At 53.9% G+C, this 57979-nt stretch overlaps 1 protein-coding gene across 2 annotated transcripts; it reads right to left on the reverse strand.

Moving 5' to 3' along the window:
* Nucleotides 1-8627: 8627 nt before the first annotated feature.
* LOC114053886 (apolipoprotein B-100-like) lies at nt 8628-50119 on the reverse strand. 2 transcript variants are annotated; one of them, XM_027877005.1, is made up of 29 exons: nt 49957-50119; nt 49301-49336; nt 48288-48403; nt 46162-46307; nt 45768-45921; nt 44883-45038; nt 43116-43240; nt 42514-42599; nt 41656-41881; nt 39708-39935; nt 39350-39467; nt 39110-39256; nt 37932-38143; nt 36212-36449; nt 35659-35835; nt 34731-34922; nt 33013-33180; nt 32327-32538; nt 31847-32032; nt 31176-31297; nt 30131-30341; nt 29514-29689; nt 29247-29434; nt 28225-28355; nt 27528-27910; nt 14286-21767; nt 13189-13303; nt 12690-12873; nt 8628-10654 (listed from the first exon to the last, which is right to left on the reverse strand). In XM_027877005.1, the coding sequence occupies exons 1-29, from the start codon at nt 50012-50014 to the stop codon at nt 9074-9076; spliced, it is 13554 nt and encodes a 4517-aa protein (XP_027732806.1). In that variant the 5' UTR covers nt 50015-50119; the 3' UTR covers nt 8628-9073. The 2 variants fall into 2 exon arrangements, with proteins under 2 accessions (XP_027732806.1, XP_027732798.1); XM_027876997.1 differs by having other exon boundaries at nt 49301-49339.
* Between the last annotated feature and the right edge of the window lie 7860 nt (nt 50120-57979).

Below are 57979 nucleotides of genomic sequence, written 5' to 3' on the forward strand. Positions count from 1 at the left end.
TGGTGGTGGAGAAATAGTGTGTATGAATGTGTGGGTGTGGTGTGTGTATGTACATGCATGGATTTATATGGAGTACAGATGTGTGTGAATACATGTATGCATTTTGAATGTGTATTTTCCCCCAAATACTGGAATATGTCTCTCATATTATCCTGGTGGAAAATATGGAGAGAGATGGAGTAGATGATAATAACAGTGGGTTCAGAACTGGCTGAGTATTCATTTGCTCAGCAATTATTAAGCACTTACTGTATGCCAGGCACTGTTTCAGGTACTGTACATACAAAGACAAAAAAAAAAACTAACCCATTACGGGTCCCTGCCTTCAGGGAACTTACATTCCATTTTTGAGAAACAGTGTGTGGGCAGGAAAGTATAGTCATTACACATTTAATGTCCCTTGCAGGGAGGGCTGCAAGTCACAATGAACCTGTACAGAACTGAAGTGGAGGACCCTCCAAAGGGCACATCATGGTGGGAATGATTATCGGTAACGCATGTCAAATAAGGAGGGATATGGGAGAAGTGACATAAAGGATGTCCCCAGAAAAATGTACAAGCAGAACAAAAAGATGTCCTAGTGGTAGGAAGGGAGAGGATGGAAGGCCCATGTTCCACTGGTATCTTCTCAATGTTTGAAGATCATAAGGGGAACCCCAGCACCCTGAAAGGGCCCTTGGTAGGACATGGAGGAGGGACTCAAGGGGCAGACCAGCTTGTTTGTTCTGGGCCTGGCATCGGGGGGGTGGAGGGGGCATAGAACGAAGGAGCCTTGAACATCAGCTTTTGCAGGGTGCTGTGCTGACTGTTAGGGAAATGAGACTCCTTTTTATGAAGGCTGGGACTCCTCAGGACTCCTCTGGGCCTGCCAGAGGCACAGGTAGGAGAAAGACACCCAGCTGCATTCCTGCCGCATCTGCTCCCCTCTCTCCTGAGAGGGAAGACTTGTTTTTCTCCAGGCTGAGTTCACCATTCCAAGCATTCCTGGGGCTGAGGAGAGGAGAGAGGGTGGCCAGCCCCAGGGGGTGGCCTGGTGGGCGGTTGTGTAGGAGTGACTGCTCCCCTCTCGCACTGGGGTTTGGGCTCCAGGAAGCCTCTGCTCTCCTCCCAGTGTGGATGGGCCGGTGATCTCATTTGTCACAAAAGCGTTCCCTGGTCAGAACACATACTTCCTGTCAGTTTTTATGTCAAAGATGGCTTGCTTGTGAGCAGGGCATTCTGTTCTCTAAATCCCTTGTTAAAATATTTCATCTAATTAAGTTTTTACAACCAGATCTGCTTCATGTCAGATACACAGGGTTTGTGTAGCCCACTCTTGCTGGCTTTGTGAGAGGCCTCCAGCACAGAGACTCAGAGATGGAGGGGACCTCCTAGCACCCATCCCCAATGAGGTTTCCCTCTACAGTGGATCTGCCAAGTGGTCAGTCAGCTCCCTTTGCACACCTTCAGTGATGAGCAGCTCACTCCCTCTCCAGGCAACATATTCCACTTTGGTACAACCCTCACACCTAGCTTGAATCCTTCTCTTTGTCAGTGTCCCCCATTGGTCCAAATTCGTCAGAACAAGTCTGATGCCTCTTCCAGGGGACAGCCCTCAAATACTTACATCAGATCTCATGTCCCCGAGGCATCTCTAGATAAGACACTCCCTCTAACTGATCCTCCTCTGGGCCCTTGCCATTATGGCTGCCTTGATCTGGACATACATCATTTCACTTTCTTCATGCACCCTTCCTGCTCCCAGGCATCAGAGGAGGCAAACCTTCCAGGTCTAGAGTGCCAGCAGGGTCACTGGCATGGTGCTGTGCTAATAACTTCGGCTATCCAGGAAAATGGCGCCTCTCCAGAGGGCAGGACCAGGAGGGCAGGGCAGGGCAGCCCCTGGTGGAGGGAAGAGCACAGCAGCCCCATCTGAGGCCAAGACCTGACTCATTGCCTCTGTAAGTGACTCTAAGATTTTAAAAACGCCTTCCTCATAACTGACTGAGGAGGGAGGAAAGGAAAGAGGGAGGAAGGAAACAATCATTTATTAAGTGCCTACTAGGTGCCAAACATTGTGCCAAGTGTTTTACCAATATGATCTCATTTGATCCTCCCAACAACCCTGGGAGGCAGCTGCTATTATTATCCTCATTTTAAAGTGGGGGAAACTGGGGCAGACTGAGATTAAGTGAGTTGTCCAGGGTCATACAAGCTAGTAAGTGTTTAAGCCCGGATTTGAACTCAGGTCCTCTGGACTCCAGGCTCAGAACTCTATCCATTGTGTCACCTAGCTGCCTCTAGGCACAAAATTGCTATTCTCCTCACTTTACAAGTCAGGAAATTGAGGACAGGGTGGTATAAACTAGCTTGCCCAGGGCTAGACAGTAAGTGGAAAGGGATGCATATGGGTTCTTTCTCCCAAACCCTCCCTTCTTCCCTTTTCCTGTAGAGGGCAGCAGCATCCTCCCAAGTCCCCCAAGCTCCCAACCTAGGAGTCATCCTGGCCTTCTCATGCCACTCCCTGCCCCCATCCAATATAGCGCCAAGGCATGTACATTCCACCCTGCCAACAATCCCTTCCCACTTCTGTTGTCACCACCCTGTGATGCAGGTCCTTATCGCCTCACATTTGGACTATTGCAACAGACAGAAAGGTAGCTCAATGGCTAGAGGGCTGGACCGGGGGTCAGGAAGACCCAAGTTCAAATCTGGCCTCAAACACTTACATGTGAGCTGGGCCAAGTCACTCAACCTCTGCATGCCTCAGTTTCCTCTTCCATAAAATCCCAGGGTGGTTGTGAGGAACAACTGAGATCCTATTTGTAAAGCTCTTCGCAAACTTTAAGGTATCCTATAAATGTGGTATTCTCTTTGGGCTTCAAGTTTTTTCCCTTCCTATTGCTATTTTTTCCACTTTTTTTTTTTAAATTTCTATTACTAGTCTATTATCCCTTTACCATAGGATCAAATACAAACTTCTCTATTCAGAATTTCCCTCCCCAACTTCAATCTAATCTCACCTTTCCAGGCTGGTAGCAGCTGCCTCTCTTTACACACTCAACTTTTCAGGCAAATTTGCCCAACAATTTCAATTCCTTGCACAGAACATCCCATCTCCCATCTCCATGCCAGAATGTACACCCTCCTCTACTCTGCCTCTTAAATCACTCCCTTCCTTCAACTCAAGGGCTACCTCTGACATGAAACCTTCCTGGTCATCCCCACTAGTAAGATCTCTCCTCTCTCCTCACTCTCTCTCTCTCTCTCTCTCTCTCTCTCTCTCTCTCTCTCTCTCTTTCTCTCTCTCTCTCTCCCCCTTCCTCCTCTCTCCCCCCTCTCTTTTCAAACTACTTTCTAGTCACTCACCTGCCAATGTCTCATGTCTCCCCAAAGCATGTGCATTCCTTGCAGATAGAGACTGTTTCCTTTTTTATCCTTTTATCCCCAACACCTAGCCCAGTCTCTAGTACACATGAGGAAGGAAGGAGGGAACCAGGCATTTACATATCACCTCCCTACCTTCCAGGCACTATGCTAGGCATTTCACAATTATTATCTCATTCGATCCTCAAAACAACCCTGGCTGGTAGGTATTATTATTAACCCCCATTTTACAGATCAGCAAACTGAGGCAGACAGAGGTTAAGTGACATGCCCAGGGTCACAAGTCAGTAAATATCTGAGGCGGGATTTGAACTCGGGTCTTTCTGATTCCAGGTCCAGTGCTCTGAGCACTGTGGTGCCCCCTAGAAGCTTTCTGGGGTAGCTGCTTTAGGCTTGCTGTCCTCCAGCTCTGGGGGCTGCTCCCAAGGCACTCCCTCCACTTCCGTCCTGTTCCTCCCATGTGCTTCAAGGACCAACAAGGATGGATCTGCCTAAGCACCGCTACTCTCCTCTCCATGGGGGCCCCAGGTGCTGGGTGAAATGGCAGCGCTGAGGGAGGTCTCTGGGGCTCAGCTCCAGCCGTGCGCTCTGAGGCTTATGGACCCTTGGGACCGCTAAGCTCCGGCTGGAGGGACCTGGGCATCACCAAGGCCAATGTCCTCGCGAGGAGGAGAAGGGACATGTGCAAGGACACACAGGTGATGTGGGTCTGAGGCAGAATTGGAACCCAGTTCTTTCCCTCTCCAAGTCCAGCACTGGGAATGGTAGCTCGGGTCTGTTAAACCCAACAGACACAATATGCACTTGTTCAGACACTCGTGTGCAGGGATTCTGGGTGTGCTCTGTGGGAGGGGCATACGGGCAGAGAAGACGTCGCTCTGCCCCCCAGCTCACCAGCCAGTAGGAGATCAGCCACGGCCACAGAGCACTGATAAAGGCAGAGTCAACCCGAGCCAGGGCACTGGGAGGCTAAGGCTACTTGGAGGAGGGGCTTCTGGAGGCGCTCTAGGAAGTATGGGCAGCATTCCACCAGGGGAAAGGTAAGGTTGGGGGATGGCAGTCTAGGAGAGAGAGAATCTGAGGGACAAAGGCCCGGAGGCAGGAACGGCCACGTGTGGGGAGGATGGAGGCCTTGGAGCGCTCATCAGGAGAGACCAAGAAAAAGAGGGCGCCGATGGAAGTTTGTCTTCGTCACCCAGCAGTTAGCCTAGCTAAGCACCTACTGTGTGCAGGGCCTCTTGTGTGCCTTGCCCTCAAGGCACTTACTATCTAAGGAGGAAACACCCCTGAGGCCCAGGAGAGTGAGGAGAGGCCAGGAGCCGAGGGTCTGGGCACCTGGAGCGACCTGGAGAGGCTTCTCCAGGCAGGCGGTGCCTCAGACTCAAGAAGATGGATATGGGGTAGAGATGGGCATGGGGAGGGGGAAGCAAAGAAAGGAGCAGGCTTAATAAGAGACCAAAAGGGCTGGAGCAGTCTGCTCTCCACATGCGTGTGGACCACATGTGTCCGGAGAAGCCATCTCACCTGGACCCCTGGGGACGAGCAGGAGGATGAGACCACTGTGGCTCCTCAGACAGTCTGGGGTCTGATGTGCAGGGCCTTGAAGGACAGGGTCAGGAGCCAGCCGAGGTTTGGGAGTGGAGGAAGGCCCTGGTCATATAAAGAGGATTCCTCTGGCAACTGACTGGAGGATTTATCTGAGAGATGGGAAAGTTGGGGAGCCGTTGCAATCATCTAGGTGAGAGGGGAGGGGGCCTCCAGGCCCTTGGGTCATGAGCACCGTCACTGCTTGTGAGAAAGGTCTGGCAAATGAATGGGGTTGGTTGGGTGGGGAAGGAAGAGACCAAGAGGTCCTTGCCTGAAGCTTACCCCCATCTACCTGGAATGGCAGAGTACCTTCAAGTAGGGAAGGGAAGGGAAGGGGTGGGCCTCTGCCATTGGATCTGGCCTCCACTGGGCTGCAGAGGATGTGACTGACCCCTCAGGCCTTGCCTGAGTATTCTCACTGGATTGTCCCCATGAAGGGCAGGACACCTGAGCATCCTCTCCCCTTCTGTTGGATTTAGTGAATGTTTCCAGCCATTTCTGGACCTCTCCCCATTGCTTGTCTCTCGCCAGTATGCGCCTCAACACTGAGGAGAGTTCTCCATCCTGGCAGCGTGCACCCATGACTTCTCACGCCCCATTAGCCAGGGCAGCCCAGTGCCCCAGTAGACATTCTCAGCCACCTTTGGCAAGAGTCCATCCAGATTCCCTAGTGTCCCTTCTCTGGCCTTTGATACAGCCTCATTTGAGAGATGGGGCAGATAACAAAGCAGCAGCCAGGAGAGCAGTACTACTGCTCTGTCCCTAAGCGGCCATGTTCACTATCCCTGGGGGAGCCTCAGTTTCCTCATCTGTCAAATCACAAGATTCACCCCAGCAGGTTGGGGTGGGGCATCTCTCCCAGTGCTTGAACTTTCTGTTCTAAGGCTTAGGTTTTGTTCTACTTCTTAGGATTTGTGACCACCCAAGCTGTGCTTTTATTGACAGCTTCTTAGGCAAGGTGGGAGAGTATTGAGTTTTAGGGAGAAAGTCCTTTTTTTTTTTTTTTTGGCAGAAGAGGCCTTGCCGAGGACCCAGGCTGAAATGAGAATCAATTCCATGGCCTTGCTTCCCCAGAGTGTTCATGGGGGCTTAGGAGCAATCAGTCAGTCAATAAGCATTTATTAAGTGCCTTCTATGTGCCAGTTACTGCACTAAGCACCAGGGATATGAAGAGAGACAAAAGACAGTCCCTGCCTTCAAGGAACTCACAATCTAATGGGGGAGAGAAATACACACATGTATATGTGTATATATATATATATATACATATATATGCAAATAAATATGTATAAATAAGTGATATATAGGATAAACTGGAAAATAAAGAACAGAGGTAAAGCACCAGAAGTAAGAAGGATTTTGACCAGGAAATCTGACCAGAGAAGCTGCAAGAGGTGAAATCCATAAAAGATTCTGCAGAGGTGAAATCAACCAGAGATGCTGCAGAGGTGAAATCAACCAGAGTTGCTGCAGAGGTGAAATCGACAAGAGATGTTGCAGAGGTGAAACTGACAAGAGATGTTGACATGGACTGGAGATGGTTCAATCAATAGACCCTGACACTATATTGGATGGGTGTGTGTGCATGGGTGTGTGTGTGTGTGAGTGTGTGTGTGTGTGTGTGTGTGTGTGTGCGCAAAATATGAGGAGTCCAGGATGACCCCTAGGTTGGGAGCCTATGGGACAGGGAAGATGGTGGTACTCTTGATGATAATAGGGAGGTTTGGTGGGAAATGATTTTGGGAAAAAGATAATGAGTTCAGAGCAGCTTCCTGTTCTGTCCAAACTCCTAGTGGCCCAAACAGCCCCAGTTCCTTGGTTCCGGATGAGTGAGTAGTGACTTTCTGGGTGCCCTTGACTCCAAGGTTTTATCCAGAATGGGCATCAATGGCCAGAGTGCTGGCTGCTTGACAGGAGGGGTCTCATCCTAGAGGACCCCTCCCCAGCACTCTCAACTACTTAGTTGCCATCATTGTCTGCCCGAGGGTTTGGCTCCCTGCTTATGACATACAGAAATTAGTGACCACCTTGGTAATTGGCCCATTGCCCAGCTAGGCCTGCCACCTCATCCATCGGCTGAAGCTCCCTCTCCCGCATGCAGGCTTCAGCAGGGCCCATGCCTGTGGCCTTTTGGATGTCTCATGAAGGGCTGCTCATGAGTGTGTGAGGATTCTCCTGAGTTCCTAGGGTCTGTGCCAGAGACAGATTGGTGTTTGGAGTGGGCTGAGCTGGGCTCTGCCCGAACAGTGACCCTCTAGGTGAAGGAGAAGTCCTGCGGAATCTCTGCCAGTGCACCTATTCTCCTTGCTTTTATGAGCTGGGCAATTTTATTTGTTTGTGAGTGTTTGAGTGGCCCTCCCACCAGGGACTCCAGTGTGCCGAGGGGAGTGCTGACCCTTTAATGGGAAACAGCAGGGAAGGAGATGAGCTAAGAGGCAGGCTCCGGCTCTGCCCATTCGTCTTTGGTTATTGGACACTTTTAGAGGGAACATCTGTCTGTCCGCTCACTCCCCTCAGTGCAGGCACCGTTGGAGGGCTGGCTCAGCCTGCTCCCCGACAGAACCATCAATCAGAGATTGCGGAATGAACCAAGGACAGATGTCAGTGTGGCTACAGGGGCGTCAATGACAGCCGGCTGCCCTGTAATTAATGGGGCTCAACCTGCCCCAAGGGATGCCAGTGGCTCTTTCAGGTTAATAGCCCCCCAAAGCAGAAAGGGGCTTAGAAATCGAGAAGCCCCATCCCTTGAAATACTGCAAGATTATCCCTGAGTGTTGATGCCTTGACTGTTGGTCTTTGATTGCTGAGCAGATCTCCAGCCTTGCCCAGGCCATGGGAGGTGAGAATTGAGAGCTAGACCCCCCATGACAGGTCATTGAAAACCAGGGATCACAGCCCAGAGAAGGTCCCAAAGGGGCCAATGCCTAGGTGAGAAGGTCCCAAAGGGGCCAATGCCTAGGTTTCCTCCCTCATCCACTCTTCCTTTCTCTTTGGTTTTAAACTCTAGCCTCTCATAGAGGGAACAATCGTGTTTGAAGGAGGGCACGCCTGTCCCTGAACTCAGAAGGTCCTTGGGGAGGGATGTGTAGACAGATATCGGCTTACTTTGGGAACTCATGGATAAGGACCATACAGGGGAAATGTTGGGTTAAGGTCTGGGTTGGAACAGAATGGTTGAAGGCCCTTTGGCCTCAGTGGAGATAACAATAAGGCCTAAGGGTGAAGGATGCTTTACAAAATGCTTTATCTTGGGGGGGGGGTGAGACACTATACTGACATTATTAAGTTGGGCACCCTGGGTTCTAGTCTGGGCTCTGGCTCTGGGCAAGGGTCTTCCTCTTACCTAGGGGCTTCAATTTTTTTTTATCTGGGAAAAGGAAGGTCTCTCTGGTCATCTCCAGTTCTGACTTAGAAGTTGGCACCAAGCTCCCATGAAGAGAGCGGCTTCTGGAGTTGGGAGGCTGACATGGGAGAAGGGGGTTTAGAGGGATACCCTCTAGCATTGCTGCTGACCTTGACACCATGGGGAGCCACGCCTGGCGGGGGCCACAGGCAGCAATCTTTCTAAAGCCAAGGTCAGAGCCAGTTACTCTCTTGCTCAAAATGTGCTGGTGCTCCCTAACGCCTCTCCTGGAGAGAGCTCTCGGTAGTTTATGAGAGACTGGTCACTCAGCTTAGGAAGATATAATAAATGATTTATTTATTTGTGTTTTCCAAGTCCAGCAAAATAACTCAGATTATAATTTTCATTCTCTCTTCCCCTCTTACAAAGCCATAGTTCCACAAAGTTCAGACACCCTGATTATCAGCACCTGTAACCATTCCAATCCCATATCCTTTAATTTTATGCCCTTGGATGAAGAGAGTTCTTTGTAAGGGGAAGGCTCACAGAATCCAAGCTCTCCCAGGGTGAGTGGCGCCATCTTTGAATGCACAACGAGAACACGATTTGCTTCTTCATCTGCTCAGCAATCAGCTGCCCAGTGAACTGGCCATTGGCAAGGGGCTGATCAGTAACTCTCTCCAGGTCTTCCTTGTTTTTGGAGCCCTCTCATGTACATCCTTGAAGATTTTCCCCAAGGACATCACCCTTTAGTTTGGGCTCTTTGGTGAAATAGTGCTAGTGAAAACGGTAGGGCACATTGATCATCAGCTGCCCTGGGTGGACTTGAACATAGGTGTTCAGCCTGCTGGCCGTCGCCCCCCGAAGGTTGTGCAGAAGCTCTGCCACGTACTTGAGGAGGGCGTGGCAGCCTTGGACAGAAAGGCTGATGAGCCTCACAGCCTTGTCAGTGGCCCACTGGAAAGCCTGAGAGAGCCCGTCAGAGGTACTTTGCAGCTGGACCAGGAACTGCTCGCGATGCTTGGCCGCCTTCCTCTTGGCTGCTGAGGCCCACTGGCTAATGCTTTCCTGGGCCACCATGGAGGCCTCATGGAGCCTTTCTTTTCCTTTTCTGTCAGCATCACGGAGGAGGTCGAGGTACTTCTGGACATCTGTGTTGGCAAGCCTTTCCACTTCATCTGTCAGTTTGGCAGCCCAGGTGAGAAAGCTCTCAAAGGTGTTAGAATGGAAATCCTTCAGGGCATCAATGATTTTCCTGGCCAAATTGATTAACTTGTCTTCAATTTCATAGTATTTCACTGTCCATCCAATGATGTTTGGATCAAAATATTCTTCCCGAAGAGTTTTGATACAGTTATGGAACTGGCTGAGTTTTCTAGAAATTTCCTGAAACTGGGTCAGAACAAATGAATTCAGATCCCTGAGATTTTCTCTCAGGTACCTAAGTACCCGTAGGATGAGATCAGAAAGGAGGCCAGCCCCGTCCAGGAATTCATTTTTGAGAGAGGCGAATGTCTTCTCCTTTAAAACTGTAATACTTTCTTCTATCTGTTGGAAAACGCGGTCAGCGAATGACTGCAGAGAAATCAGAATGTCTGAAAATTTGGCCGCCTGAAGCCCATTGAGTCCGTGTTGGACATTGTCGGAAAAACCCTCCAGACGCTCTCCAAGCTCCACAAGCCCCTTTTGGAGGTCCAGGAAGGCTGCCTTCTCATCCAGGTCCTTGACGTAGGAAATCAGCGCCTCTACAGCTTGATGGACTGTGGAGTAAGCCCGGGACAAGGCCTTCCCGGCCTCGCGCAGGACTGCGGAGCAGAGCTCGTCTCCCGAGTACCCACCGGCCTGCCCCGGCAGCTGGAATCGGTTGGCCTGCAGCAGCTCAATGCCAGAGTCCATCAGCAGCAGCGTTTTCTTGTGATATTCTTGCGTGAGTCCCAGGGCCCCGTCGAAGGCCTTGTTCTTGAGATCCCAGAAGTCGGCCTGTTCTGCCTGGTAGAGCCGCTGGGTGCCATCCTCCCACTGCTGGAACGTGCTGGCGGCCTTGCCGGCGGCCTGGCGCAGCCCCGACTCCGCCTCGTCTATCTGGTTCAGGGCTCCGTGATAAGCTTCGTCAGCTGTCTTCTGGAGGAGTTTCCGCAGCTTGCTGGAGGCGCTGCCGATGTCCAGGCCGGTCTGCTCCCGATGACACTTGTCCACGTAGAGGTAGAGGGTTTCTCCTGCCCGGTGCAAGGCGGCTCTCAGGGTCTGCACCAGCTCAGAGGCTGTCTCCTCGTTCCAGCTCATACTGAGCTGAAGAGCCTCAGGGCTCTGCTGTGACAGCACCATCTCCACTAGGGCCAGCTTCCTTTCAGGAGAGACCTGAGCAAAGCAAACAGGGCAAGAGGAGGGGCTCCTATTAACCAGACTGCCAATCACATTTCTGGCATTTCATTGTGGCTTCTGTTGGCATTTGCATGAGTCTCGATTTCTTTTTCAAACAGTTCTGTCTACCTCATTCCTCTTCATTATGGCCACCATTTATACACTTCATCTAGAAATCACAAGTTGCTGGTGCAGAGGGACCCTCATCACCTCCTTCCTGGCCCTCTCCTCTTCTCTGACTCTACCACCCCCTGGTGCAGACCCTCCTCTTCTCCTGCCTGGCCCCTCCTCAACTCTGACTCCACCCCCACCCTGGTGCAGACTCTCATTGCCTCACACCTGGACCATGGCAGTAGCTGCTGGTGGGTCTGCCTGCCTTGGGCAGACCTCTCCCCCTCCAGTCTATCCTTCATTCAGCCACCAAAGGGAATTTCCTAAGGTACAGGCCTGACCATGTCACCCCTACTCTTCACTGAGTCCCAGTGGCTCCTTCTGGCCTCCCGGAACAGACAAAAGTCTCTTCTTGGCTTTGAACCCCCTTCACCACCTACCCCTTCCCCTCTTTCCCGGCTTCTTCCCTTTGGCTTCCCAATATCTCTACAATTCTGGGCTGCCTCCCATGTGAGGGCCCACCTCTCTTCCCTGGCCCTCTCCTTCCTCTCCTCCACTTCCCAGAATTCCCGACTCCTTCTGGAGTCAGCACAAACAGCCCTGTGGCCAGCAGCCCTTCCTGGCCTCCACAGTCGCCAGTGTCCTCCCTCTCAAAACGATTTTTTATTTATACTGTGTGTACTTATCTAGGGACCTAAGTAGAAAATAAGCCCTGTTTCCTTTTCTGTCTTTCTATCTCTGGCACCTGCCCAAGGCCTGGAACATAACAGGTACATAATGAATGCATGCTGATGGATTGTGGGATGGATTCGAAGCCTGGACTACTCTGAGAACTTGGCTGTTAATTTCCTCCCCAAACTCTGCTCTGCAAAGAAGAAGGACATAGATGTAGTTGAGGCGGCAGATGCTTGAGTTCACTCATCTGGCCCAGCACGTCTTGGGATGAATGAGATAGCATGCCTCTGCCAGGACCCCACGGTAAGTCAGTCACCAACGTGGGATGGAAGCTCAGGCCCCTGACTCTCCATCCCGCCTCATTCCCCATAACAGGCCTGGCATACCTTTCATCTGCTGGGAGAGATGGCATCGGGGACCAGCTGAAGGCACCGGAGGAGGATATGACAGAGAGGAGAGACAAGCACACCTGCCCTGGGTCACTGGAGCTGAGACCCAGCCCAGGGAGGGGCCCTTCCCCCCCTCTTCCATTTAGGGCTTTTCTAAATAGAGGGAGGGACAAAGGACAGCTGGAAAAGGAGGGGGAAGGGAGGGCAGGAGGGAGTGGACAGAGTGGGGAAAGGGGAGCGACTCAGGAAGGAGAAGGGCCCTGTCCTGCCAAGGTTCTGATAAGCTTCAGAAAGCAACTGGTGATCAAGGGTCCAAGGACCTCTTTTCAGCCAATTCTTCCTGGCCCTATTTGGCAAGGGTGAGGGTGTCATGGCAAGAGTCAGGGGCGAGACTTAGAGGCCCTGGGTTCCAATGCTGAAGTGTTCCTTTACTAGCTATGAAACCTTAGCTCCCTTCCTGGCAGGCCTCGGTTTTCTCTTAAGTAAAACTGGGAAGGAAGGAGCTGGACTGATGACCTCTGGCACCACCTCCTCCTTTCCAGTCAGGTCAGAAATTGTCAATTCCCTGTTTGCCTCTGTTAGGAATGGGGCTTTGGAGACTGGAGCCCTCTGGGGAGGTCCTGCCCGTAACAGGCCTAGCTGGGGTAGCTTTCCAAGGAGGCATAAAGCCAAGCCGTCCTTGGCTTCTTCAGTAAAATAATGACTCCTGATGACAAAACAAATAAACCCGCCTCAGTTTCCAGAAAGCAGTGCTTTTGGGCTCCCAGACCCAAAAGCTCCTGGCCCTGTGGAACATTCCAGGGGCACACCGCCCACTCCTCGGCTCACTCTGCCTCTGCTATGCCAAGGGCCCTCACCGTGGGATGGTGGTATATCTTTCCTTGAAGAACCTGGGGGCTTCCCTGGAAATCCAGGCCCAGGGTGCCGATGGGTGGAGAGGAGATGGTCAGGGAGAAGTTGTTTCCATCTTGCTGGTAGTTCATGAGGACATTGGTGAATGTGGGGCTGGTGACTTTGAAGGTCTTGGTTTCCTCCAAGATTCTGAAAAGTAATGGCCTGTCCTCAGCCATTTAGGGTGTTGAGAGCCGACCCACTCCCCTCTGTTCTGCCAGGGCTCAGCTCAGCAGCTCCCCCGCCCCAGGACATAGACGCAGCTGAGGCGGCAGACGCTCGAGTTCATCTGGCCCAGCACCTCCTGGGATAAATGAGGAGACATGACTCTGCAGGACCCCAGTGTATGGGGGCCATGCCCCGAGCCCCAACCCGGAAGTGCCTGGTACCTCCTTTGGATTGACGTGCTCTGCGTTTACTGAACCGAATCCCGGCTCCCTCTTCTCCACAAGAGGCCATACTTACTTGAGACCTTGAACCTTAAGTAGGTCTTCATATTCCGCGCGCAGTTCCCTGTGGGAGAACCTGCCCGACATCTTCCCCACCAAGACGTTGTCTTCAAAGGCGTATGTGGCCCCATCTGTGGGAGAGAGATTGTGTGGGTTGCCAAGTTAGCAAGGGAGACTCCTGAATGTGCGCAGACCCAACAGGTGTAAGAATTCAGCCGGGGGCACCCCATGGCGCAGACTGCTGGGCCGGGAGTCACAAAGACCTGTGTTCAAACCCAGCCTCACATACTTGCTGGCTCTGACCCCCTTCACTTTTGTCTGCCAGCTTCCTCAGCTGTAAAATAAGAATCATTACCTCCTTCCCAAAGTGCTTGTGAGGTCCAAATGAGAAAAGATACGTAAAGTGCTTTGCAGATTTTAAAGCACTATGTACATGGTAGCTATTGATATCATTATTATTATCATTCTTCTGAATTTCCAACTTTTGACTTCACCACAATTTGGGAAAAATAAAAGATTGTTTATTTAAAAAAAAAAAAAGCTGCCACTTGAATATTTCTAGGCCTGGCCTGGGAAATGGTTTGTATGGATTCAATTCTTTCTGGGGAAAACCCTTGTAGGGCTGCCCACTGCCACACACACTCTGCCTCTGAAGAGGCACCACACCCCCTGAATGAGAGCTGTGTCTGAAGTGTCTGCACACGAGGAGAAGGCAGCCTCTCTTCACCAGTTCCTGCCATCGGGGGCGCATGAACAGCTGCTCTTTGTTTAATAAGCCAAGTGGTCCTTATCAAGGTCAATAAACCTAGGATCGTGTATGTGTATATATATATCTACATATACATATAATCATTCCATTGCAATTAGGCATGGGTGGAGGGTATGGGACAGACACTGTGCAAATCTCCATTGCACATAAACATCTAAGAGACGTTTATTATTACAAAAACCAACCTGTCCCAAAGGTTTCTTTTGCCTATGTGGTTTCTCAACAGGTTTGTGTCACGGACTTTCTTTAATTCTGAGGTGCTGCCACCTGTGTGCACACTCCCTTCCTGGCTTACCCTGTGGGGACCCCTAGCCCAGAGGAGAGAGAGTAAACCTTGTCCTTACAGTCGAGATCATACTGTAGCAGCTGCATCGTGCTGCTGCACGTGGCCTCGAGCGTCGTCTCCAAACGGTCTTCTTTCCTCTTCAGGTTGGCGCTCCAGGAGGTGTTGTACACTGGTGACGCTGCTTGGAAGTTTCCAGTCAGTGCTCCGAAGGAAGGCAGGAAGATTCCGGTGGGCAGCCAGAAGGTCAGAGTCGGGACACTGATGCTCTGCTCAGACATGGTGATGCTGGGCAAGTCAAAGTCTGCAATTTTGTTAGCTAACTCATTTAGATCCAGGATGGCCCCAGCAAGGGGAAGCTTTTTGGGAAGAGTGAATGAAGACAGTGTTACCTGGAACTCAGGCACAGTCACCCCAAAGAAGGGAAGTGTAGACCCTTCTGATGTAGAGTACTCTGTGGACACTTCCACTCTGGGGAATTTTACTTGGGGCAGTGATGGTAAACTGAGGGCAAATGGTGCCATGATGGTCTTCTTGGCTAATCTTATATAGCTGCTCTCAGGGCTGGATGCTGGTGTGACCAAAGACTTCAGTTCTGGTCCAGGGATGATGAATTCATCGGCCGTTTCTTTCACAGGGATAGAGAACTGGTAGCCAGTGGGGTTTTTGGTATAAAAAAGGGCACTGGAAATGTGGAGGTACTGTTTCCTGTCAGCACTGGTGGTCACATCCAGCTTCAAGATATCCCACAGGCTAGTGTCATAAACTGGCAGGAGAGCGTCTTTCAGGAAGGACATGTAGCCTTCTAAGGAGCTGGCCACGTCCAGACGGATTTCGGATGGGTCATTAGACAGCTGGATGTTGTGACTGAAGGATGCTGTCTGAATGTGGCCCTCGCCTTTCCAGCCGGCCCGCTGGTCCTTGAGGCTGGCAGTCAGGGTCACCACCTGGCCAAGGGAGGCCTTCTTGAAGAGATTACTAGGCTGGCTGACTTGCACCTGAATCACACTGGATGCTGTCCACGGGGCCAGCTCTAATGTCACTTTGCTGTTTTGCTCCCCACTTGTTGAAAACCCTCTCCTCAGCTGTAAATGGTTTTTCCCATTGTGTTCCCAGACAGTGTAGATGTGCCCAACAGAAGCTTCCCCGGCAAAGTTTTCCTTTGCCTCCACGTTCCAGATGCCATCTACTTTGGAGGTCCCTTCGAGCTTCATTGAAGAACGCATGCTCTTGGTGTCCAAGTAGGAGTTGGCCTCACTGGAGATGGCCCCAGAATACTTTTGGGAAAGGACTGAGCCACTCATGCTGCCTTTGGTGGCTGTCTCAATGGACAAATAAGGGATGAAGCTTTCCACAGTGAGCTGGTGGTCTATAGCCCCTTTGGCGCTGCTGTGCAACTGGGCAGAGGTAAAGTTGTACTTGAGCTTGATGATGGAAGAAATGATGGGCTTGGACTTCATGTTCCCGGAGAGCTCCTGCTGGAAATTTGCTCTCAGGACTGGGCACTGGACTTTGGCCGTGGTGGTCACAGAGGCTTCCATGTTCTTCTTGGTCAGGCTGATGGTACTGTCATGATTCCCCTCCACAAATTTGTTATTCAGGGAGAGAGCCGTGGCTAGCTTCAGGCCCCTTTTCCTGGTCAAACTAGTTGTCCCATCTAACTTATACTGTAAAGCGTCAATGACGGAGAAGGAAGATGACCTGAAATGAGCCACGATATCTGACTTATTGTACAGGCCCATATTTGTGCTCAGTGTGATAGCGCTTGACTTGAACGAAAAATCATAGGTGAGGTTGCCCATGGCTGGTATCAGGATGTGGTCGGACGGCCGAGGAATCTTGAAGTCTGGGAGGCTGAGCTTTTGGAGGCTCGCAGGCACATGGAGAACTGGGAACTCGAGGGATGGCAGGACAAGGGTGTAAGATGGCAAGGAGAAGCCAATGCCAGGGATGGTGAAAGCAGGGGTGCTTGTCTCCTTGGGCACCATGTAGCCAAATGCTGGCAACTCTGCCGTGAACGGACAGACCTCGATGTTGAGCACAGGGATGTAGTAGCCTGGAATCCTCAAAGTTCTAGGGAGCTTGTCGAGGGAGGCTTCCACTTTGTGCTTTTCAAACTTGACCTTCGTTTCATTGTATGACTTTGTTAGGAAATCCAGAGTCTTGTCTCTGCCTTTCTCAAAGTGCTGATGGAGAACGTTGATGTTTGGGCTGAGGGCATCATAGACCGCTCCGAGGGGGAACAGGATGGAATGGCTGTCTCTGTTCTTTTTGTACTGAGCGTTGACACTCAAGTCAAAGGACTGCTTGGTGGTCTTTAGGAAATCCTTCAAGCCTGTCCTTTCCCACAAGGAAAAGTCTCTCAACGGGGGAGTCGTGACCTTGGTGTAAGGCAGATTCATTTCAGGAATTGTGAGAGGAACATTTAAGAAATCCAGGTTGGCTTCCCCATTAATGCTCACGTGAGCTTCCAGGCTGTTCACATCGTTCCCTGCAGAGAAATTCTGGCTGTATCTGTACTGATTGAACCTGGCACCTGATTGCCAGCTGACTTGTTGCATGTCGCAGCTCAGGACCAGGGCATAGTTGTTGAGGAAATCAATCTTTCCAGTCAGCTTCAGGGGAAAGCTCACCTTCACGTTTCCTTCATTGTTCACTTCTGCACCAACCTCAAATGGCTGCACCACAAGGGACAGGGAATTTCTCAAGGTTCCAGTAACTCTCCCGTTTAAGTTAGCGTCGTGGGTCCCCATGAGCTCTGCCTTCATCTCTCCCAGCATCGCTGAGCCTCGAACCTTCAACACACTCTGGCCCACGTGCTGGGACTGAACTTCAGACTGGATTTCAAATTTGGCAAAATTGAGGAAGCCAGATTCAGAGGCCAGTTTTTGGTTCACTTTTACGTGTTTGCTGTTGATGGTATTGGATATGTCCAGTGAAGCTACTGGTCCTTCCACAGTGAATCTGAGTAGGGACTCATGTGTCCCCTCATCTGAGAAGTGGGGGAAGGCCCATTTCCATGACCCTGTCCCAGTGGAAGTAACTGCCACATGCTCCAGTACCAGCAGCATTCTCAGCTCATGGCGAAGGTCCATCTGGCTTGAAAAGTCTGCTTGAGGAAGGTTCAGTTTGTGAGAGTATTTTGTGTTGCTGTCCAAGGTCACCTGCTTCTCTAGCTTGAGAGACAGGCTGTTGCCCAACTCCATTGTATTCTTGTCCGTGTGGATGTTGGCCAGAGTGTTCACTTTGCCAAGGATGGAGGTTCCCAAAAACACCATCTCGCTGTCATGCTCTGCCTTTAGGTACTTGCTGGATAACTCTAGAGATTCCTTCAAAACCAACCTTTCCATTTCAGGGGCTGAGAAGTGTGCATCAGCTTGAAAAGTGAAATCCAGGAGGTCCACTGGGGATTGTCCTTGAGCAGCCACAGAAGCCAAAATCTCTGGGCTCCTTTCTGAGGTAGTTGTGTTTTCAATGAACCCACTGGCATCCAGGGTGAAAAGGGAAGATGTGATTTTTAAAGCAGCGGATACTTTGCCAAAGGTTGGGATGACAACTGTGTGGGGGATGCGGGGAAGCTGAAATTCTGGGATCTGAATATCAGGAACCTGAAATTCATTTAGGCTGAGCTTTGGAATGACAATTTCTGGGATGGTCACCTCTGGGAGATGGAAGTCTGGTAGGGTGAGTGCGGCGAGAAGTGTGTCTTTCACCTTCAAATCCTGCAAAGAGATTTCTGGCAGGGGCCACCGGAATTCACTCGACATGATCTGGTCAATGGTCCTAATGATCTTGAGTTTGATTTCTATGAGGTCAATTGTAAAGGATGGAACCACGAAGGTGTTGAGGATGGAAAATTCTGGGGTGGTAAACTGGGATGCAACCCTTATTTCTTTCAATTTCTTTATGTTGATCTGAGTAGAAGGAATCCTTAAGTCTGTCAAGGGAACCATGAAATCAGGAGTCCGGAAGGTGGCTTCTTGTAGAGCTCGGAGACTGACCTCAAAGGCAGGCAGGGTGCCAAGGGCTGTTTTGATCTCAGGGACAGTAAAGCCATGCTCTACGAGCCTTTTCACGCTCTCGGCCCAGTCTTTGACATGGTACTGCTCAGCAAAGTCAGTTAGCTCTTTGGCGATCAACATCCACCAGTCCCAGATGTAGGTGACGAGGGTGTTGTAAACCTGGCTGATGGTTTGTAGACCATGTTGGATTTCCCTCTGAATGTCCAGTTTGTATAATCGGTCTCGCGTGTCTTCAAGGATTTCTTGAAATCTCCCTTTAACGTCAATTACAGAAGCAGAGCTCATGACATCCCAGAACCAGTCGGCGATCACAGTAAGCTGGGTGTCTTTGATCTTGTCCAGGTAGTCGGCGAGCATGGCTCTGACCTCTGCGGCATACAATTTGGCGGCCTTGATTTTCTGTGGAAGCTCCAGAGCCTGGATTTCTTCGTTGATATTCTGGATCAGCTCACGGATTGTCTTGTTGGCTTCATCCACAAACTGGTTGTAATCAAAAGACCGCAGCGTCTTTACCAAGAGATCAAGGAATTTGTTCACTTCATCAATAAGTTGCTCAAATTTAGCTGTCTGGGCTTTCTTGACGGCCTTATCAACAAGAGTACGCAGTTTCTCAAAGTAGGCTTTGATTTCCATTTTTTTCAAGGAGTTGGTCAGTTTCTGAGTGGTTTCTTTCAGTTTGTATTGGTTGGCCAGTTGGACTAATTTGTCCAGTAGGGCCTGGACCCGTTTGTGTACTTCATACTTATGAGTGAGCTCATGGATTTTCACTCGAAAAGCATTGATCTTCTCAATCACCTCATAATCTTCTAAAAGATTCATGACAATCTCTTTGATACGCTCAACGATATTGTTTAATTCTTGGATTGGCAATGATGTTCTCAAGAATTCTATATACACTCTGACATCAATGTCCTCAACTCGTCCTTTCAGCCAATCAGCCCAGTACTGGAAATCAATATTCTGAATCTGCTGATTCAGCTGCTGCAGCTTCTCAAGGATCTGAGCTCGAAGCCAGACCATGAGGCGGATTTTATTTACATTGATTTTTTCAAGAAATTCATATACCTCTTGGATTGATCTCATTACATGATAATGGATTTTATAATTTTCCTCAAAAACCTTTAGTTTATTGATTAGTTCTATAATAGATTCTTTTAATTTATGTAGGTCATAATTATCTTTAATATACTGATCAAATTGTATCAAGTAAGTCTGTAACTGAGATACGATTTCATTGAGTCTGATTTTGGCATTAGCCAGTGAAATTTGCAGATCATCAACTGTTATCTTATGATTTTCCATAAAAGTGATTAGTTTCTCTTTTGCATTTATAACTTGTCCTTCAAAATTAAAGTGAACGAGAAGGTTGTTAACCAGGTGTGGGAGCTTATCTAAGGCCACTCGGTACTGCTTCACATAGTGGTCAATGTTGATGCTTTTCAGGTACCGCTGGAGGTCCTGGAGGGTGGCCAGAACGGCCCCTCGGACCTTCTCAAAATAAGCCGGCAGGCTCTCCAAGAATGGAAGGTTGATCACGTGAACATTCAAGTTCTTGTCATACTTGATGCTCCCAATCAGACTGAATTCCTGAGGCTTGTCAGTAGCGGTCCTCAAGTCAAATACGTCGATGACGTTAATGGGTTCATTGAACAAAGATGGCAGCTCGATGGGTGAGTCGAGCACAGTGAGGTCGGCTGCAGCCCCAGCCCTGAGCTCCATGCCTACTCTGTCCTTGGTGTTGTAGGCCTGGAGGTCATGGTTGTACTCATTTTTGTTGGCCAGGGCCTTGAGCTTCCAGGTACTGGACTGCTCAGCCGGAGTGAGCAGGGCGTTGACTTTGTGATCCAGTGTGGTCTCGATGCTCCTCTGGGACCGGAGCTGGTGTCCTGAAGATGCTTTGCAGTCATGGGAGAACGTGAGTGCCAGAGGCTCCGCTTTCAGCAGGAATTTGCTGTAGAGCTGACCCGTGTGCTTCCCGCCCAGGACCAGGTGTCCATTGCCGGTGGTGTGAGCGTCCACGGCCAGCACGAACGGCTCCATCATGGCGCGGAAGATGTTGCTGAAACGCAGGGACTCTGAGTTGTAGGCGGTGTTGATGTCGATGGAAGAAGCCAGCCCGGCGAGGTTGGCGCTGACGCGGTGGGTCAGCTCTGCGCCCCGCACCTTGCCCACAGCGTCCATTTTGTAACTCGCAGACAAGTTGGCGTATGTCAGGCTGTAGATGTGCTTGATTTCCTCTTTCCCATAGGTGCCTTTCACGTTGCCCCCCAGACTTAGCTTTAGAGGCTCCAGCCTCAACTTCCCCGTGTTGGCGAGATCCAGGGCGCCATACCTGAGGTTGTTGTTCAAGGTAGCTGAGAGGAAGTAAGGCTGAAGTTGGAGACTGAAGCTCTGTTGATACAGCTTGTTTTGGCTTAGTATGTTCTCCATTTCTGAGGTGAAATCCAAGGACCACCCAGCAATCACCAGGTTATTCACATGCTCCAGCTTGGTCTCTTTATAGGACCCCACCATGTCATTTGACAATGTCAGCCCCTCTTTGTTAATTCTGAAGTTGAAGATGTCTTTGCTGTCCGTGCCGAGAATCGTGGCCTGGTACACGCTTCCCAGGGCTACCTCTGTGAGAGCCGCCTTCCCGTCCAGAGTGTATTTGGCACTGTGTTCCTGGTAGCGTGCATGGGTGGTCACCTTCAAGGACGCTCCCAGAGGTCCCAGGGCAGCATTCAGCTCATTTTCAACCATCAGCGGAAGGATCTTGAGGTTGGTGGTGGCGCTGGTTGACACGCCATCTTGCCCAATCCTTACAGTCGCCTTGTGAGCTCCGCTGTTACTTTGATCTGTGCCCAGGAGGTCAGCATTTAATTCAAGGCCGCGGGAATTGAGGGACCCTGAGAGCAGGGTGAAGACCTTCAGGGCCTGGAAATCAACCTGGTACTCAGATCTGAGCAGAGCACTCTGCCGCGCCAAGGTCAGGTCCAGCTTGTGGGCAGCCACAAGGTCAGAGTACTTTCCGGTAGTATCTGATTTCAGAGTCAGTTGGCTGTTTTCATATGTCAAGGAAGCAGTGTTTTTTATACCGCCATCTTGCAGGTTGGAGACAGAGGTGACAGAGAGACTTCCATCCCCGTACCTGCCTATCACCTGGTTGGTGGCCTGGAAGAAGGAGGAGTCCAGCCTCAGATTGGACTCTCCACTGATCTGGCCTGTGCTGACATCTCTCTGGTAGGACAAGGCATATGTGCTCGTAGTGTGGAAGGAAGAAGCCCTGAGCTGACCATCTGCTTTGATTTCTTTGACATACAAGTGAAGCTTCCTCTTTGAATCGAAGTGGACTGAAAAGGACACCTGTGGCCCCAAGCCGCTGGAAGCATCAAGTGTTAGGAAACCTTTGGAAGCCGGATTATTCCCAAATTTTTCTACATGGCTGAGCTTGAGATTTGAATCCAGAAATTTGTGGTGCAGAGATCCATCACAGGATAAAGTAAACGTGTTCCCATGGTCATAAGTTGTTTCCCCGGATCCTAAGAGAAAAGAGAAATGCTATTGGTTAAATGAAGTAAGTACAATCTGATACAGGGCAGTTAGGTAGCGGAGTGGATAGAGCACTGGACCTGGAGTCAGGAAGACCTGAATTCAAATCCAGACTCAGACAGTTACTAGCCGGGTATCACTGGGCCAGTCACTTCACCCTGTTTGCCTCAGTTTCCTCATCTATAAAATGAACTGGAGAAGAAAATGGCAAACCATTCTAGTATCAAATCTGGCCTCAGACACTTACTAGCTGTGTGACTTTGGCCAAGTCACTTAATCTTGTTTGCCTCAGTTCCTCAGTCTGTAAAATGAGCTAGAGAAGGAAATGGCAAACCCCTCTAGTACTTTTGTGAAGAAAACCCCAAATGGAGTCACGGAGAGTCAGACATGACTGAAATGACTGAAAAACAGCAATGAACAATCTGACCAAACCTTTGTTAAAACTTTCCAGTAAGATAGTAATGCCCGATTTATCCAGAGATCAGTCTGCTAGCAGCCTCAATCACACAGGGCACAACATTCAGCAAGGCCACTGGACTTTAATACCCCACAGCTGCCATAAAGCCCACGCACTGCATTCCATGGGGAGGGAGGCAGGAGCCCTCATGCCAAAGCCCATCAGGTGATCCCTGCGTAGACCATGACAGCTGCTGATGAAATTAAACAAGGTCAGCTGCTTTCCCCAATGACCTTTAATTCTTCCCAGATTATAATGGACAGGAAGAAGTGGGGAAAAGAGTAAAGCTGCAGAGACTCTGCTAACATCCGTGAAAATGACAGGCGGGAGAGACAAAGGAAGGACCTGCTAAGCCTTCCTCCTTCACTGCTCTGGAGAGCGTGTGTCACACAAGGGCAGCACCCACAGTGACATGTGTTCACAAGATGGCTCCATGCCACCAAAGGAAGATAAAATGATGGCTGCGTGGTGCTGATGGAGGAGAGGGAAGCGTGTGGGAGGCTCCAGATTCACAAGCAGGGGAAGTCCTCTCCAGGGGCACAGAAGGAGGCCCGCTCCCATCCTACTCCCAGTCCAGCCTTCCCCTCTGGCCAGTGCACTCCCTTCCTAACGAGCTTGTGGAATGACCACTAGATGCTTATTCTGCACGCATGCGTACGCACACACAGACACACACGTGTGCGCGCGTGTGTGCCCGTGTTGCCTCTCCATCAGAATGGAAGCCCTTGGGGAGCGAGGACTATCTCTTTCTCTGAACATGCAGCCCCAGAGGCCAGCACAGGCATGCACCTGGTAGGTCCACAATAAATACCTGCTGATTGGTTGAGGGAGGGAGGGAATGCCCGAGCTCTGGCAGGTTCTGCTCGACTGTGGGGGTTCTGAACGTGGGCCAGCTGGGAATCGAACAGTCTAGGGCCACTCCCAAGGACCACAGACCAGGTAGGTCCCAGATGGGCCTTGGAGGAAGAAATTGGGACCCACCCAAAAGAAAGCATGGAGTTTTGAAGAAACGTAGTCAGGCTGCTTAAAGTGTTAAGTGGTAAGTAGCCGGAAAAGTGACGCTCCCCACCACCCCGGGTCAATAAAACTGGACTTTTCAAACTGCCTCATCAGGGCTGACCCTGGGGGTTTTGGTTTGAACATCTTCCTACTCTGACCCTAATCCAGGCTCTATCACCTCATCCCTGTGGCCACACCCTTCTGCACCCTGCCCATGTGGTCTCATACTGCTCCGTTCTTGTCCCTGGCTTTTCTGTAAAACCTCTTTTTTTTTTGGATGAAAGGGGAGGCTCTAAACATGAAGCCTTATGTTCCATTGCTCCATCATGAAACTCTCCCAAAGACCAAGCCCTAAGCCGCCATCGGCAGAGTCGGGACAAATCCAAAGCCCACCCTGTCATGGAGATCCTCTACAGACCGGACTCGTCGTCTGGACTGTCAGATGATGCTCGTTGCCTTGACTTGACTGGAATGACGCAGATGCCATCCTACTGTGTCTGGGTCAGACCCTAGGCTGGGCCCCGAGGAGAAAGAAGCCCAGGACAAACACACAGAGAGAAGAGAAAGGAGGAAGACAAACCAGGCCGAGCAAGGGAGGCAGCCGTTCAGTCTTTTCATTCCTTCAGCAAACGTCGAGGAGGTGTGCCTGGGCGGGGTGCTGCGTCCCTGTGCTGCCCTTATGGAGCATTAGACCTAGTCAGGGCAAGGTGGCCCCCACCCAAATCTATAACCTCCATCTAATAAATCCAGGACCACAGCCCAGAAGAGACGAGGGTGGAGGAAGGAAGGCTCATTTTCAACAGGGCAGGCCAGGAACGGCTTCGTGGAGGGAGGGTCCCTTTGAGCTGGGCCTTGAGCAATAGCCAGGAGTTCAACAGACAGAGGGGAGGGGCAAGGTGGTTCAGGCATAAGGTTCAGAATAAGGAAAGCAGAGATGTCAGGTGTGGCTAATATGGGGTACCCATCGAGGGCATTAGGGAGAGGGGAGCCTAGAAAGGGAAGGTGCCGGGGGTGAAGGGCACAAGGAGTTTGGACACTATTCAGTAGGCACTGGATTGGGTTTGAGTCCAGAAATCACAGAAAAGCATCAGGATGAAGGATGGCCTGCAGAGGGGAAGGCAGGAGGTAGGGAGGCCAGCAAGGAGGCTGTGCCCATGGGAATTGAGAGAAGGAGATGGACATTGCAGGCGTTGCTGTGATGGTAGAGACGGGGCCTAGGAACCAGCTGGACTGGGGGGGAGAAAGAGGGGAAGAGACCAAGATGAGGCAGAGGTCCCGACCTTGGGGCAGTGGGAGGGCATCAGGACGAAGCATGGAGTCCTAAGGAGCCTTAGAAAGAAAGGCAGAGCTCGGCTTGGAATGTGGAGAGTCTGAGGGGTCAGAGGCTCAAGACAGAGGTCAGGGCTAGAGATGCAGATTAGGGAATCTGGCATAGACAACAACAAAGACTTGGCCTGTGAATGACCCTGCCTAGGTGGGGAGTGGACAGAGAGAGAGAGGACGGCTGGCCCTTCCACAAAAAGGGGGATGCCAGAGGACATTCAACTCCAGATGTGTCATGGGACCCCCAACCTGCATGGGAGGGTCATGGTACCTGCCATCACTCCCCCAGATACACCCTATCCACCTACTAGCAAAGCCACTTAACTTCTATGCCTCAGTTTCTTCATCTGTAAGATGGACTGAATAGAATGACCATGTGCTTTACAAGGCTGCCAGGCAGACAGCATTCCACAGGCCTTGGAGCACTACAGGAACGTGTGGTTCCTCATCCTCGGACCCCCTCCAGACTGACCACTACTCCCACCTGCCTGGGAGCCGTTGCTCAGGTCACTCTCAATGGCTGGCCTCCTCTCTTCTCTCTACCTAGCTATCCTTTGTGGCTGAACTCAAGCCCACCTCCAGACCAGTTGTGCCTCCAGGGACCGCCCCCTGCTATGGACACTCCCCAGGCGGCCCCTAGAGTGCCTGGACGGATGTGTGCACACAATGCCTTCCCCTGGGACATCCCTGTTGGGCTGGTTTTGTGGCAGGGACCCCAAGCAGCTACTGTGTCTCCTCTTTTCTGCTGCCTGTGTATGGCTCTTGTGGCCTTAACCCTGGGAGGAAGGGAGGGAGGCAGGAGGAGAGAGGGCCAGGCCAGGAGCCTTGTGCTCTGGGCCATTCAAGTCCACCCCGGCAAGGCGATGCTGAGGCTGGGGACCAACACCAGGTCCTGTTGACGTACCCTCCCGTCTGCTGCCCCGTCCTCTGCTGTCACAGTGGCCTCCCTCGCCCTCCTCCTCACTGCCTCCCTGCCTCTCCAGCTCATCCTCTACACACCTTCCAAAGGGACTGTCCAGAAGCCTGAGGTGGAGGTGGCCCCTGTCATAAGTCCACAAAAAGCCCTCGAGGCTCCCCAGATACTCATCCCCCTGCCTTCAGTGCAGGGTCCTCCCCTTCTGGCCACTTCCTCTTCTCCATCCATACAAGACCCTCCTCCTACCTCCCTGCCTTGGCAGAGGCCAAATCTTCTAAGCCTGGAATACTCTCCCTCCTCATGTTCACCTGTCCAACTATCGCGCTTCCTTCAAGACTTAGATGAGGGCTCTCTCCTGCCTGAGGCCGTCCTGTCCTCTCAGTTGTGACTATTTCTGCCCCCTCCTAACCCCACAAATATCTTTATATTTCTTCAGTATATAGCATGGACTTATTTCCCTGGGCCTATTTGGTGTCTATACAATACAAGAGAAGCTTCTTCAAACCCAAAGGCACCATTTCATTTTTGTCTGTGGGGCCTCAGGACTGGGCTCAATGGATGGCACATAGTAGATATTTTAATAAATGCTTGTTGAAACAATGAATGAATGAATGAATGAATGCATGCATGCATGCTTGGATAGATGGATGAAGGAAGGAAGGAATGTTTGGATAGATGAATAGCTGGGTAGGTAAAGGAAGGAATGAATAGATGGATGAATGTATTGGTGGATGGATGGATGGATGGGTGGATGAAAGGATAGATGGAAGGATGGATAGATGAATGAGTGGATGGATGGACAGATGGATAGACTACATGAGATGAGGTGTGTCTGCTCGGCACCAAGCAAGGCATTGTCTGGAGGAGGAAGCAATCTGTGTGGGTTGCTGTAGGCGAGTGGGAGATGTCCATGGAGAGAATACATGTGTTCATTTTGGAGGGAAGGAAACAGGTTTGACTGTGCCTGGGGGAAGAGTTAATCTAACCCAGCTTGCCAGACATATTCAGCCTCTGCTCCGGGGAAGGCACTGGGAGACGAAGGTGCAGAATGATGCAGTGTCTGCCTTTGAGAAGCTTATGGTCTATGATGAAAACTCATACCACTGCAATATTTAGGTCATATCTACATAGGGGCATGAAGGCTCATAAAAATGATGGAAAAACCTGGCAAAGAAGCTAAAGCTGGCTTTCGTGTATTCTATGAAAAATTAGTAAATTTGTGGAAGGAACTGTCTTCCTGAAATGTTTCTAGTTTTTCACATCTCTAAAGGGCCTGGAGTCACAAAGACTCATCTACTTGAATTGAAATCCAGCCTCAGACACTTACTAGCTGTGTGACCCTGGACAAGGCACTTAACCCTGTTTGCCTCAATTTCCTCATCTGTAAATAAGTTGGAGAAGGAAACAGCAAACCACTCCAGTATCAAATCCAGCCTCAGATACTTATTAACTGTGTGACCCTGAGCAAGTCACCTGCTTGCCTCAGTTTCCTCATCTGTAAAATGAACTGGAGAAGGAAATGTTAAACCCCTCCAGTATCTTTGCCAAGAAAACCCCAAAGGGGGTCATGAAGAGTCAGACACAACTGACATGACATTTTATGAACAAACCCCATCCTACCTAACCAAGAGCCTTAGGTTTGTAAAAGGAGCGAGAAACCCAGGCCCCGGGCCCATTGCCCTCCTATTTCCTGGAGAGTTTGCCTTTCTGTAGTGATGTGGCACCCCAGCCAGTGTCTAGCACAGAAAAGGGCTCTGGACATCTGCCCCGCTGCCTGTCTCAGGCTGCGGTCTGCCTCTGGAGTCAGGCAAAGGTCTCTTTCTCACGCCGACCCCAAACCTTCTCCTCTGCAGGAGATGCACCCCCAGTCCCTTCCAGGAACACTCCCATGTCAGGGCCCTGATGTCCCCTCCTCGGGTTCCCAGACCAGGCAGAGGCAGCCGGCCCTCCTCACTCCAGAAGCCATGCCTAATCACCCAGTGCACGGGCACCACCGCCAATGCCCAGAACCCCCCCAACCCCGGTAAGATGACTCCAGGTGGGGCACTGGCTCACCTTGCAGACTGTAGGAGAAAAGACTGAGGGCTGAGTTGGCTTTCATGTGGTACCGGGATTGGAAGCTGACGTGCTGGGCCGTGTCGGCCGTGGTGTTTCCACCAGTGTAGGAAGCCGACCAGTTGTAGAGGTTGCTGTAGACGTTGGTGGAGAGTTCCAGGATGCCCAGAAGGGGCACCTTAAGGGGGTAGGACTTGGGGATGGTCAGTGGAGGCAGCTTGAGCTCCCGCGCCGGCCACTGGAGCCCGATGGCCTGGAGGTCCAGAGCCGACGTCCGGATCACCCGGCTCAGCTGAAGCTGCTCCAGTGACTTCCCACCAAAAAGCAAAGGAATCTCGACCTTCACGTGATTCTTGTTCAGCGTGTATCTGACTCGGCCATCACTGTAAGCAACCAAGCAAGTGAGCGGTGAGGCTGCAGTGGAAGGGCGCAGACCTAAGGACCGCGGCTCTGGTCCTGGTGTTGCCACTAACCAGCTAACTAACTAACTAATAATGTGGCTCTAGGTCCGTCGCTGAACTTCTCTAGCCTTGCTTTGCTCATCTGTAGAATGGGGAGAATACTCTGTGCACTCCCGCATTTAGGAGACGGTCTTTCCGTCTTCCTCTTGACCTGCCAATGCCTGCCTCACGAGCGGCTCACTCAGCCGCGGTGCCCACCCCTGCAGCTCTGCAGACCCTTTCTCTTCCTCCTTTACCTTTTCAGGAACAGGTTGTCAGGGACCTGGAACTCCGGCATTTCCCATTCCTGGACACTCTGGAGCTTCCTCTGCAGGGTCTCGGCGTAAGGAAGGCCCTGGGATGCCTTCTGAAACCATGTGTTGGTTGCCTGGGGGAGGGAAGAGCAGTTTCAGGGCAGCAGGGCTAGATTTGCTGTTAAGATTCTAGGAGAGGCCTGGGCCACGCTGGACGATCTGGGGAGGGTGTGGAGTGGACATGGCAGGGGAAGGGGAGGCCCCGGAATGAGCCCTCAGCCCCCTCAGGAGGAGGATGCTCTGTGCACAATTGGAGCCCAACAGGCAGAGCTGGGGCCAGGGATGGCTGCTGCAGGCGGCGGGCATCAGGGCCCAGTGGGTGTGTGCTGCCCAATGGGAGACATAGAGTGTGAATGCTATGAAAAGCCAAGCCCCATCTCCAATGACCATTCTACCAGGCCCCTCCCTCCCATGGGGGCTGGGGCACCACGGCCTCTGAAGAACCCAAGATGAGTCTCGGCCAGTGAGGGTAACAGAGAGGCTCTGGGCTGGGGTCCCCTCCTCTCCTTCACTCCAAAGGAGAACAGGAGGAAAGGACCTCATTAGGGAACGGTATGTCAGGAGGAGGGGATGGGTGGGCCTCCTAGTGCCACGGGGGGACATCTAGGGCCCTCTGCTGGTACCACGTGTCAGGGTGAGGAGAGCAAGGCCTCCAGGACACTGGCGCGCTTTGGGGAGGGTGTGGGAGGAAGCACCTGGGAGGCAGCCCCCGAATCAACGAGGTCACAGGCACGCGGGAGCAGGCCAGTAAATGCCCCAAATCCACTCCTCCGCTGCCTGAGGCCTTCACCTTGTGAGGTACAGGGACACGAGCCCCGCTGAAGGCTCAGAGCTCCGCACGACCAGGCGCGGAAGGAAGGTCCGTCAGTGCAGCCTCCCCTGGCCACCGTGGCCCGGCCAGAAGCGTGTGCGTCCCCTCGTCCCCCCAGCCAGGCCAACCGACGGCCAGTTCGGCTCACACTCACCGCTATCAGTTTGGAGCCGATGTGGCGAATGGTCATGTCCGTGTGAGCGACCTTGCGGTCCAGCCAGTCCTGTGAGTATTGGTGCAAGCTCCCTCTGTACTTGGAGACCTCTGTGAGGACTCTGGATGCCAGCTTTTTGGTCTCCGTGTTAGTGCCCATATTCCATTCAAATTCAAGCTTCTTCTCATCTGAAAATGCAGACGGAGTTAGTGGGTGCGTTTCCGGAGAGTACCCAGTGGGCACCGGGGCACCCAGCAATGCCCTTACCATAACGCCATGCCACTTTCTTGGAGACGGTCGTGCCCAGGGCGGTCGCGGAGCTGTCCATCTGAATCAGAAGCTTCTTGGAGGACCGGCGCACCAGGGTCTCGCTCCTGGCCTCGGCCTGCAGGAAGGGCACTGAGAGCACAATGCCCACCGTGCCCTGTGCCTTCCGGTCACACCTGTGAAGAGCCGAACCAGACCACAGCGCATGTCAGCATAAGCCATGGGTGCAAAGTCCTGTGTGAGTGCCTGGACGAAGAGGAGGGGGCTGGAAACCGGGCCTGCCTCAGTCGGGTTTGTGGAATCCAGCAAGAGCTCGGAGTAAAGCTGTCGGCAGCAGTAATAATAACAGCTACCATTTATATGGTACCTACTGTATACCAGGTGTGGTGCTTTACAAATATTATCTCATTAATCCTCACAACCATGTGGGAAGGGAGGAGCTGTTATTATCCCCATTTTACAGTTGAGGAAGCTGAGGCAAAGAGGTGAAGTGATTTGTCTAGGGTCACTCAGCTATTAGGAGTCTGAGGCTGGATTTGAACTCAGGTCTTCCTGCCCTGGGCCATCTTGCGGGCTCCCATCTGGGCTGGCAGGGGCAGAGACGCTCCTAGGGTTACCTGATGTGTCCAGTAAAGGTCGCTTCTGTGGTCTTTCTGTCCTGGACATCCAGGGTGAGGCTGTAGAACACATTCTCCTCATCTGACTGATCACGGATTCTCAGGCTGGTCCCAAGGTCCACCTCCAAGTCTGGCACCTGGAGGTCGCTGGTCAAGGCCATGCGGCTTCGGTGGTATTTGAATGTCAGCGTGGCCTCACTGGGCATTGGTCCTGAAAGAGCGTCCCTTCCTGACTGCTCTGTCCCATCCCCCGTCAGGCCCAGATCTGACCTGCCGAGCCTGAGGAAGCCGCAGGTCATTCCTGACTCAGGACGCTGCGTCCAGCTTTAGCTGGGCCCCCCATCTCTGGGTCTGCCCCCAACCATGTTTACTTCTCTCTGTGGATCCAGGGAAACACTGGGCTTTCTCTGGGTCCTTCCCTTCCGCCACCCTCTCTCTCTAGGTGAAATATGGCCCCTGCTCAGGGCGGGGGGGCCCGGAGGCAGGAACACTCATGACCATACACACGTGCATATACTCAACCTTGCAATGCATGCATGTACACTCATGCACAGACACACACACCCATGCACACGCAGACACAGGCATGCTCACACCCAAGCACAAACACTTATACACACATGCACACTCACCCATGCACAGGCAAACTCACACCCATGTGCACACAGGCACAGGTACACTCACACCCAGGCACATTCACACAAACACAGTCACATTTATGCATACACCCAGGCACACTCAAGCCCAGGCACACACACACCCGTGCACACTCACATCCAGGCATACTCACACCCAGGCACACTCACACCCAGGCACACTCACACACAGGCACATTCACAAGCATACTCACACCCAGGCACACTCACACCCAGGCACATTCACACAAACACACTCACACTCATTCATACACCCAGGCACACTCACACCCAGGCACACTCACACACAGGCACACTCATAAGCATACTCACACCCACGCACACTCACACCCATGCGCACACACAGACACACTCACACTCATGGACATACCCTGAAGGGTGGCACTCACCTTCTGCCTGCACAGCAAACCTCAGCTGATCCACTAAGTTCCTCCCTTCCCCCTGCAGCTCATAATTCACAAGCGCCGTGTATTCCTCTACATCCCCCGTAGGCTGGAGCTCCAGTTCAAACCTGAGGAAAGGATGAGGAGCCAGTCACACCTGCTGCTCAGAGACAATCGCTTCAGGCCCCAGGGTGGACTGGCTGCACCCCCATCCCTGCCATGGGGTTGGGGCAGAGCCCAGGAAACCCTGGGGATCCCAGAGTCAAGAGGGGAGACGTGGAGGGTGAGGCGCGGGTCACCTCATAGCCCTTTGTAGACCCGACTGTGGTGGTCAGGCATCATGCCTTTCCATGCCTGGCACCACCCTCCCTTGTACGGTATAAGGCTGAGGCCCCTCACCTTCACACCCATCCCCTCTAGAGCTTCCCAGGGGTCCCGTGAGAGGCCGGGCTACAGGGGGAGGTAGTGAGGCCCCGTAGAGGGGTCCCACCCCCTCCTTTCCCGGGGGAGGAGACAGGACCAGAGAAGAGAAGGGACCCACCTCCCCACCCCCATATACTCATCCTCAGCAGGGCCAGGGAGGAAGGCGGAGCTGGAGTGCCCCAGCCCCCCATTAACCAGCTGGGCAGGCGAAGGGGAGACCCTGTGGGGCCGCGTGGGTCAGGGGGGGCCAGCACCTGGTGTCCCCGGTGAGCGGGTAGTAGGGGGCCGCCTCGATGGAGCTGGCGTTGGAGTAAGCCAGGGTGGAGCAATAGTTGAGGCCCCTGAAGAGGGGTCTACAGTCTGACCAGGATCTTCTGTTCTCGATCAAGGGCGGAATCCCCTTGGAGTACGTAGAGGTGGAGACCAGGTGGAGGGTGTTACTGAAAGAGGGACAGCTGCTGGTGAGCTCTGGACCCCTCCCACAAGCCCGAGGCCGAGGACCGGGTCCTCACACTCCCAGCTGGCCTGGGCTCTTAGGCCGTCTCCTCACAGGGTCTGCCTCCTTGAACCCCGACTCAGGCAGACCCAGCCCCTCCCTCCCTCCTTGCAGAGAGTGGAGAGGGAGGTGGGCAGACCTCAGGGCCCCCCTGCATCTGCCAGGAGGGTGGGGCCAGGGATCCGGCCTCACGTCCCCCGGCCACCCCGGGCGCTGCAGCCCGGCCTGGGAGACCTACCTGGCTTTGAAGAGCTTGACCCGGTTCTTGGGAGCGGGGATGGCAAACTTGAGCTGGCCCTTGGTCAGAGCCACACGAGCCTCCAGGCCAGACTCGTGGTAGAGGTTGGAGTTCATCTGGACCCCGCTCCAGGCAAAGTCTGGAACGGTGACCCCCAGGTGGGTCACAAACTCCACAGACACTGATGGCTTGGCTACCAGCTCTGCCTGCATCTGGGGGAAGAGAGAGCAGGGGAGAGCGGGGTCTACCTCAGGCTGAACCCTCTGCAGCCTCCTCAGGCCTCCCAGGAGGCCTCTGGTCCCTGCCTGTGCTTGTGCAGAGGGCAGGGGCTTGGCTGTGATGCCCTTGGAGAGGTAGCCACCTGCAGGACCCTGTGAATCTATGACGCCCTCTCAGAAAGAACCTGAGCCTTAGCCCGGCCCCTGCCCCAAACCTCAGCTGACCAGAGGATCTCGGTTCTCAGGGGCGCCCGACCTCCAGGATCCCCAAAGCCTCCCCCGCCCCTGTGAGCCTGCCTTGGCTGTGGGATCCTGGGCGAGAGCTCACAGCTCGTCCTGCCTTAGCCGAGGGTACAGGGAGCCATGCCTTCTCCCTCCTAGCAAGGATGCCCAAGCCTCTCATGGGTTCCGCCTTCTCCTTCCTTCTGCCCTCTCAAGCCCCGCGCCTGCACCCACACCAGGACTCACGTTAGTCACTTGCAGCTTCACCCCAGCCATGACTCCAGGGGTGACCAGGCCAGATGTGGACAGCTGGAGTGGCAGCCCGACTCCGGTGGGGAATTCAACGGTGTTTTCCATGAAGATATAGTGAACAAAGAGGTCATTCTTGGAGCCTTTGGTGAGGGCCTCAGCAATCTGGGGGTACACCAAGAAGCCACATAAGTGGGGTATACAGTAAGTGACCGGGAGGCCCCCAGCATGACCTGAGTGCCCGGCACAATGGGGCCGTCCAGGCACCTGACTACCGCCAGGAAGCTCCCGGGGAACAGTGAACACATCCTGGCCTGACTGAACACCCCATCTTTTCTGAAGACTCCCGAAGACTGCTCAGGGGCACCCAAGCCTGGGGTGTCTGGCACATGGTGTCCTTTGGATTGGGACAGCTCAGTGATAAGAGCCCCAGGCCTGGAGTTAGGAAGACCTGAGTTCAAATCCAGTCTCAGACACTGACTAGCTGTGTGACCTTGGGCAAGTCACTTAACTGCTGCCTGCCTCAGTTTTTTCAACTGCAAAATGGAGATAATAATAGCACCTCGCTCCCATGGTGGTTATGAGGATCAAATGAGATGAGAATTGTAAAGTGCTTAGCACAGCACTTGGCCCGGCACACAGTAGGTGCTATGTAAATGCTATCATCATTATCAATCATGGGATGGTATTTACTCAAAGCATGTTTTGTGACCCAAAGTCCCTCTCAGAAACTAAGTAATGTCAGTCCATGTCCCTCCTCCTCCTCCTCCCCTCGCCTCCTCCCCTAACCTCCTGCCTCCCCGGCTTCCTCCATCCTTTGGCAGGAAGCCTTCCCTACGACCCTCCATGCCAGCGCCTTCCCTCTGGGGTCACCTCCAGGGCGCCCTGCCTCCAGCTGGACCGCACAGGGTTGTTTGCATGTTGTCTCCCCAACTAGACTGGGAGCCCCTTGAGGACAAGCGCTGACATACAGCAGGTGCCTAATAAGTACTTATTGACTGACTCACTGACGGGTGCTTTGCTACATGCCCTTATGCTCTGGGTGAGTTTTTGTTTTTTAAGCCCTGTAATAATAGTAGTAACTATGAAAGGCAGTGTGGGACCGTGGGACAAGGTGGGCGCCTCGGGGCCCAGAAGAGCCAGGTTCGAGCCTTGCCTCTGACACTGACCAGCCGTCAGCCCCCTAAGAATATCAGTCATGGATGAGGTATCCAGGGATAGGGCCACCCTCTGTGCCTGCGTCCTCAGCACCTCCAGCAGAGTAGGCTAGAAGGGGCCTAATAAATGTAGCGGCCTCCTTCCTCATTTCTGCTAGCCAGATCCCTTGACTGCCTTAAGGCCCAGCTCAGGAGCACCTCCTCCCAGAAGCCTCTGGGATTGCCTCCAGGTCTGTAAAAGCCCTCTCCCTCCTCAGACCTTCCTAGATCCCTTCCCTCTCTCCTCTGGCCCATCCCTCCTGGGGCAGTCCTCTTCATGGGGGCAGCTTGCTTTCCACCCTCGCACCCCTGTCCTGAGGACAGAGACAACAGTGCCTTCAGGCACCTCGGAAAGGTGGGCACCTGCTGGTTGCAGACTGGGGCCCAGACTCAGGTGTGCTGGCCCTCAGAGGGACCACCAGGCCAGGCCTCAGCCTGGGCTCTCTGTGTACCCACCCACCCACCGTCAGTGACGGCTCCCAGGTCAGAGCAGCAGGACGCCAGGGCCCGGGCACTCACCATCTGAGGAAGGCCCTGCAAAGACTTCACTGTCCTGAGCAGCGCCGTGCCCATGACCTTGAAGTCCTCCAGCCTGACGTAGCCCAGCTCCTCACCCAGAATGCGCAGGTAGGCCTGGGCTTCGGGGGCTTCCCTGGACCCCAAGTCTTTGAGGAGTTTCTGAAAACTGAGCATGAGTCCATTCACCATGTCCTGCAGATTCATGAGAAAGAAGACAGAGGCCAATGACCATAGGTCCCTGTCCAGCCGATGATGACGGGATGCCAGCACCCATTAAACAGCAGAACCAGACAATTGTCAGAGTTGGGGTGGGGGTGGGGGGAGGCCCAGAGAGAACCAGAGGTCGAGGGGTCTAAGCATCCGTGGAAGAAACTCTGGGGAAACAGGAGCGTGGCCTCAAGGGCTGGAACCAGAAATAACAGGGGTGGGGCAAGATGCAAAGAGGAAGATGGAGCCTGGGGGTTTCTGAAGTAAAGCCTTCCTGACAGAGCTGCCCCCTTCCTGAGGCGTGTGAAGAAAACCTGGACGTCCACAGGCTGGGTAAGCCGCAGAGGGGCTTCCCGGCCAGGGATGGTCAGATGAGGCCCTTTCTGGCTCCCAGATTCCAATAGTCTGTGGCCTGGGTCCAAAGCCCACCCATGGGACAGGTGAGCAAAGCAGACGCCCAGGCTGACCTGCATCACAACCCTGCAGCCCCCCATGGAAAGCAGCCATGGCGGGCAAGGCCCCCCGCAGGGAGGAGCTTCCTGGTTTGCCCGGGGACCTTCCTAAAGCAGAGGGGAAATGAATTTTGTTTTTCTTCTTCTTACACCAATTGGAAATTAGTAAAGAAAATGACCCAGCATCCCTTCAGAGAGAAGCATCAACGAGATTGAGAGCTGGGCAAGAATTCTGGCGTGTGACTGAGGCAGGGCAGCGGTCTAAGTACCTGGTCCCTCTTCTCTTCCTTGGTGTAGCCAAAGTGGTCCACTAAGACCTTGGAGACTGGGTCGGGAACTCGGCCGTCTACCCAGTACAAGGCTTTGGTGGCACTGTCTGGGAAGAAGCCCTGCTTTCCAAAGAGTGCCTCCAGGGTGGGCTCATAGCCTTTCCCCTCCAGGCCGACCTGAGGAGAGACGAGACAGTCAGCACAGAGCTGCTGGGATCCCCTAGGATAGATACCCCTGGAAGCACTTACTTCTGAGGAGTGGTAAAGGCAGGAGGCCCCTATGAGATGGGGCAGCTCCCAGCCCCGCCAAGAGCTAGCTCCCTGGCACAGGTGGCAGCCTCCTGCCCTTGCCCATCCCGAGAGCCCACGTAGGAAGGGTGCCTTCCTTCCGTGGGCCTGGTTTGGCCAGTGCCAAAGTTCTCTGCCTAGAGGTGAGCTCCTGAGGGCAGCCAAGGGGGGAGAAAGAGGCTCCCCACCCCCACCCGTCTCCTTGGGGTGCCTGACCGACACATTCTGCCCGTGGATGCTAGGCGGCAGGCTGTGTATGACGTACCTCAAAGAGGTCAGTGGGATGGAAGCCAAAGATGGAGAGCGTGGTTTTCAGCATGGTCTCCTTAGGCAGGTAATTGTGGGGGTCAAACAGAAGGTTCCCTTCCACCTTGGTGGAGAAGGGACTGAAGCGGGGGATAGAAAAAGCTTTGGAGAACTGATAGTTCTGAGAAAACCTCCTGAAGTCCATGGCTGCGGGGAGCTGGGAGTCCTGGAGAGCCTCTTTCACTAGGCTTCTGAGGCTGCAAAGGAAATTAGGGTTCACGGGAATGCCCCAAGGCACTGCAGCTCCCAGGCGGGCTTGGAGTTCTGACACAGAACTGAGCTGTCATCTCCATCTTTTCCAATACGTCCCCTCCTCTCCTCTGACAGCGTCACCCCTAGGGGCAGATCCCCACCCCCTGGCCCCGTCCTCTGACAGCGCCACCCCTGGGGGCAGATCCCCACCTCGTGGCCCCCTCCTCTGACAGCGTCACCCCTGGGGGCAGATCCTCACCCTCTGGCCCCCTCCTCTGACAGCGTCACCCCTGGGGGCAGATCCCCCCCTCGTGGCCCCCTCCTCTGACAGAGCCATCCCTGGGGACAGGCCCCCAACCCCTGGCCCCCTCCTCTGACAGCGCCACCCCTGGGGGCAGATCCCCACCCCCTGGCCCCCTCCTCTGCCCCCACCTTGGGGCAGGCCTTCATCACCTCACACCTGGAGGGTCTGCCTGTCTCAGATCTCCCCCACTCCAGTCCATTCTTCACTCAGTCACTGACGAGATTTTCCTAAAGGGCAGGTCTGACTGTGTCACCCCCTACTCAATAACGTCTCGTAGCTCCCTATCACCTTGAGGACCAAATACAGAATTCTGTGCTGGTCCTTCAAAGCCCCTTCTTGGCCTGGCCGCCTCCCCCGACGCCTCCACATCCTCAGTGACAACCCTCATGTTGTTACACACCAGGACCCTCCAGATCTTTCTCACCTGGAACCCTCTCCCTCCCATCTCCATCTCCTGCTTTCCTCTCAGACTCGGCTCAAAGACCCCTTGGCAAGATGCTTTTCCTGGCGCGTCCTCACCTCCCGCTGCCTGTCCCAGCCCCTGAGACCAGCCTGCCATGGTGAGAGTTCGTGTGTCCCCAGCGCTCCCAGGTGGTCCCCCTAGGAGCGCCTAGACTGTGCTCCTTGAGGGCAGGGATCCTCTGTGGCCTCTCCTTGTGTCCCCAGCGCTTTGTACACAGTGAGTGCTGTATAAATGCTTCTGCTTGGCTGACAAATCTGGCCAAGCCAGGTCTCTGCTCAAAGACCCTCAGTGACTCCCTCTGCCTAGCATTCCGGGCCTTCCCACTGGAACATCCCCTGACTGCCTCCTCTCTAGGCCCTCGCACCCTCAACGCCTCCTGCTTCTCATCTCCACGCCTTTGCTCACACAGTCCTCAAAGCCAGGAATGCCCTCCTTGCTTCTCTGGGCCTGTCTTAAAGGCTGACTCCAGGAAGTCTGCTTTGCCCTCATCCCAAGACCTCGCCTCTCACTATGCTCTGTCATGACCCTGACCCCTACGTCCCCTCTGGTAGCGGGGTGACGGTGGCGTGGCAGTAACCAGCGTGCCCCCCTACGCTGTGTCTGGTGGCCCCTCGGTCCCTCCCTGCATCCCGGGGCCCACAGAGCAGATGGAGGACGGAGCCAGCGTGGCAGTGACCAAGGCCTCCCCGCGGGTGCAGGTAGCTGTTTCCTCTTCCTTACTCTTGTACACTCAGGTCCTCAGAGACCAGAATGTTGGTGATGTGAGACACCACGAAGCTCCTCACTTGCTCGCTCTTCTCGGTCAGCAGGGCAGGGATCACGCGGTGGACGGTGTCACGAGTGGGCTGCCTCATTAGCAGGAGGTAGGCGGCCAGCCGCTTCTCTTCCGGGGAGGCGCTGTCCAGGAAGGTCTGGAGAAGGACGCTGTGCACCTGCAGTCACAGAAGGCACAGAGCGCTGGCGTCATCGCGGGGCGCTTGTCTTGTCTCAGGCCGGCCAGCCAGACAGCCTGGGCTCACCCCAAGTCCTGGGCCTCGATTTCCCTCTCTGTCAAATGAGCCCAATCAGATGTGAGCGCCCAGCCTCCTCGGGTGGGTGTGAGGGAAGCATTGTTTGAAGCAGACCACCACAAAGATGGGGCTGTGCTCATTACACTCATTACAGGAAGAATGATGAGCGCTAACCTTTATGAGGCCCTACTATGTGCCAGGCCTTCTGCTAAGCACTTTGCAATTAGTATCTCCTCTTCGCCTACCAACAACCCAGGAGGCAGGTGCTGTTACTACCCTCACTCTATAGGTGAGGAAACCGAGGCAAGCAGAGGTCAAATGACTTGCCCAGGGTCACACACAGCTAGGAAGTCTGGGGCTGGATTTGAACTCAGGTATCCCATATCTAGGCCCAAGGTCAGGGGCTGGGCCTGGCACTCCACCCTCTCCCAGTGGTCTGCCCAGAGTCCAGCCCAGGCCCAAGCCCACAGGAGGCACTCAGGAAATTCTTGTGCTGTGAAACTGAGAGGACAGGTCTGGCCGGAGCCAGGGACCCAAAGGAATTATTTACTGGTCATTGCGTTTCCCCTTTGGTCAGCTGACCATCAAGAAAATAGCCTTTGTTTCGAGTCTGCTTTGCTACAAATGGGGTGGTGAGAATAGAGAAGAATAGATGGGGAGGGTCAGGGGCTTCTTGGACACAGTGGGCGCCTGACCTCCATGCTCTGGGGAGCCTGCCCAGAGGCTAGGCTGGGCCGGGGAAGCCACCCCAGGCCGCCCCCATCATCCGACGGAGGGAGCCCAGGGCTCGATCTCGCTGCAGAAATGCCTACTGAGTGGGGACGGCAGGCCTAGGAGCAGCCCCTGGGTCCCTCAGCCCCCCAGGCCAGCCATCTGCCACGGACTCACCTCCTCGGTCAGCTCCATCTTCCGGAGAGCCTGGATCGCAGCTTTCTGCACCGAGAGGGAGGGCGTGGGACTCTGGATGCATTTCAGAAGGGAAGCCTTCAGCTCTGGACTCACCTCCTCCAGGGTTCTGCCCATGTTGCCGATGACCTGTCAGGAGAAGAAGGAGAGGGCCCCCCATTAGAGGAAGGCAGGAGACAATGAGGCCGGCCAATGGGGCTCTGCTTAGGGAGTCTCCAGTACCCTGAGGGTGAGGTAGGCGGCTTCCTCACTGCCCGAACACTCATTCCCAAGCCGGGAGATCAGGTAGTCAGTGACCTCCTTCAGCTCCTGTGACACCGTTGCCGTCTGTCGGTGGAATCTGGGGGGCAGAGAGCAGAGTTAGCAGGGCCTTGAAGACCCTGGTCAGTGGTGCTGCATTCCTCTGAGACTCAGTTTCCTCCCCTGTCACGTGGCTTAATGCCAGCCTTGGTGCCCACCTCATAGGGGTATTGGGAAAAGGAGGCTTTATCCATCTTGAGTACCCTGTGAAGGTGAGCTGAGTGAGCCCAGGGGCCGTCCTCAAGCCCCTGACCCACCCTCAGGAACAGGGGGCACTCACTTGTTGACCACGTGGCTCAGGGCATAGAGAGTGATGCGACTTGGCCGTTCCTGGGCCACTTTGAAGATCTCCCGCAGCCTCTGGGCAGAGGGGTTGGGAGTCAGCGCCATGATGTACGAGGCAGCGTCGATCAGCAAAGGGTTGACTTTCTCAGTTTTCAGCCAGTGCAGGATGTGTGAGTAGCAATGGGGTTGTCCACACTGCACCAGGGCCTGCAGGGCAAGGGGGCTGGGGAGACAAGAGGACACAGGGCCTGACTCATCCATCTTCTTTGGCCCCTCCAGCTCAACAGAATAACTTTACCGTGCCTCCAGACACGGACAGCCTTGGTTGCTTGGTGGGCCTGGAAAACCTTTGTCTCCCTCTCCATCCACCCTCTCAAGCCCAGCCTGGATACCTGCTGGCCCCGGGCTGCCTCCCCAGTGCTTCCTCCCAGGGAGGACCTTCCCTCTTGACCCCTCTCTCATGCACACAACATGGAACACTGTGTACCTGAGCTCTCTGAGCTGGGGTTTTGTCCCCCAGAAGACTGGAAGCCCGCTGAAGGCAGGGGCTTCATCTGCGCTAACCCCTGGAAGTTCCTTAGGGCTTAGCCCACAGCTCTATATCTAGGCCCTGCCCGGCAGATGCAGCTGATGGCTCCTTGGGCCACGGCCATTGAAAATCTCATTCCTTCTTCTGGACCTTTCGGTCTCTTTGCCCAACTTTTCCTCCCTGGGAAGTCCTTTCTGGCCTGGCAGCCAAATCCTTCCCACACTTCCGGATCCTGCTCAAATCCTGCTTTCTCCATGGAACTCTCCCTGACCACTCAGTGCAGTGATCACCCCCATGCCTAAGCCTTCTCTGACCCCCCAGTGCACTGATCACCTCCATACCTAAGCCTTCCCTGCCCCCCAATCCCGGGATCACCCCCATGCCTAAGCCTTCCCTGACTGCCCAGTACAGCAATCACCCACCTACCTAAGCCTTCCCTGCCCCCCAATCCAGGGATCACCCCCATACTTAAGCTTTCCCTGACCCCCCCAGTGCAGCGATCACCCTCCCCTCAGTTCCCAGGGCCCATAGGCTCATGTGCCATTGTTGCATGCTCAGGTCTAGGCTGTCTGGTGCCAGGGATTCCCTGAAGGATATGGGCTGTGCCTGCTTCCCATTCCAGCAGCGCCAAGGCAAGGTTGGCACAGATGGTGCTCCCTGTGGCCACCTCCAGAGTACCAATTCTGAGATCCTAGGCAGGTCTCCATGTATATGTAGGTGTCTCCTTAAGCTCCCTGAAGGCAAGGCTGTGTCCTCACAGCAGCAGAAGAGATCTCAGAGGACATCTATGATAAACTATGCCCAGTTGAAGGGCCCCCTTTTTGATCTCTCTGACAAGTGGTCATCCAGCCTGAAAGGGAGCTCACCCCTTCTATGCTAGTACAGCTCCGGTTGTTAGAAAAACCTTCCTCCCCTCCAGTCCTCTCTGCTTTATCCCCTGGGGCCACACACAAGGCAAATCCCTCTTGCACAAATACTTGAACACTCCCAGCCCAGGCCCCCAGTCTTCACCTTTGCTGGCTAAATACGAGCCACTCCTTCACTTCACCTGTCCCCACTTGGCGTGAGCCCCAGGCCCTGCCCCACCTGGTTCCCCTCCAGCTCCCCTGCCCCTCCATGGCTTTTCTCACCCACTACCTGCTCTCTGAAGAATCACTCTCTGGTTTTGAGTCTATCTGGCTGTCTGATTACCTAGCTCCTATCCCTTTAGATAAAATGGGGGCCTTGGGCTGTCTCTCTGTGTCCTCCGCCCAGCTCCAGGGCCTTTGCAAGGCTTGCTGCTGGCCAGTCCAGAGTCTCCTCTAGATTTCACAGTCATGCCAGACACAGGCCTGTCCCTCGTCCTCTCTGCCCCTCCCAGGCCCGCCCCTTTCCTACTCCAGTTTTGCAGGCCTGGTGCCCCTGGTGATGTTACCTCGAGACTTCCAGCATCTTGGGCCACAGGGAAGTGAAGGCCTCTTCGTTGAGGGCCCTCAGGCCGGTAACCAGCCTACTGAAGAGCTTGGCTCGATGCTCATTCTGCTCCAAGGCTGACAGCTTCTGCAGCTCCTCAAGGGTCTTCAGAACCACCTCCCCTCCCTCCTTGGTGGGGGCTGCAGCCTCCGAGCTCTCCAAGGCAAGGCCTCTCTTCTCAAAAGCATCTGGAAGGGGGAAGGGCCACGTCCAGGATCTCAGGACTGGAAGGAGTCCCCAGGTCTGAGGACCCGCCTCTCCACCAATGCCTCGGCACGGAGTCACCAGTTGGCCCTTTCTGGTGGTCACAGGGAGTTCACTACTTTCAGAGTCCATCCACTGTGTTGTCAGCAGATTGGGCTGAAATTCAATCTCCCTGCCACTCATTCTCCATTGGGTAGGTCCCTTCCTCTCCCTAGGCATCACACTCCTAATCTATAACAAGAGGATCTCTATAGACCCCTCCCCCAACTCTGAACTCTAGGGCCCCATCATCACTTATGCTAACTGGCATAGAAGGAGGGCAGGTTGAGGTCAAAAGGAAGCTGATGGGGCCAGAACCAGGTCACTCACACCCAGCACCCCTTTCAGTCTCTTGTGCCCACTCCTATCACTCCCAGAGTCTACCCCATCCACAAAAGACGCTGCTGGGAACAGCCTTCAATGACTGTGGACGTGGTCCAGCACAGGCACAGAGACCTGAAGGATGCCAAGCACTCGCTGAGGGGGGCCCAGAACCCACATGCCCTGACTCCAGAAGCTGGGCTTTCCCCACTGCCCAGCCTTGCCTCTACCAGCCTTCCACAACCACACAGCCCACCTTCATCAAAGAAACGGCTGTTGGTCTTGGGGGTATCTTCAAGTTTCAGGGTCTGTGTGATGTGGGCCATCATGCCATACTGATTCCTGGAAGGCAGAATACAGCCTCTCCTCAGCTGTGCAGCTCTGAACTCCTTCCGTCACCATCTCTCCAAACGCTGCCCATCTACCCTTCCTGGCCTGCTCCGGTCAGGCTTCCTCCAGGAGGCCTGCCCCAACCTCCTGGCCCACCCCAGCTCCTAAGCACTGCCTGTCTGTCCCCTTCACTGGGCCTCATGGTATTTAGGGCTCTGGTTGGGTACCCTCAGCCAGACTCTGGCCTTGCCTGGTCACCACCCATGCCTCCCCATGGATGCCCGCTGATTGGCTGGGGACCAATCCCACAGCCCAGGCAGGGTGTCCTTCCTCCTGTACAAGCTGCCGGGACCCTCTCCGCTAGGACAAACTCTTTCTCTGCTTCAGGCCCCACTGGGCTCAGCGAGGCCCTAGTATATTCTGGATAATCTTGTTCACCTGACCTTCCTGCCCCATCTCTGCCCAAGCCAGGGCTGGGCACACAGTGAAAGCCAGGAGCCAGGAGGACTGCTGGCCAGGGAAGCATACTTGTAGGAGAAGGGCAGAAAGAGATGCTGCTCCTTGCAGACAGCTCCCACCACGTGCTTCTTCCGAGGGTCCAGAGTGTACACGCACTCCTGCTGGCTGCTGAGCAGCTTTGACAAGGGGCTGCCCTGGAAATGAGAATCAGGAAGGATATCCACCCTTCTCAGCTCCAGCACCAGCCCCTTCTCTTCTGTGTGTGCAGGGGCTGGCAAAGGGGAGAGATCTGAGCTCAACCCAGCCAGAACAAGATGCTTGCTTGTTCTGGACAAAGCTTTCCTCCCAGAGATCCTGGCACCCTGATCTCCTGCCTTCTCTGGCTTTGGAGAATCCTTGTTACTCTTCTAACCTGAGCAGCCTAACACCTGCTATCATCATCCCCATCACCATCATCAACATCACCATGATCATCACCATCACCGTCATCACCATCATCACCATCACCATCATCATCATCCCCATCAGCATCATCTTCATCATCATTATCGTCATTATTATCATTTTCTGTTTCAAGCCAGGGCATCTCTTCTTTCCAGTCAGACTGGCAGGGCCAGCCCCTGGGATTCCCCTAGCCCAGGCCAGCCCAGCAGCCCCAGCATGCCTCATTGGGCACAGTCAGACCACTGCTTCATAAAGGCTTCTTAAATTCATGAGACTGTTTCAGGCAGCCAATCAATCACTGTGTTTTAATCAAGGGCCTTGTCCTCTGCACTTTCTTGGGACACAGAAGAAGCTTGGCCACTGTCTTAGCCTAAGGACCGCACCTTGCCTCAGTCCCACTGCTGTAGCCTGAGGACTTTGGCCTTCCTTTTCTGTGCTGTCTACCCCAGTTAGCTCTTTACAAGAAGGAATCTCCTCAATATTTCTATTTTTTATCTGCGAGCATAGTCAATGCTTACTACTTCGTTCATTCCTTTGTTCATTCATTTCTTCATTCACTCACTCCTTCCTTCTTCGTTCATTCATTCATTTCTTCATTCACTCACTCCTTCCTTCTTCATTCATTTGCTCATTCAGACTATGTGCTGGACATGGCTAGGCCGTAGGAAACAAAGCTGGGAATGAAGCAGCCTCTGCCCCCTGGGAGCTTACATTCTAGTTGGGAAACCACCAAGACACAGAGCAACAGAAACCTAGGTAGACTTGACAGCAGGAGAACAAGCCGTGGCCAAGGGGTCATCACCGAAGCTTGGCTGCCCTTTCCCAGCCAAGGGACAACATCTCTGGGGGGGGCACATGAGGCTTTTGCTGCCTGAGGCCCAGACAGATGTTTACAGAGAATCAATGCTCAGAAATGGGTCGAGAAGGGGTGAGTCAATTCCCAAGACCGGGTTGATGAAGTCCTGAGGATGCTGGGCTGCTAGACAGAATGGCCCTGGGGCTGGGTCCGGGTCAGTGGCTCAGGCCCATGGGAGGTAGTGTGTGTGTGTGTGTGTGTGGGGGGGGGTGGCATTAAAGGAGAGGCTCAATCACAGTCTCTCTGCTGGAGGGTGGGGTCAGCCTCCTCCTTGAGACCCAGACACGGCTGCCCACCTCCTCTCAGGGCCAGTGGGCATCGCTGTCTGATGCCTGCAAAGGCCCTGATCCCTATGCAGAGAGCCCTGGGCTGGCAGGTAGCAGCTGGGCGTCCTAATCCCACAGTGTGGCCCTGGACCAGTGCCTTCCCCTCTCTGGGCCTCGGGGGCCTTGGTGAGACCCCTCCCAGGTCTGAGGTTTGAAAGTTTTATTGACCATGACTCTGGACCCCAAGGACCTACGAGGACAAGCACTCACCAGGCCTTTGATGAGGGCAATTGGACTTGCAGCCTTGCTGATGGGCTTGAATCCATCACATTTTTCCAGGTTTCTGTTGATCAATATTTCGGTTGCAACATTTCCTTTCCTTGCCCGGACTGTGACGTCACTGGAGCAGTTCCCATACACGGTGTCCTGGGCAGGAGAGGAGGAAGCACATTGGGGGTCAGTGCCCACGGTGGCCCCTGGGGCAGGAGGGGAGCAGCAACGAGGTGGGAAGACTCCCTGCCCAGCAAGAGTGAGAGGGTGGCTCCCAGGGGCCACCACCTGGGTCAGCATCATAATGAATATTTTCAGAAAATTCTCAGTTTTTGAAACCATTTCAGTTTTTTGGAAATGAGTGCTGTTTTAAGAGGGAAGGCTGCTCTCCTGAGTCCCAGACCCCTCTCTGCTCTGACATCTCAAGGTGGGGATGCTCCATCCCTCTGCTCAGAGGGATCTTAGAGGCAGGGCTGTCTGCAGGCCAGGAGGCGGCCCAGCTCCTCCCTCTCCAGGGCCAGGGCCAGGGCAGTGAGGAGGGAGGTCAGGATTAGGACAAGAGGACGCTGTGGCCTCTGGATTGGGAGCCACCAGACACTGGTTTTCTTTCAAATTCCCCATTTGGCTTGGGCAGTGGGTATCCTGCCAGCATGGTGTTAGGCACATGATAGGGCAGCTAGGTGGCACAGCACGCAGAGAGCCTGGAGTCAGGAAGACCTGAGTTCAAATCTGCTCAGCTGTGTGACCTGGGGCAAGTCACTTTTATCTCTGCCTCAGTTTCCTCAGCTGTAAAATGGGTCAATTCGAGGCTCCCATGAGGTAACCTGTAAAGGGCCTGGCCAACCCTATCTGCATGGTGACCGCTCTGCCGGATGGCATGCTCACCAGGGTCAGCAGCCGCTGGTCCTCCTCTGTGTCCATGGGCACCAGCAGCGCAGAGACCACGCCTCTCTTGATGTTGAGAATGTGTGCCGGCTCCCCCTTCTCGGGGTACAGGAGCACCTGCTTCCCATCGGGGATGCTGAGCCGGAGCTGGTCCCTGCCCCAAGGAGAGACAGCCATGGCAGGGCTCGGTGCCCGCGGAGACGCGTTCCGGTCCTGCCTCCGCTCCTTTCCCAGGGGACCCCCTTCCCTCCCCGGGCCTCCAGCTCCTCGTGGGCACTGGGCAGAGACTGGCCACGTGGTCCATCGCCAGTCCCGTTCGGGGCCCCTCCAGGCTGCCAGCTGCTGCCAGGGCCGGCCCAGCCCGGCCGAAGGGAGCGCGTTCTCAGCTCCTCACCTGGCCATGGCGGCGGCGAATTCGTCCGAGTTCTTGGTCTTCCTCAGCAGGGCTTTGCCATCTGGGTCGAAGCCGTACACCTCCTTCAGGGTGCACTGGCTCATCTTCAGGATGAACCTGCACAGCTGGGGGACCTCCAGCTCCACCTGGAAGCAGAGACCCCCGTGAGTGGCTCGGCACAGCCCGGCACCCACCCGGGGAACTCAGAGAGCGCCCGCGGCCCTGGCAGCTTCGGTTTCCTCATCTGCACCAAGGCCATCACTGCCCCCCAGAGGGGCTGAAGTGCTGGGGAAACGCCTCCCTGTCCTGCCTTGCTGGGGCTCACGAGCCAATCACAAGCTTTGGTCCCTGCTGCAGCCACACCAAGCCTCCCCAAGGATTGCGGGTGGAGCCTCCGACGTTTGTCGATTGACTGACTGACAGTTACTCCCAAGAATGGGCATGAGGCGATTGGTCCGTTTGGCCCAGCCCGGGAGGTTGCCAGGGGGCATCTGTGGGAAAGAGAGGCAGAACCCCAAAGTTCTCCTGAGGGAGCACTCTGCCCCCTGCCCCCTTGGCAGTAAACAAACCCTGCAGTTTCCTCCCTGCTGAGCATGTCTAAGCCTACCTTGTTCCCGGAGTCAGGGGCCCCGGGAGATGAGAGGGCCTGCTGAATGGCCTTCACACAAGCTCCGCCTCCATCCCTACCTGCCTCCTCCTCCCCAAGACATGACATTCCCAATCCAACCGCCCGCCCTGTCCTCGGCCTCCTCCGCGGCGCCTCCCACACGTGGTCTCCACTAGCCCGCCCCTCTCAGCGGCCTCCTGCACGCCTCTGGCTGTGTCCTCTTTCCCCTGCCTTTCTCTGCAGCCTTTCAGGCCCTCAGGCAGGAGGCCCTCCCTGATTACCCCAGGCCAGAGGGGACCCTTCCTCAGCCAGATTCTCCCACCTTACAGGGGCCTTTCCCACCTGCTCATTCATATGCCTCCTTTTCCTTCCTTCCCAGACTGGAAGCTTTGTGAGGGCAGGGTTATCTCTTGTCTGTCTCTGCATCCCTCAGTGTCTAGGGTTTGCTAATGGCGTCGCAGAGGGGGAGGGAATTTCTAGGTCATGCCTTTCACCCCTCCCTGCCCAAAGTGTCATAATCCTACACTAACCTACCACCTTCCAGCTTTCTTTTGAAGACTTGCAGAGACAGGGAACTCAGTGTTCCTTAGGCCCGGTAGGACAGCCAGCATGGCAGCAAATGAACAAATGGTTTTGATGGTTTCAATGGTTTTTAAAGCCACAAAAAGCTCAGCACATTATGAATGCTGCTGGGCTCCACTCACATCTTCAGCTCCTGCCCTGGGCTCCTGCCGGGCCTCGCTGGGAGAGAAGCAGAGACAGCCCAAACCCAGGCTGGCCCTTCCAGAGCTCCCGGGAGAGCAGGGAGGGAATGGGGGAAGCAGCCAGCTCAGACAGAGGAGGCTCCCAGCTCCGGGGCCCCCACAAAGGTGGGAGACATTCTCTGCTTAAAATGCTAAAGAAGGGGGAGGTCTCCATTCTGTGCCCCAGCCTGTACCCTTCCTCACAATCCAAACCCAACATCAGCCTTCAGGACTCGAGATTCACCCTAAAATCTCTGGGACAACAACAAATACCAGCTCCAACAGACCCTTGAGACCCCCCAGAGCTGGTGAGGGGCCTCGGGCAGAGCATACAAAATGCTTCTTCTGCCTGCCCCCCAAACTCCTCCCAGCTGGGCTGCCTCAGAGCATCTCCCCCATCTGCCCCTGCCTCCCCCACTGCAATGAGACAAAAGGATTCAGCAGGAGCTTTCCTAGACAGGTCACTCTGCAGGCGGGCAGATAGTCAGTGCCCCCTGTGTGCCTAGTTCTGTGCTAAGAGCTGGAGATACAAAGACTGGCTGATGACTGACTGACAAAGGCCTGTCCCTCCTGATGGGGAAGCAGCCTGGGGATGCCGACCTGGAAGTGACCACTGCCCCCTGAGGTTGCACATCCCTCCTGTGTGGGCACAGGGCCCTGGGCTGGACCCTGGCCTGGAAGTGCCCACTGCCCCCTAAGGATGCACCTCCCTCTGGCCTGGCACAGGGCCCTGGGGGATGGAGGCCTCTCCCTTGGCACTCCTGGGGGCTACAGACCTTGCAGTTGATTCTGGTGGCACTGTGAGAGTCTGCAGTGCCAGCCACGCTGTTGGCACTCTCGGCTTCATAGTTGTATACATATTTTCTGAGGTGCTTGAAGCGGGTAGTATCTCCTGAGAGGAGAAGACAGGTATTAGCAGGGCTCTGAGGGCTGCTGGTGACCCTGAGGAGCTGGGAGGCCCAGGGGCCCCCAGACTGGGCTTCCTTCTGCACCCTCACTAATGGTGCCCTGGCCTCGCAAACTAAGTCTTCCTGCTGATGGAAGAGGGGAGAGAGGACTGGACGCTCAGAACATGAGATCCTCATGAGCGTTTCCAAGCTTGGTGGAGATCCAAGGCTGGGGAGTGCCTGTCCTGGCTGGGCCAGTGGCAGAGTCCTGGGCCCAGGAATCCTTGTGAGCACAGCTCCTCTGTGGGTACAGAACCCCTCTACTCACAAACCTGAAGACCTCAGTTACAGGGTGGCTGAGCATGCTGAAGCCGGGCAGCCCAGGAGGGCCTGGCCTCAGGGCCAGTGGCAGGCTATGGGGAGGTCAGGGCGCCTAGCAAACGGCCTGGCCAACATCTGCCAGTGCCCAAGCTGGCCCGGCTGCGGGCAGAGGGTGGGTATGGCCAGCAGGTGTCGCCAGGGCCCTACCAAAGGAAGGTGACCCTCATTATTTGACTAAGGCTGGCCGCCCAGAGCCAGACTCCAAAGGCCCCTGGGAGCCCCAGGGGTGGGAGGAGGGACAGGATGGGACAAGCAAACAGCTCAGGACAGCCCAGGTGGGGGTGGAGGGCCAGTCTGACCTTCCCTCAGGAGCAGGGCTGATCAATGATTAATTAGCCCACCCACACAGCAACACAATGTTGACTTTCCAGGGCTGATGGGGGAGGGAACCCCTGGGGCTCAACCCCGGGAGCCCAAGGGGGAAACTGGGGCCCTGAGCTCCCTGGGCCTGGGCCATTGTCACCCAGGGCAGCCCAAATCCCACTTCTCCACCCCCAGCACCAGGCTCTCCGGTGACTTACTTGGACAGGTTGGGCTCTGGTTTTCTGCCCCCTCCTCTTCTGGAAAGAAAGAAGAGAAATGCGCTATGGGGAATCTGTGACTGCCACAACCAGGACCCTAATCCCATTTCCTGCAGGCTCCCCGCCCTTGCCCCAAAGTGTACCAGGCTGGCCTCCCTGATCTTGCCAACTCTCCAAACTAGGATGTCCTCTGCAAGCAGTCTGTTTCCTGGCTGAGCTGCACTTGTTGCTCTCCAGGGGGTCCTGGACATCAGTGCCCATTGAGGCAAGGCTCCTGCCTGGACACCCACCCCTCCAGCGCCTGGAGCTAAGCTGCCTGCCAGCTCTCAGGAGGAATCCCCAGGGCTCCTTGTCACTCACCCTGCCACCCTGGGAATTGTTCCCTCCCAATCCCGGGGCCCCAAGCCTTAGCAGAAAGGCTCCCCACCTTTGGAGGGTTGCCTCTGGCATCATCATTGTGCCAGGGGGCCACAGAGAAGGGAAAACAGCTCATCCCCAACCCACCCACCTAGAAACAGGACACTGAGGCCTTTGCTTGGGCTCTTTGGCCTGCGAATCAAACATCTGGAGGAGTTTCTTTCTTTCTCCAGATCAGATCCCACAGGTTTCTACTCAGTCCATGGCCCAGCGCCCACGCCCAGGAGCCCAGCACTTACGGGAAGAGCTGCCACCCAGGAGCAGCAGCAGAAGCAGGAGGGTGCCCCAGGGACCCATGGTGGCCCGCTGCGGAGGGGGCCTCCCGGGAGCTCCCGAACCCGGCTCTCAAGTCCCCTTTGGCTGGCTGGCTGGCGGGATGCTCACTGCCTTCCCCTCCTGCTGGCTGCCCACTGGCGGAAGTGAGCCCCCTCATTTGGAGCTGTCCTTATATAGTTCTCAGCCACTGAGCTAACTGGGATAAGAAGTTCACAGAAGATTGCAAAAGGTCCAAAGGGCAGAGTCCTGGGTCCTCCTGCGTTTCCACATTAGGTTTGCCTGGGCTAAGGGCCCCAGCAGGAAAGGCAGGGAGGGCAGAGGAGAAAGGAGGGCTGCCTGAGGGCCGATTAGGAGGCCTTTCTCTGAGGTGCCTTCTCTCCTCAAAGGGTTTTCTGAAAGTACTCGGTCCTGGAGGATGAGTCCCTGATCTGAGCCTTGGTCTCAGAGGTTTTAGGGCTATGGAAGGGATTTTTAGAGATGGTCCAATCGACAGCTCTTTGTCATGAGCAGAAAAGGCAACTGAGGTCCAGACGGAAATGGGCTGCCTTCCTCTAGAGAAAAGGAACAGCTCATTGGAATAAAAAAAAAAAAATTGCCTTCAATCTCTATTCGAATGACTCTGACTGCCTACTGGGAGCAGCTCAGCTCTCCAAATACTCCGTCTACAGCTTCCGCTTCTCTGTCTGTCTGTCTCTGCCTGTGTCTGTCTCTGACTCTCTGCCTCTCTGTCTCTCTCTCTCTCTCCCTCCCTCCTTCCTTCCTTCCCCCCCCCCCCCCCCCCCTGGGTCCCAGGCTCTTAAAACCCTGCCATCCAAGGACAGGTTGAAGGGGCTGGGGGTGTTTATCTTGGACAAGAGAAGCCTTAGGGAGCATCCCCTCACTGAATTCCAGGACTTGAAGATCCGGCTTGGGAAAGAGGCGTTCTTTCATCTTCCTGTGTTTGGTCTTGGGGGTAGAACAGGAAACAGGGGGTGGGAGTCACTAAGAGGCTGATCTAGGCTTCACGGCATGAAGAGCCCCTCACCTTCAGGGCTCCTCTGAAGCAGATAAGGCTGCCGCCTAAGGAAGGAGCTCCTCCTCCTTGGAGGTCGTCGGGCAGCAGCCGGACCACCACTGACCAGGGAGGGGTCAAGGGGATTCTTGGTCAGAGCAGCTGGCTTCTGGGGTCCCTTCCAGCTCTGGGATGCTGAGGCAGTGAGGGTGGGGGAGCCTAGACAGGTGTGTGGGCCTGTCATTAAAAAGCTTTTTGGGAAAGGCACTACCTGGACCTTTGGAGGGGAAAAGAAAAAGCAAAGGGCCAGGGAACTGGTCAGGAGCCGGAGACCAAGGCAGTAGAGAGGGCTCAGGGAGCCTGGAGTCCAGGTTGGCTCCCTCCAGACCATGGTGGATCATGGAAAGCCCCGGCTAATGATCCCTGCTGGTCTTAGACACTTACAGCACAAACCCTTTGAGGAGAAGTGGAAACCAAGCCCCGGGACATGAGGGATAATAGGCTCCAGGGTCTTCCCTCTGGTTCCTTAGGAATCAGGGTCGAGGAACCTTTCTGTAAACAGGTGCTCCTGTATTCATTCCTAAGGATTCTGGAAAAGTACTGGAGGGGAGGTAAGCAGGCCTAGGCCAGCACCTAGAGATGGCTCCTCCTGGGACCCTGGCACCTACACCTACTGCTGAGATGTGTGACCCTGGGCAAGTCATTTCCTCATTGAGTCTCCATCTCCCAACTTTAGAATGATGATGACTATCATTGCCCAGTCTTTCTCACACAGTTGTGTGGGGAAAGTGCTCTGAAAACCTTAAGTGACAGAGAAAGTGGACACCATTATGCTCTTTTTTAAAATTCGCCCTGCAGCTAGATATCAAGAGGAACTTCCCGGTGGGGAATGTCTCTGGGTCTGGTCCTAGAGCCAGGCCCTGAAGGACACTCACCCAGGCATCCCAAGCGCTGTTCCTTCAGAGGCAGGGGTTCAGACATAAGGTGCTCTCAAATGACCATGGATCCTAGGAGAAATGTCCTAACTCATTGATAATAAGAGGAATTCAAAACAGAATCTCTCAGAGGCAAATTGGCAAAGATGAGCAAAACTTCTTGCTTAAGAAGCTTCAGGACCCCAGTCTTGGAAGGGACCTATGCCCAAAGTGATGGTGGGCAGTGAGTGGGAAAAACCTCTGGCATTTTCCTGGGAGCTGATAGGGAGCTTAGCTCCAGTCTTGGGGGTGAGGGGGGTGGGGGGAGCCCTGCATCAGTGGATGCTAATGCCCACAGTCCAGGTGGTGAGGGCTTTCAGCCAGCAAACAGACAAGCACATTCATGCCCTCACCCACAGCAGGGCATTGGTCCAAAGCCACTAGAAAACAGCTTGGAGCTCTGCTTAGCAGGTCCTTCACTTCTCTTTGCCCCAGCTACCTCCTTCCATGGGTACGTATCCCCAAGGAGGAGATCAAAGGCGCCAAGAAGGGGTCCATCCAGCCCCACACAGTGACAGCAGCACCTTTTGTGGTCACAACAAACTGGAAGCAAGGTGGGTGCCCACTGACCAGGGAATGCCCAGACAAGGGGATTCAGAAAGGTGTGAGAAGAACTTTGTAATGAAAGCAGAAGCAGGAGAAAAATGCAGGCGCTAAGCCCAACACTACACAAGAATGGAACCTTGGGTTTTTGCACAAACAAAGCCAAAGCAACCAAGATTAGGAGAGAAGCAGAAAGCTGGGAAAGAATTTTTACAACCAGTATCTCTGATAAAGGCCTCATTTCTAAAATATATAGAGAACTGAGTCAAATCTATAAGAATACAAGTGATTCCCCAATTGATAAATGGTCAAAGGATATGAACAGGCAGTTCTCAGATGAAGAATTAAAGCTATCTATAATCATATGAAAAAATGCTTTAAATCACTACTGATTAGAGAAATGCAAATTAAAACTCTGAGGTACCACAAAACACCTATCAGATTGGCCAACATGACAAAACAGGAAAATGATAAATGTTGGAGGAGATGTGGGAAAATTGGAACACTAGTGCATTGTTGGTAGAGTTGTGAACTGATCTAACCACTCTGGAGAGCAATTTGGAGCTATGCCCAAAAGGCTATAAAAATGTGCATACCCTTTGACCCAGCAATAGCACTTCTAGGTCTGTACCCCAAAGAGATCATTTAAATGGGAAAAGGACCCACATGTACAAAAATATTTATAGCAGCTCTTTTTGTGGTGGCAAAGAATTGGAAATTGAAGGGATGCGCATCATTTGGGGAATGGCTGAACAAGCTGTGGTGTGAGTGTAATGGAATACTATTGTGCTATAAGAAATGATGAGTGGGCAGACTTCAGAAAAAACTGGAAAGACTTGTATGGTCTGATACTGAGTGAAGTGAGCAGAACCAGTAACAGTAACAGCCATGTTGTGCAATGACTGACTTTGATAGACTTAGCTCTTCTCAGCAATGCAAGGATCTAAGACATTTCCAAAAGTCTCAGATGGAAAATGCTCTCCACGTCCAGAGAAAGAACCATGGAGTCTGAATGCAGATCGAAGCAGACTATTTGCTCTTTCTGTCTCTTTGTATCTGTCTGTCTGTCTCTCTCTGTATCTTTCTGTCTGTCTGTCTCTCTTTGTTTCTTCTTTCTCATAGTTCCTCCCATTGGTTCTAATTCTTCTTTATAACATGACTAATGTGAAAATATGTTTAATATGAAAAAAATGGAACCTTGGGTGCTAAGCCCAATGCCACGCAGGCATGGAACCCAGCTTCACTGGCACTAAATGCCATGGCCAGCCTTGGTCCAGGAGGATGGGAGCTTCCGTCCAAATCCATTCAGTCCAATCCAATCAGCATATCTTATAGCCCTTCTCTGAGGCAAAGCAGGGCTGGGGACCCAGAGACACACAGACCACAGCTCCAGTCCATGCTGCGGGTACAGGGGAGGGGCTCAGAGGGCCAGGCTGGCGCCACTTGGAGTGATGCGGTCAGCACAGTCATTTGCGCTGGGGTGGATGATACCAGTGGACCATGGCATTGTGGAAGGCACTTTGCTGAGCAGCCCTGGATTTGCTGTGAACATTGCCCACGCCTCCACGTGCCCCAGCTTGCCCTGCCTACCTTTCTTCTTCAGGCTATAGGAACCATAGATAGCAAGAGCTACCATTTATTTATATGGTGGCCTCAGGTCTACACATGTTTCTTACAATTCTAATCATCATCATTGGTATCGCATTGTAAGGTTTGCAAAGAGCTTCATCAATATTCTCTATCTGACCCTCACAACAATCCTAGGAGGGAGGTGCATTATGATCCCCATTTTACAGATGATAAAACTGAGGCAGACAGAGGTTCAATGACTTGTCCAGGGTCATGCAGCTAGTAAATGTCTGAGATTGGATTTGAACTCAGGTCTTCCTAATGTTGGGCCCCACACTGCAGCCAGTGCACCACCTAGTAGTCTCCAGCTACTTACAATGGGGTCTTAAAATGGGAAGAGAATTGAGAGGCTTTCTAATCTAATGGACCCCTTCATTTTACAGGGCAGGAAACTGAAGCTCATATGGGGAGAAATGACACGCCTCTGACCAGAGAGGGAGTGAGTGTCACAGCTGGCATCTGAAGCAGAGTCTTCTGGCTCAAATCCAGCTCTCTTTCCAATACCATGTGCATCCCCATTTTATAGGTGGTGAAACTGAGATCCAGAACCAGTTCTTAATAGCTCCCCTTCAGGAGCCCCTCTGACCTGGTAATTCCAGTCCCGAAGATTGTATTCCTCCTTAATCAAGCCACAAGAATGTCCCGACCACCTCCTGTGAGCCAGCTCAGCCATGGCAGGAACAAAGACCTAAGATTCAGCCCTGCCCTCAAGAACCTCACCACAGTGGCCGTAACACCAAACATGCCAAAGTCTGTCAGTGGCAAATTACAAGTTCAGGCTTTATTGACCGGGTGGGTGGTCACGGTGGGCGTCCTGGAGGAGGGGGCACTGAGAACAGATGTCAGTTTACCACGGTTTATCAGGTTGTCATGCACTACACTAACATGATCCAGAGCCATTGGGAGCCTCCGGGGCTCGGCAGGATCCCTCTGGAATGGCGCTGCTGAATCCCAAGGACACTGGTCCTCAGCTTGGCCGTATCAGAAGTGATACTGGCTCCCAAGCAGCAGCTTGTGGGGTCCGGGGGTGAGGGTGGGGGACAGAGGCCCTGCCTGGCGTCCCAGCTCTGTGACTCTGGGCAAGTCCTTTTCTCTCTCTGGACCTCAGCTTAGTCACCTGCCAGATGAGAGGGCTGGGAGATGATCCCAAAGGTCCCTTTCACGGCTAACTTCTGCGTTCCCACCTCGACGATCTCGCTGCCTCATGGCAGTATATGTGTGGGGAGGGGCTCTGGTTCCTGCCTCTCTATGGTCCTAGTCACAATCACTATTGTCATCCCCAACAGCACTGCTGAGGCCCTTCTCACCTGGGTGCCAGGCACATAAAACACCCTTGGGCCGGTGTGCCCGCCCAGGAAGACACTCAGTAGATTTTCAGCATGGACCGTCCCCTTTCCCAGTTCTGCTGTTTGTGCCTCCTGCCCTCTTAGATGGCGACCTCAAGGAAGGCAGGGCTGGATCTCCTGTCCCCCCTTCCCGATCCAGTCATGGTTTTGTCTGTGCCACCGGCTAAACTGCCTTTGTGACAGACCCGTGACCGAATGCTGTTTCCAGCCATGAGCCTGGGTTCCCATGGGCTCAGCCACTTCTGTCATTGCAGCTACCATGGGAAAAACGGGTGAGCCCATACCAATATAAAGACTGGACAGGGATGGAGAAATCAGTTAAATTACCAAGATGTCCTCAGGCTTGTTTATCACATGCCGGGGGCGGGGAGCTACACACTTAAAAAAGTCCCTTCCCACAAAGGCTTCAGAAGTATGTATTAAGTGCCTACTGTGTGCCAGGCACTGTGTGAGGTGCAGGGGATAAAACACCTCCAAGGGCTTGCATTCTTTCAGGGGACACGTTGCACATAAGTGAGAGAGGAAAGAGGGCACCTGCAGAGTTAGGGCGTGTGACGTGGGGACTGGGGCTGAGGAGTCAGACAGGGAGGAGGAGGGGAACTGAGACAACAGCTGGAGGAGAGGACTCGTGGTCGAAAGGGTCGGAGGCCAGGCTGGTGAGGGCAGGGAAGAGGCTGTCAGACTGGACATTGTGATGAGGTCAGAAGGTAGTGGGGGCTTTAGGAGGGTGAGTGGAAAGGAAGGGTCAGCATTGAGGGAATCCTGGGGGATTGTTGGCAGGTCTCCTAGGTCCGGTCAGGGTTTCACTAGGAGGCACAGGTGTGTTTGCACAAAGCAGGAAAGGAACCAGCTGATAGGAAGAGGATGGAGATTAGAGGGGGATGACTGAAGGAACAATCTGCTGGGAAATTTGGGACGGCGGGGAGGGGGATCAAGGGGCACGGAGAGGGTCGGTCTTGGCCTAAGACGGGCTCCCAGGGAGCATTGATTTGAGGAGCAGGGTGGGAGGGGACCTCAAGGCAAATGGTCTCAAACTTCTCAATCAATCGTCTCTTACCTTAAGGAACCTACAACCTGGCAAACGGTAGGTGCCCGGGCAGTAAATACAAAGTCATTTCAGCCGGGCTGGGTAGAACCTCAAAGTGAGAGCATCAGGAAAGGCCTCTTCTAGGAGGTGACGCTTGGCCTGAGCCATGATGTGGGGGGGATTCCGAGAGGCCGGGGTAAGGAGGGAGGGCCCTTCTGGGTTAGGGGCTGCCTATGCCAACCCCCCAGGAGCAGACAAGGCCTGTCCTGGAGGGGGCCCCCAAAGAGGCCGGTGTGGCAGAGAGTCGGAGTGGAGGGAGTGGTGACACGAATGTAGAATCCGCTCGAGAGGCGGTGAAGGGCGTGAAACCCTACCACCAAAGGGAGCTTCTGAGGAGGGAGGAGATCCCCCCCAGCGGCTGAGTGGAGGCCAGTTCCAGAGAAGGGACTGGAAGCTGGGAGGGGAGCGCAGGAGGCACGAGGGGCTGTCCAGGCAAGCGCATGAGGGCTGGTGGTGGGGAGACGGCGGAGATGTAGGCCAGAGATGCTGGGGCCTGGCACAGGAGAGGATGGAAGGGCACAGCTGAAGGATGAGTACACCAGAATGACGTAGGCCTCAGGGCATGCACCCCAGTCACTCCAGGGGCCACATTCCCACGCAATTCTGTGTTTCCCAGCGGGTAATCAAAGCTTTCTGACAACGGAGCATGTCGAGACCTTAGAACGTCCCTCAGGGCAGTTATCCTGCAGAAAGAACAGCCCAACGTCTCTTCCTTTGCTTTGCCTCCACTCCCTCTGTTCCTGGGGAAAATCCCTGCCTCTGACAGATCTGGGGGGCACGGAGGCAGAAGGCCTCCGATCCAGACCTGGCCCTGCCCCTAGCATGCTATGTCACCCTGGGAGAGTCACTTTCCCTCTCTGAGCCTTGGCCCCTTCAGCTGCTACCCCACCGGCTTGTGAAGCATTCCTACATCACTGAGTGTTAGCACATGGTACACGCCCGGTGAGGTGCGCAGGTGCTTCGGTGGCCTGGAGGTAGTTAAAGTCAGGGTCTGCAGTCAGGAAGACCTGAGTACAAATGTGGCCTCAGGCACTTCCTAGCTGGGTGACCCTAGCAAGGCACTGACCCTCTGCCTGCCTCATTTTCCCAATTGCAAAAGGGAGGTAATAACAGCACCTCCCTTCCAGCGTTGTAAGAATCGGAGATGATGTTTGTAAAGTGCTTAGAGCCTGGTACAGAGTAGGAGCTTAATAAATGCTTGTTTCCTCATTCCCTTCCTTCCTCCCTCCCTTCCTTCCTCCCTCCCTTCCTTCCTCCCTCCCTTCCTTCCTCCCTTCCTTCCTTCCTTCCTTCTTTCCTTTCCTTCTCTCCTTCTCTCCCTCTTTCCTCCCTTCCTCCTTCCCTTCTTTCCTTCCCTCCCTTCTTCCTTCCTTCCTTCTCTCCTTCTCTCCCTCTTTCCTCCCTTCCTCCTTCCCT

This window comes from Vombatus ursinus, unplaced genomic scaffold, assembly GCF_900497805.2.
Source record: "Vombatus ursinus unplaced genomic scaffold, bare-nosed wombat genome assembly UNPS02004184.1, whole genome shotgun sequence".
NCBI classification, from domain to species: domain Eukaryota; kingdom Metazoa; phylum Chordata; class Mammalia; order Diprotodontia; family Vombatidae; genus Vombatus; species Vombatus ursinus.

Excerpts from the sequence above, each read along its gene's own strand:
- LOC114053886 (XM_027876997.1), bottom strand. The coding sequence starts at position 50,014 with ATGGGTCCCTGGGGCACCCTCCTGCTTCTGCTGCTGCTCCTGGGTGGC. Across the intron at positions 42,600-43,115 it reads TTTCTGCCCTTCTCCTACAA|GAATCAGTATGGCATGATGG; the intron begins GTATGCTTCCCT and ends TCTGCCTTCCAG. Across the intron at positions 12,874-13,188 it reads CTTAAGGTTCAAGGTCTCAA|AATCTTGGAGGAAACCAAGA; the intron begins GTAAGTATGGCC and ends ATTACTTTTCAG.